The sequence below is a fragment of the Aquarana catesbeiana genome, linkage group LG01 (genome assembly GCF_042186555.1).
Source record: "Aquarana catesbeiana isolate 2022-GZ linkage group LG01, ASM4218655v1, whole genome shotgun sequence".
Taxonomy (NCBI): domain Eukaryota; kingdom Metazoa; phylum Chordata; class Amphibia; order Anura; family Ranidae; genus Aquarana; species Aquarana catesbeiana.
Genome location: NC_133324.1, coordinates 965,918,270 through 965,990,358, shown reverse-complemented (window position 1 = coordinate 965,990,358; position 72,089 = coordinate 965,918,270). Strand labels below are relative to the sequence as shown.

Here is a 72,089-nt window from a genome sequence, read left to right as displayed (position 1 = left end):
TTGGCATGTTCATTTGACATTTTTTCCATACAGGTTTCTGACTATCCATTTTTTCCGTCCTCTAGGGAATTCCAAATTTTTACGCTCCTCTTGAAAAACCTCACCACTGTCATCAATTTTTTTTACTGTTGCAATTTTTTTCCTACATTGTTGTTGTGTTGCAATGCAGCCAATCGAGTTCTAGCCTCCATGGAATCGTATTTATAATGAATCCTTTTAGGTCTATATTTGAGCATCATGCTGTGGTATGTCTCAATACTACCAGTTTGGCAGAAATATGTCAGATGCTTTAGATCTTTATCTATTTGTGGGTCCATTATAATTGCAGATAATGAATCAAATGCAGGTGTGTTTTTTTTTTTTTAGCCATGGAATCTTTGGAAAATGAATACTGAGATCATCATGTAGGCAATGATGTTGCATTTCTCCAACTGTCCACGTATGTTCATTTACTATATGATGTAGCAGAGATTCCCATTGATTTTTGAAAACATCCTCTTTTCCATCACAATTTCTGCTACACCAATAGAAATGAGTCAATATGGCTCCAATCCACGGTTTAATTGGACGAAAATTTTTTTTTTTTTTTTTTTGAGATTTGCATTAATTTCCTTTTTAAATTTTTAACGTAATGCTAAATATCAAATTGATGATTAATTTTTTCATATTTTTCTGTAGTCAATAGTTTCCGAATTCCCGTGTGCCTATCAGTGCCTACAAATTGAACATCAAATCCATTTTCCAGTATTCTGTCTAGAGTTTTGGTAAAGGCCAATTTTTCCATGGCAACCGAGGATGTTGTTTGGGACACCTGCACCAATTCAAAATCCACTATTTTTTTTAGAATAGATATCCATAAACGTATATTTGGTATATTTAGCACAAAACCCGGGGCTGTCACATTGTCCATCCCCGATGAGGAATAACGAGGTTCCTGTCAATTCCTTTTGACAATTTTCATTCCAGCTGTAATCAATGGAAGGATAAATATACTCTTTTTTAGCTGTTATAGGACGATTTTCCAAACATCACAATTCCATTTGGATTAATTTCTTTTACCTTTTGAAAGCTTCCACCTGACAAACAAATTGAGCCCGCAAGTAACATATTGCCTGCAGCGTAATCTTTTATCTTTGGCTGGCTTTCCCAAAGTTTCAAGCGATGCGATTCGATGCATTACAGGTAGAAAACACTGACAGCATTGTACCTACTATTTTCTTTTCAAGTGTTTTAATTTTTGAAAAGCATGTCTGGTCGGGACATCGCATTTGAAAAGGCAATGTATCTAGACTACTTTCCAATACGATAAAATTTTTGTTTGTTAACCATGGTAAGAGGATCATTAATTGTTTCTACAGTTTGTGTATCAATTACACTCTCATTTAACGTGTAGTCACTTTTTTGAGGGGTGTCAAAATATGATAAGTGAAAACTTATGTCTTCTTCATATGCTAGTTTTCTTTTTTTTTTACATTGATTGGACTCTCGATATCTATAGCAACAATTGCCTTTTCTTTATTTCCGGGTTGTGATGGAAAATCAAATACTGTAGGTGATAGTAGGAGCAATGGATCCAAATCTTCTGTATCATTAGTTTCAATAATTTCTGAAGATCTGAGACTTTTATATTTGGAATGAAAGTCAGGTGTTGAGGCATCAACTCTTGATCAAAATATGAATCATCTAAATGAACTAATCTTTTGTCCGCTATTTTACTGTATGTTTCATCAGACTCAAAAGACGGAAAATCAAACATAACTGTTTGCGTACCCACATCATTTTTTGTCACTGTTTTTGATTCTTTTTTTTATGACAGTCACAGTTGCATGTTTTTTGGGAAAATAAAGCGGATGTTGAACTGGCCGACATCAATAACTCTTTACGAGCTATTTTTAAAAGTCTATTTTCCCATTTTTCTTCATAACTTTTGGATGTTGTTGGTATGGCTGTAAAAATTGTCGGTATTGATCCTGTTTTTAATTTTCTTCTTGTTCCCTCGATATTAAAACAATCGGATGAGAAATGTTGGGAACATATACGAAAAGAATCTCCTCTCTTGTCTGCCAATATCAGTGCAGAAAATTTCTCAATCAAAGAATGTTCCACGCCTGTGTGCTCCAACCAAATTTTGATTTCATCGCAATCCTTTGGAAAATGATACAATGTAATATTTGCCGGATTAGATATTTCACCACTGACATGGCTGCAATTCGGTACAAAGCAGCTCCGCATTTCTAGGAATAAAAAAGTAGAAAAATATTATTTTTATTAAGAATATATAAAAACCGTTTTCAAATTTATATCCAAAAATAATTAAAAAAAAAATAGATAAAAACCTAAAAAGTGCATAGTGATCTAGAGAAGACAGAGAAAGAGAGAAGACAGAGAATGAAAGCTAAAAAGAGCAAGCTAGAGAAATAAAGAGAGAAGAGCGAGCAAGAGAAAGAATTACAAGTAAAAATGAGCAAGGCAGACATAAATTAATTAAATTTTAGAAAAAATAAAAAGTTTAAAAAACAAGTAATCCCTCTTTCACACGAACGATCCGTAAAGGTCCGCCTTTCACTTTTTTTGGCGTACCTGAATGGACCCTCCATAGACCTCTATGGAGCATCGGATGTCAGCGGTGATATGTCCGCTAACATCGGAGCCGCTCCCATCAGAAAAAGTGTAAGGGCTCTTTCACATGGGGCGGATCAGTGATGATCCGCCCCGTGAACATCCACTTGCTCAGTGGGGATTGGTCCGCCGATCCACGCAGAGCAGGAAGATGACCTGTCAGAGCGCCGCTCTCCCCTATGGGGGATGGGGTGATGACGGACCGTACAGTCTGTCGTCATCCGATCAGAAAACGGACGGAAAAGTAGGTTTTTCCTCCGTTACACTTATTTGGATCGGAGCAGGTAGGATGTCAGCGCTGACATCTGACGCTCCGTAGACCTCCATGGAGTGTTCCTTCAGGTCCGCCTAAAAAAAAACTGACAGGCAGACCTGAACGGACAGTCCGTGTGAAAGAGGCCTAAGACCTCTTTCACATGGGACGGATCCATGACGATCCACCCCGTGAACATCCGCTTGCTCAACGGGGACCTCTCCGGCGATCCACACCGAGCATAAAGGAGACAGTTCCGTGGGTGCACACAGTGCAGCAACGGACCTTTCAGAGCCCCGCTCTCCCCTATGGGGGATCAGATGATGACGGACCATAGAGTCCGAAGTCACCCAATCCGGAAAAGGATGGAAAAGTAGGTTTTTGCTCCATTATACTTATTCGGATCGTAGCGGGTAGGAATGTCAGCGGACATGTCACCGCTGACTTCCGGCGCTCCATAGAGGTCTATGGAGGGTCTGTTCAGGTCTGCCTAAAAAACTGACAGGTGGACCATAACGGATCGTTTGTGTGAAATGGGCCTAACGGAGGAAAAACCTACATTTTCATCGGTTTGTGGATTGGATCGGGTGACGGACTCTATGGTCCATCATCATCCAGTCCCCCATAGAGGAGAGCGGCACTCAGACAGGTCCGTCGCTGCACAGTGTGCAGAGACAGATCTGTCATCTGCCTGCTCAGCGGGGATCGACGGAGCAATCCCCCACAGAGCAGAGGGGGCTCTACACACGTCCACGTCCGTGTGAAAGAGTCCTAAGAGAAAACAAAAGATAGATTTGAGCGACCAAAAGAAAATTCGAGAGAAAAGCGAGTAAAAATAAAAGGGGGGAGAAGAGCAAGCTAAAGAAAGTGAAAGAGAAAAGAGCAAGTAATATAAGGAAAGAAAAGTAGAGAAGAGCAAGCGATAGAACGAAAAAAGCGAGAACTATTTATCAAAATAAAAACTTTAGATAATCAAACAGGCTAGAGACTAATAATGTGAGAGTAGAGCAATCAAGAGAAACTGAAAAGAACAACATAGAAAATAATAAAGATCACGTGAGAAAAAGTCAGAGAAAGACATATAAATATAGAAGATCAAAAGAGAGAATGAGAAATGAGTGAGCCAAAAAATTTTGTCAAGTTAGAAGATCAAGTGCACTAAGGAAAGAGAGAATAGTGAGTCAGATAAATAATAACGAGCAATTTAAAATAATAAAAAATATAGAGATAAAAGTGAGTGAGCCAAAAAAAAAAAGCCACTAGAGCAAACAATAAATAACAATTTATAAAGATAATAAGGAGCTCTATAACCAAAAATGTAAAGTATATAGGAGGGAGTGGTCTAAAAATAGAATTATTTCAAACAAGAGAAAGATAGCCAGATGAACAAATAAACCTGAAAAAAAAGAGTATTAAATATAAAAAATAAAGGGAAATAATCGAATACCCACCAATAGAAAAAAAAAGAGAGAAGCGCTATGTAGAGAGGATCTAGAATAAAAAATATAAATATAACATAAAAAATATCATTACATATTGCAGGTATAAGTATATTCAACATTATAATATAATAAACAATTCCCTTTAGCTTGGTTTTGATAAAAATCAAATCCAATTATCTTTTCAATCTGGAGAATAAGAAATAAAAAATAATTTTATCGTAAAAAATTATTAATAATAAAACAATCTTAAAAATATGCTAATAGGGGGGGCGTGGCCTGCAACGGAGCTGAATGGACGTCTGACTCCAGAGCTCCGGTACTCCGGCGGACAATAGCGGCTGAAAACGGCTAAACTCAACCGGATTTCACCCCCACCGGCTGGCGAAACAATCCGGGCACACCCTGAGGCTATGATGGGCAAAAGAAAAGGCACATCCAAACCCCAAAGGCTGACGGACTACTTCTCACAGGAGCCGCATGCAGGTAGGCAAGATGGCGCTGCCCATCTACATGCATCAGCACACAATAATAAGCCTGCACCGCCCACGGCCACATCATCCCCTAACCAAAACGATACCTATGGCAGCCAAAGGTCTCTCCCTTCGTTCTCCCCATCGGGGAGCCCAGCTAAGGCCAAGCAAAAGATGGATGGAGCTGGATGCAGTCCCGCAATGAGCCCGGGAACGGACTCAGGAGATGACACAAGGGAGCTCCCTGACTCCATCACTACCTTCCCCACCATGAATCAACCGATTCTGGACACTGTCCTTAAAGATATGTTAGTGTCTCTGAGGAGCACTTTGCAGGCTGATATGATGCAGTGTGTGCACAGATTCAGTGGGGAATTGAACGCAGTAGCGGCCCGGGTGGAGCATGTTGAAAACAAAATGGGGGATTATGCCTCCACCATTAATGCATTGGTGGACGCAAATGAGGAAAGAGAAGAAGAATCTGTATGGATTAAAAATAAAATCGCAGATATTGAGGATAGATCCAGACGGAACAACCTCAAGATCAGGGGGATCCCTGAATCAGTACAATCCTCTGAATTGAGACCATATGTTATAGATCTTTTCACTGCCCTCTTGCCAGACCTCTCTGAAATAGACATTACCATTGATAGAATACATCGCCTACCAAAGCCATCCTACCTCCCGGACACTGTCCCCAGAGATGTGATCTTACGCCTACATTTTTTCCATATCAAAGAACAACTAATGCAAACAATGCGGAGACAGGAGAATATCCCACCCCGCTTCCAACAAATACAGTTCTACGCTGACCTCTCTCAGCACACACTGCAAAAGAGAAGAAACTTAAACACTATCACAAAGGTGCTTAGGAATCACAACATACCCTACAAATGGGGGTACCCTACTAAAATAACAATTACTAATCAAGATAAAACGTTCATTGTAGACTCAATGGAAAAAGGCATCGCCTTACTGAAATCGTGGAACATCCTTCCTGATTCCGAGAGCGAGGGAGGCCCCAAAAACAACCGACAATCAGTGATACCTGACTGGAAGAAAGTAACAACAAAGAATGCCAAGACGCATAAGTAACACTCTTTGGAAATCCGAAAAAAAAAAAAAAAAAAAAAAAAACTTCTTATCCGCTTACAATGCCGGAGTAGCCGATAGGCTAGAACTTAACCCCTCAAGTTTTCTTGAGCAGCAATTTGCTGCACACGGGTGATTCCCACTAAACCCCATGAGAAGGAAATTTCCTTTAAATGGGTCACCCAGAAGTTTCTGGAAAGTTGCACTGTTGCTTTACCTACTATGTTAACTTTGATTTGTTATATTCCTTTCTTTTCTTTTTTTTTCTTTTCTTCTCCCGCAAATGGAGCACTACAACAACCCATCCAGCTCTTCGCGACACAGTATCATCATCCATCTGAAAATACCCAGCAAAAAGTTACAAGGACACAGGCCTTACCAAGATCGCAGTGAGTACTTACACCTTAAGAAAGTATATGCATGTACTACACACTTCACCAGAGGAGACATTCAGATACCTCGGATCGGAACGCAAACCACAACCAACATACATAACAAACCAACCTAATGGCCATCCAATTTTTATCTATTAATACCAAAGGGCTTAACCACCCAGCAAAGAGAAGCTCCCTATGGAAAGAAGCATTACTGAATAAATCCGATATATTATGTGCACAAGAAACACATTTTAGTAGCACAGCTGCCCCACTATGTCAACATAAGAATTTTCCACACATCTTTTTTGCAAATGCGGACTCGAAATCCAAGGGTGTAATGACTGCTATAAGAGATACCGTTGCATTTACTCTTCATACGAAGTATATAGACCCGCAGGGGCGCTACTTGGCGTTAGTGTGCGATATCAATCAAGTAACCTACACCATTGTAAACGTCTACGCCCCAAACAAACATCAGATTCGTTTTTTTCATAAACTTATCCACAAGATTAACTCCCTAAGAAAAGGTTCTTTAATACTATGTGGGGACTTCAACATAATACCTGACCCATCTATAGATACAACAAGGACAGCGAAGCGAGCAATGGCATCTCTGCAAGAGTTTATACATAAGGAGGGCCTATATGATGTATGGAGGTGTCTTCATGCGGGAGAAAGGGACTTCACTTTTTTCTCCGCCCCACACCATACATACACCAGGATTGATCTCTTTTTAGTAGACCAGCATACCCTGATCAAGACAGCTTCTTCAACCATCAACAACATCACGTGGTCGGATCACGCTTCAATTACCCTATCCATCAAAGATGTCTCAGTAGTCAATACCACTCCAATATGGAGAGCCAACTCTTTCCTTATGCAACAAACAGAAGCAAAAAAAATCATTGAAGAACACCTGTTGGAATTTTTTCATATTAATGAGTCTTCTGTTCAGAGTCCCTTTACTCTTTAGAATGCCCATAAGGCGTTCATCAGAGGAATATTTATTAAATTGGGGGCCAGGGCGAGGAGGCAGCGGCAAAAGAAACTACAGGATATCACAGATGAAATATTTAGTATAGAATCTAAAAATAAACAACAATTCTCCCCTACACTATATAAAAGATTAAACCAACTCAGATATGACCTCAGACTCCTCTTACTAGATGAATTTGAAAAAAACACGAAACGACTTAAAATGAACTACTACGCACATGGCAATAGGGCAGGAAAACTTTTAGCACAACAAATTAAAGGTCATAGAAGTAAAACTAAAATTCCATATATATTACACCACACGAATAAAACTAAACTACAACATCCACAGGATATAGCAAACGCCTTTAGTACTTACTATGGCGCACTGTATAACCTGAAAGATGATACAGCTACACCTCAACCAACAACAACAATGATCACTGACTTCTTAGAACACATCAAATTACCAACACTTTCTCCACAAGAAACGGAGTATCTAAACACACCATTCACTATTGACGAAATTCATAAAACTATAGAATCACTCCCAACTAATAAATCCCCAGGTCCAGACGGCTTTATAGGGGAATATTATCAAACATTTACTATCCCCACATTTGAACAAAGTTTTCAATGCAGTGGCTGCCTCCTCCTCCTTCCCATCTGAAATGCTAACCGCACTTATAGTGACATTGCCCAAGCCAGGGAAAGACCCGGACACCCCAGCAAACTTCCGGCCCATATCATTATTAAACACTGATTTAAAAATTTACGCCAAGATTATAGCTAACCGACTCATAGACATCCTTCCTCACTTAATACACTCGGACCAGACCGGGTTCACTAGGGGACGTCAGACTTCTGACGCTACCAGGAGACTAACAAATATTATTCATATCGCTACGTCCCAACAAAGGCCTTCTCTGCTCCTAGCATTGGACGCAGAGAAGGCCTTTGACAGAGTACATTGGGGTTACTTGGAGTTGGCTCTGGGGAGATTTGGGTTTTCTGGACCTATCTTAAAGGCAATCATGGCATTGTATTCAAAACCCTCAGCCCGCGTGTATACATCGGGAGTACTCTCTAAACAGTTCAATATAACTAACGGTACCCGCCAAGGATGTCCCCTCTCTCCACTAATATTCAATTTAATTTTAGAACCCTTAGCAACGTACATCAGGCAACACCAGTCCATAACAGGCTTCCTGACCCATAAATCGGAACATGTCATTAGCTTATTTGCTGATGACATTATTTTAATGCTCACAAACCCAACAATCTCCCTGGCTTCGGTACATGACACATTACAATTATTCTCTAAGATTTCATACTATAAGGTTAATGAGAATAAATCTTATATATTAGGTATGGGTATAGAACCACAAGTGGAAAAGGTTCTCGGTTCACGGTTTCCATATTCATGGTGTAAAGAAGGGGTGAAATATTTAGGAATCACCCTAACAGCATCGCCGGACCATCTCTTTAGAGCTAATTATATCCCCTTTCTTGAATCCTTACCGGCAAAACTACAAAAATTAGCCAAAACAGAACTCCTATGGTCAGGACGCCTGGCCGCTTTTACAATGGTAATTTTACCCCAAATAATATATCTATTTAGATCACTCCCTATCCCTGTCCCTAACTCCTACTTTAATAAAATCCAATCTATGCTTAATAAGTTTCTATGGAAAGGGAAAAAAGCAAGATGGGCATTTAAAAATTCAACAGCCAGAAAAGTTGGGGGTGTGGGGAACATAGTAATCAAGGACTATTACATTGCGTCCATACTAGCCCAATTAAGAACATGGTTCCCAGAATCACCCAACACTAGATGGCAGGAGTTGGAAGAGGATCAAATTCCCAACAAAAACCTATACGATTTCCTAATGATCCACTCCTTTAATTCATCTCAAGCTCAGAATTTAGCCCCATCAATGATAGCATCACTCAGAGCATGGAACATACTGGTAAAAAAACAATCATATACCCCCCCTGTATCCTTAATAAAGATACCTGTCACCAGTCTATCAGAACTCATCCCAGACCTTAGCATAAAACATTGGGCAAAACTAGGTATTGTAAACCTAGAGGACCTTAGAATAGGGCCCACGATGAAAACTTTTAGAGCTTTACAAATAGAATATAAATTAGAGAATTCTGAATATTACAGATATATACAGATTTACCATTTTATGAGAACCAACCCTCCTCTCTCAGTACAACTCCCCTGGAGAATAATGTTATATCTCACAAAACAAAACACCAACATCAAAGGAATATCATTATTTTACAATACTCTAAACAACAAGCTAACATTCGTTAAACACTCCTATATTGATGCTTGGGAACGAGAACTAACACAATGTTTCACACCAGAACAATGGCAAAAGGCACTCCAAGCCACATATAACACTTCTAGGTGTGTTAATTTATGGGAATTAACACAAAAGATAACCATGCGTTGGTATTTAACACCGTACAGGATTTCCAAGTTTGACCACAATACTTCCCCATTGTGTTGGAGAAACTGCAATCGTATAGGTACCCAATACCATATACTTTGGGAATGTCCAAAAATCCGTACACTATGGGGAAAGGTATTTGACATGCTCACAAAAATAACGAATCAGAGAATCCACGCTACACCAGAGCTAGCTATTTTATCTATAGATATTGATCTATTCCCTAAAGCATATAGGAAAATTATCTCTCATGTCTTACTAAGTACTAGATTAACGATAACTAGACATTGGAAGTCACAAGAAACCCCCAAGCTAACAGAAATAATTCTAACCACTAACACGCACATCACATATGAAAAAATGTACGCATCATCCCAAGGTAAATTCCTGATATCAGACAAACAATGGAAACCGTGGACCGAGTGGTACAAACCTAAACTGGTATAGAAGCTACAAATAAAACTGATATATATACACTCACTGGATGAGCTTAAGTACAAACCTTACAAATCAGAATGCTCCAATCCTTATTATTTGGTACAATATGTTTTTGTTTTTATTTAATTAATTTTCTTTATCCTTAATCTGCTGCTTCTGTTCAGATCCACTTAACAACTGTTACAACTGGTTCCAAACTGTTACAGAACATGTGAAATTTGTACTGATTATAGACCCTTTTATTTGGTTGATATAGATTGGTGGGTGCTTCTCCTCTCAGGACACAGCAGGTACCCAACAGGGGTGTCGGGAGGAGGGGTATTCCCTAAAATATATGCGCTTCTTTTTGCCAACAATAATTTAAGGATCTGGAAAAACCAGGAGTTCTTTATTTACTTCTAATTACTCACAGTTCATTTTAGAGTACAATGACACGTGAAAACTTGTAATGCCTAGTAACATAATTATCTAGTGAATACTTTGGAAATATCAAAAGTGTGGAACACTGTCTTTTATTGTAAACACTATTATTTGTATTTTCCCTTTTTCCTTTCTGTTTATGATTAAAATCAATAAAAACTATTGAAATTAAAAATATGCTAATAGGGATATAAATATGAATAAAATTCCTACCTGGAATGTAAAGTGGAGAAATGTGATCAAAGTTGTAAAATAAAAGTGGCTTAGGATCTGTATTACCTTTAGGAAGATCCCATTGGGGAAGGTTGTGCGGGGCTCCTCGACCGGTCCATGTTATATAATACAGAGGTGGCTATGGGCACCCTGGCAGTCTGGGCAATTATATAGGCCCACTCAGATAAAAAAAAGCTCATTTTTACGAAGTTCTAGTTTTATGCCTTTACTTATCGTTTTATCTTATCATTCATTTTCAGGTATACATTTGATATTGTTGCTGTTCCTGACATCTGTAAGCTCCCTGTGAATGTATCTGTGCTTATACATTGTAAATCGTATAAAAAACAATAAAAATATTTGAAATAAAAAAAAAAAAAAAAAATTGCCTCCCTTGGGTGACTGGTCCTGATAAAGTCTCACAGTTGTCTTGATATTACATTATGGTGAAATGCGGTATTAAACAGCGAGTAGAAATCTTGAGTGAACTTGTCCAATAATGACTTGGAGATGGGTCGGTACCACTCAGAGTTGTGCAGTATGGCCATACACATCTCGGTGTATTGAGCACTGTCCATAACCACGACATTGCCACCCTTGTCAGAGGGTTTGATGACAATGTCGGGGATATGAGACAGTGCCTCCAATGCAGTTCACTCATCTCGACTGAGATTTGCATGAAAGTTGGAGAAGTTTTTCATCTTACTGATGTCGGCTGATGCATTGTGATTTGAACTGGGCGAAGGGTAAGTGGTGGACTTTTTTAAGTGAGGCATCAGGAAAGTGTACATGTGTTTTGAAAGGTGGATGTATCATTCATGACTGAAACGGGACCCCCAACATCAGTTAAAGCCGAGGGGCTCTCAGGCTCGTTCTCTTCTAGTAGGGCAATAAGGTTATTCAAAGCTTGAATTTCTTGACTTGTTGACACAGGTTCTAGATTGGGTTTTTTGGCATAAAGACTCTTAAGTAGAATCTTGCGGATAAACAAATGTATGTCCTTAATGGCTCCAAATCTGTCCAGACGAATGTCTGAGCAGAAAGTGAAGCCACGTCCCAGGACAGCCATCTCATGTTGGTTAAGTGAGTATGAGGACAAGTTAACCACGTTTAACGTGGTTGGTGTTTGTTGGTTTTGTGAATTTTGGAAGGATGTGTTTTTGCTTTCTTTTGATGGATCTGTATACGACCCCTCATTTGGTCAAAAAAAGTTCCGAGAGGTGGAGACTGTGATTGTGGAGTGGTAGGTATATTAGATGATGTGTTTAAAGATGATCCGGAACTACTGACCGGAGTCTGTATATCTGATATATCACTATTGGTATGGTAACGTGGGTGGGTGTCATTACCTGCCTGTGGAGGGGAACTCTCTGTATATGAAGATTCGTCATGTGACTCATTGTCCTGACGACGACGTTTTGGTCGTCTCCGACCTTTGGTTTGAGCGGAGGGCTGTAAAGAAGAAAAGATTGATGAACGTACAAGGGTTTCATATACATTAATATGTTTGTTTTTTTGCAATTTTTTGGAAACATTATTACTTGCATTAGGTTGCCATTTATATTCCCTACCCTCCTCGAAAGCTTTCCTATCCCTTTGTAGTTTTTTATCCTTCTTAATTAGGATGTTTTTAACTTGTCTTCTGACTCAGCAAAAGACACGAGTTCTTAAAGGTGACATTTGGTTTTGTAGTTTTTCATCTATATTAGTCATGCATTTACATTACTCATTAATTAGTAGCAACATCGTCTTTTTTGAGCATTCTTTTAAATTTTCCTCCCATGCAATTTTGAAGCCGGGATCTATGTTGTCAAATGTGGGAAAGATTTGTACCTGAAGTCCAAAAGGATTTAGGTTTTCCGCGATATAGTCTTCAAAAGACTTAAATATGCCAATACAAAAGGGATTTTTTCTCTAACATTTGACTTAAATTGGAAAAAAATGATGATAATTCAGAGTCAAGGGATTCTTTCTTTTCAAAATCATCATGTAGTTTGGACATAAAGTCCGTCCAGTGGTTTCCCTAATAGGATGCCATGGGAGAGAAGAAGAAAAAAAAAAAAAGGGGAGGAGGTGAGAGAGGGAATGAATCCAAGCAACTAAGTATAGACTAGAATACATATATATATACATCAAAACTCTAGGGTAGGGGACTTACACCGGTATTTACTACCTAGTCATAGAAAATGAAGAGTGGGATGAGAGATGAATATGTTTAGAATACTGCCAACATCCTTAATCAAATAGAACAGAAAGATATGTGCACTGAATTACTCAGTTTAGGCCGATATGTATTCTTCTACATATATTTTTTGGTAAAAAAAATCGCAATAAGCGTTTGATTGGCTTGCGCAAAAGTTATAGCGTCTACAAAATAGGGCATAGTTTTATGGCATTTTTATTATTTTTTTTTTACTAGTTAATGGCGGTGATCAGCATTTTTTTTTTTTTTTTCTATCGTGACTGCGACATTATGGCGGACACATCGGAAACTTGTGACAAAAAAAATGCTAAAAAAATTGCATTGATTCTGTAAAAATGTCACTGGCAGTGAAGGGGTTAACCACTAGGTGGCGCTGTAGGGGTTAAGTGTGTCCTAGGGAGTGTTTCTAACTGTGGGGGGCCACTCCCGATTACAGGGAGCAGAGGTCAGTGACTGTGTCTCTAGGCAGAACAGGGAAATGTTTGTTTACATTAGCATCACTCCGTTCTTTCTCACCGTGAGACGATCGCGGGTATCCCCACGGTCACGGAGCTCCCGGCGGGCGCGCGTGTGCCTGAAAGCCACCTCTTAAAGGGGCAACGTACAGGTACATTAATCTGCCTGTATGTGCCCTTCTGCCGCAGTATATCTGCGTGAGGCGGTCGGGAAGCGGTTAAGGTTGTCTTATTTTTTTAATTCAAATTTTTTTTCCCAAAAAAAGTGCGCTTGTAAGACCACTGCGCAAATATGGTGTGACAGAAAGTATTGCAACGGCCACCATTTTATTCTCTAGGGTGTTAGAACCCCCAAACATTATATATATATATATATATATTATATATTATTTTTTTTTTTTTTTTTTTTTTTTTTTTTAAGTAATTTTCAAGCAAAAAAACTTGTAAGCAACAAATCTCAGAAAGAGGCTCGGTCCTTAAGTGGTTAATAAATGGCACGTCTTCTGAATATTTTCGATATAATTGGGAGCTCTGTAGGTTCAGCAGTATGTACCTAGAAAATACAAACATTTATAATGAAAACCTTTACTCTCTAAGGCTCCATTCACACTAGCGCGTTTTTTGATGCATTTTGCATTAATGCACGGGAATTTTTTAACATGGGTTCCTATGGAACATGTTCACATCAATGCCTTTTTGTTTCTCTGCATTTTTGGAAAGGGTCGGGGACTTTTTTTCATGCAAAAAGCAGCGTTTTGCATGTAATGGATTTCAATGGACAAGCATCAAAAACGCAAGTGCACCGTTTTTGCACCGTTTTTGCACCGTTTTTGCCGTTTCTTTTTTTTTTTTTTTTTTTTTTTTTTTAGACTGTAAAAAAAAACTAAAAAAAAAAAAAAAAAAAACGCAAATCGCGGCAAAAACGCCGCAAAAACGCTGCTCAAAAACGTGGCAAGCATGAAAAAAAAACCTCCAAAAACGCCCAAAAGCAACATGCATAGGTGTGAATCCAGCATCAAGGAGAAATGGTTTTGAGCTTACTTTTAACTTACAGAAAGTTTCAGTGTGTCTGAAAGCATGAGCGAAAGAGAGAGAAAAAGTGTGAAAAGACAATTTTTTTTATTTACATTTTGTGTGGACTAGTACAGGTACATTTACTTCACTGATTAATGGACTAAATGTTAGTTTTAGTTACTGACACTCTTACTATTAGCCACAACAGTCTCAATAAAACTATTACTTTTACTAGAATCCTGGCCAAAATTAACATAAACCACGTAATTGCTCAAATTACAAACATTTGCATTGTGTAATGCTAGGTCAATGTGTTAACATATTTTCCAAATATAGTACATCCAACACATCTGTCTTCTACTCAATAGGTGACCAAAAGGGTGTTAAATGATTTCCACCTCCTCCAGTATTGAGGGAAATTATCTTTTGATCTAGGAGCCATAAGGCAGCACTTGATGAGGCTCCATAATGGGCCCCATGCACTCAGTTATGTCACATGTACTACCGTATTCCTGGAAAGATTCTCTGGAGACATTTCTTCTCTCCATGGTAGGTGGACATTTTAAAATGTCCAAAGCAGAACACCTCTGCGGCATTGAGGGGCCAACATGCCACAGAACATTTGCCTGGCTTCAAAGTTGAATTGTCTCCACTTTTCCAGGTGCCGAGGTCAGACCCTTCTTCATTTGCCACCAAGCAAATTCCCAATAGATGTGGTCGTAAACCAGTCCTAGCTGTGAGTACCTTGACATCAAAGGCCCAGACGTCAATGCTCGGGTGCAGCAGCAACTTTCCCCCTTTTGTTGTAGGCTGCACAGTTCCAGAGCTGTGTACGGTATAAACCAGGACATAAAGGGTGCTTGTATTCCCTGGGGGCATTTTCAGTCCAAAATCTGTCACTATCACCTTATTGCATTCAATGACCATCAAAAGAATATTGTCTAACTTATCTTCCTTTTGTCCCGATGGACCATTCCTCAGCTGTGCATGAAGTCCAAAGCAAACAAGGGAAGAGGTGCCTCTAAGTGTAGGAGTAAAAACTATTTATTTTAAAACATCCAAATGGCAACTCACATGTAAATGGAGTAGAACAGGCACATCTGTGTATAGAGATATCCCGAGGGGTGAGGGCAGTGACCCTTCAGATTCCTCCGCTCATAGCACTGCAAAGCATAGGATTCTCACTGGTTACCACTGATAGAAACAGCCATGCGGTGGATGGTCTCAAAACAAGGCTTAGTGTGCAGAAGGCAGAGCGGCATGGGACAATGACGTCACCGGAGTGCAACGCATTACCGAGCATGCGTGCTGCCTGTGTTGTGGGAGCTGTGCTCCTTTTTTCAAGCAGTCCAGAGCATTAACTATCTGTGGAACACAACGCTTCACTATATCTTCGTGTAAACCAACCTGTAGGGAAAAGAAACACAAAATTAGTCACTAGACACAAATATGGCAAAATATTACCCAACATATATGAATTTCATCTCATCTCTTGCACAGGGAAACAGAACATACATTAGCTGAATACTCAAGGAGTAAGAAACCTGCATGCAAAATGGGAGTTTCTATTAAAGGTCCAACATCCAACGTAACCCTTCTTACTCCATCTTAACTGTACTTCACAACTGAGCGAGTCACATACCTAAAATAACAAGCTCATTATACGTCCCACCAACTCTCTACACGGGGAGAGGATTCCTTAAACCTCAGAAATGCTTTAACCACTTCAGCCCCGTTAGATTTTACCCCCTTCCTGACCACTTTTTATACAATTTGGCACTGCATCGTTTTAACTGACAATTGCGCGGTCATGCAATGCTGTACCCAAACAAAATGTGTGTCTTTTTTTTCCCCCACAAATAGAGCTTTCTTTTGGTGCTATTTGATCACCTCCTGCAGTTTTTTTTTTGCACTATAAACAAAAAAAAAAAAAAGCAGCAATTTTGAAAAAAAAAAAAAAATTGCTATAATATCTCCAGATTTAAAAAAAAAAAAAAAAAATTCTTCATCAGTTTAGGCCAACATATATTCTTCTACATATTTTTGGTAAAAAAAAAATTGCAATAAGCCTATATTGGTTTGTGCAAAAGTTATAGCATCTGCAAACTATGGGAAAGATTTATGGCTTTTTTTTTTAAATTTATTTATTTCTTTACTAGTAATGGCGGTGATCTGCATCTCGGCCTTTTGGCTAAGATCAAGTGTAGTATCTGTTCTTATCAGTTGCCAGAGGAGGCGATGTTGTACCGACCATAGAGGGAAGGGCACATGCAAATCCGCTGGTGTAATTGGACCTGGACAGACGGTTGAGGGACAGTCATCACCTGTTGCCCATGGGGGCTTCAGTGGGCCTACCCAACCAGTCTAGAAAGGACCTCCTGGTGAGGATGGGTGCTGCACATGGGTCTGGCCGGAGGGTTGGGTCCCTGGCCTTCTGGCCTAGATTGTGGTAGCTCTAGCTACGGACAGTTATTCGGGAGAGAACGCTTACTTCTCCTTATGCAGGGGGGGGAGTGGTTAGTACTTCCCGAATGTAATTAGGAAGGAGTGATGGGAGCGACGGTGGAGCCTGATGGTAAAGGGCTGTCAGATGTCAGAGAGATTACCTGGTTGGGCGCCAGGGCGCATTAGTGCTCGTGTTCATGTGCGTGCTGGGGCGCGTGTTCCTGGGGGCACTGGCGTGTCTGGTCTGGCCGGCCGTGGCGTGCAGGGTGGCGTCCGGGCGTACGCGCGTTCGCCTATGGGCATTACTGCAGGCGTGCCCGGTAGTGTTGGCGTGCACGCCGGTGTCGGGTGCGCGCTCGGGCGCGTGCGGGGGCACGGGGCGCTTTGACGAATTGGTGCGTGCACGGGCGCGGCGTTTTGGCGCCAATCAGCCTATTTGAGTCTGCCTCTACCCCTGTTCGGTGCTGCCTGACCAACAGCTCTGTGTCTTGTTCCGTGATCCTCTCTGTGTTCCTGTATCTCTGAAGTTTGACCCGTTGTGACCCGGCTTGCCTTTTGGACCTCCCTGATTGCTGCCTGAACCCGACCCCGGCTTGTTTGACCTTGTTTCTGCCTGCTCCCTTTGTACCGTTGCTGCCAGCCCGTTGCCAACCTCTGCCTGTGTATGACCAGCCTGATAAACTCCTGCTCAGCATCAGTTCCAGTATTCCTGAAGTTCTACCTGTTTCTTGAAAAGACCACCTTTCTCCAGGATCCAAACATCAGGCCCTCATACCACTCCGCATTCGCGGGCTTCCTGTCTACTCTATCAGGGGCCCCGAATCGAATACGTAAGGGAGCCTACCCTCTGCCCAAGCGGACTCACCTGTCTGGTAAGTGTGGGACCTGACAAGGGCTCTCACCAAGCTGCCGGATCTTCATGCCTTTCTGCCTGTGGTGGGGGCTGCTGTGGGCCAGGGTTGGTTTGAAAACCTATGGAGTAGTGCCCCTGGAGTGGCAGTCCAGGGGTGCCATAAGATCACTGTGAGTGGCAGTCATTTTGATTTTGGGCACCACGGTCACTGCACCATAACACAGCTTTTTTTGCACCTGCCTCTTGGGCCTTTTGGCTAGGACCAGAGGAATTTTTTATTCATGGCCGGAGGGCCTGGTCATTGTTTTACACAATGACCACTTCTTCACTCTCCTCTCCACTATCCCTTCCCCCACTTTTTTATTTATTTGAAACCCTATGTTTGTTTGTCACGTCTTGTTTTTTCACGTTTTGCACACAATTAGTAAGGATGCTGGTCCTCGGGCCAGCCCTGAACGTCTTGGGAAGGGGTGGACATGGCCTTTTGGCTTAGTTCGCCCTCTCTCATGGGGTCTGTAAATGGCTTTCCCTTCCTTGTACAACATTGCACTATTTGGAAACTGCAGTAGACTCCATTTCTTTATTTGTATTTATTCCCATTATCTGATGGAATATATTTGCTTCTTGTGTGTAGAGACAGCTCCTCTAAAGCCTCGTACACACAATCGGATTCTTGGCAGACAAAGCTCCAGACTTTTGCCTGAAGGGCGTGTAGCTGGATTTTATCTTGCATACTAACGGCGCACAATTTTTGGCTAACAAACACAAACGTAGTGACGTACTACGTGCAATTTCAGCTCTTGAGCGCCACCCTTTGGGCACCTTCTGCTAATGTCGTGTTATGTGAGCATTGATTCTGAGCATGCGTGTTTGGACTTTTGTGTGACGGACTTGTGTACACATGATATGAAAATCTGACAACAGACCGCTGTCCGCCGAAAATTTATAAGCCTGCCACCCAACATTTGTTGGCCGAAAGTTGGACAACAATTGTCTGATGGAGCGTACGAACGGTCGGATTTAAGGCAAACGGTCTGTCATCACACAATTCCTTGGCAAAAATCCGATCGTGTGTATGAGGCTTTAGGGTGTGTTTACTGTTAGCCGGGTCTTGTAATGTGGCCTCGTGTTTGATTTGAAAGTCTCACCACACTAGATGTCCGACAGGCGACACTTTCACAGCATAATGTACACACAGTCCTATCTTTTTGCTGGATAAATCCACACTTCTCAGTCCAATAAAATTTGGTATTAGTAAACTTTGTGATGTTGTCAGTAATAGGGCTTTGCTGCAGTTTGATGGGTTGAAGTCCTTGTGTCCGTCTGCCCAACTCTCACCGGTTCTAATTATTGCAGTTTAGGCCTATCCAGCTGAGTTTGGTTGTGACCGGCTTCTTCTTCAATCTACTGACATTGATGCATTATTGTGAGATGACACTCTCTCTCTCTCCAAGGCACTATCTACTATTTATAAGCAACTAACAAACTTCTTACACCTTGTAGAAATGTTTGGGTTGCAGATGTTCCTAGACTGGGATGATATGTTGGAGGCTCCCTTTACCAGATTTAGTGTTAGCTAGGGACCATTTGATCCATTATAAGTATTTATCTGACCCTGGCTAGGCTGCCCACAGGTTAGGGTTGCCACCTCATCCCTTTAAAAGCAAACACACATGAATTACAAAGGTTCTGAGGCTAATTTAATGCAGATAAGGCTCCTAGTGATTTTAATTACCACCTTAATCAGCCAAAGAACTGGTGTAATTAATATGGGTTTAGGTTTACAGTCATGAGGTGGCAACCCTACCCACAGTATATAGTGGTCAATGCTTCAACGTGCTGCCATTGCTACTTTCCCAATGCTAATTTCATTAATATCTTCTGGGAGTGTGGAGCCATTGAACAGTACGTAATTGTCCATTCCCTGGGTACCGAGAGTCCATAAATAATAACATTTTGTCATGGGGCATTTTTTTGGAGTAGCTCCTGACATCCCCCACACCTTCAGTACTTGCTGGAAATTACAAAGTGTATCCAGTTGGTTACTACTTTAGTTATAACCTGTACTATAGAGGTGTGTTTAGTTGATTTCATTGGCCCCCACAAAATCTATCCATACTTTACTTATATTATTCTTCTTCTATGCTAGGAAACTTTTTTTTTTTTCACAGAAACAAGCTGCTGCTTCGGCCCTACCGGCTTGGAAAGCCTTGATACATAAGGCTTTACCATTTTATAAAGCCACATACACTAATAGGGGGGTACCCACTAAAGTCTGGGGGGGTGGGGGTTGGGTTAACACCACATCTACAGTGTCTGATTAACTATATTTGACTAAACATACCGCATGGACCACCCTTTTCAAGTTTGCTGATCGCATGTGTGATGCTTTGCAGGTTCCTAATTAAAAAAAATGATAAATGCACATTATTTTCTCTGCAAATAGATGTGCATGTATCTTATTTTTTTTTTGTTTTTTTTGTTTTACAAAGATGAACATTAAGGCTCCATGCACACTGAAGCTCATAAACGTCCGTTTTTGGGAGTTTATGGGCTGTTAGAGGGGAGTTTGGGCATTTTTTTTTTTTTTTTAACAGCCCATAAACTCCCCTCTATGTTATCCTATGGGTCCATAGCACACATGGATGTTTTTGGATGTTTATCAACAGTAGAGTGTTTGGGCTGTTTTCTGAACGCCATAAAATCGCGTTCAGGAGTCGTTTTTATGACCACAAAAAAAATGCCAAATGCTCATAAACGCTGATAAACGTTGATAAACGTTAAAAAACGTGGCTCACCAGTATTTTTTAATGGTTTTTAAGTGAAAAAAAATAAATATATTTAAAAATGGCATATGTAATCCAAGGCTGCCATATTACCTCAAATCGGAGGATCGTGTCCAATTCTATAGCTATCATCTTGGCATGAGTCATATAGTAATTCATTTTAGCTTTTGCTTCATTTATATCTAATGTTGGAGATCTCCAAAGTCTGTTTAGCTGCTGTGAAGAGATATACCAACAATTTGAATTGGGTATGCGTTATGAATTCAGGTTTTAAGTTGAGAAGGGCCATTGCTGGATCGAAAGGGATTGTTTTCCCAATAAGGTTAGTTGCAATGTTAAAAATTCCCTTCCAGAATATTTGACCTAATGGACACGACCACCAGATATGAAGGTATGTGCCAGGGTCCAAACAACCCCAAAAACATTGCGCCGAATAATTTTGCACATACTTTGCTACTCTAGTAGGTACTAGATACCATCGTGTTAAAACTTTATAATTAGCCTCAACCGCCAATATATTAGGGGAAGCTGTTTTTGTTGTTGACCATATTTTTTTCCAATCTGAATTATCAAAAGTACGCTCAAGGTCCTCCTCCCATTTCTGGACATAGGATAATTTGTCTTTACTGGAATGAACCAGCAGGTGAGAATATATAGTAGAAATAGTGCCTCTAGCGTGCGGATCTTTTTTACAAACTTCTTCGAAACTAGTCATATGTGTTAATGGGGATGTGGTAGACACTAAGGGTGCGAAAGAATTTTTAATTTGGAAGTATCTAAATAATTCAGACTGCAGTAGACCATATCTCTCTCAAAGGGTTGAAAAAGTGATGAATGATGAGGAATGTACAAATTTATACATACACAGTACGTCTCTAGATACCCATTCTTTAAAGGAATTAGGGAATATCCATGCTGAATAGAAAGCAGGATTTTTATAGAAATGACAACATCGGGTTATGAGATGATTGTAAATGGTTATTCTTTTTTAATCTATCCCAAAGGGAAATGTCGTGTTAGTAATTGGATTCTTTAGGTCTATGCGATCTTTTGGAGTGATCCATAGTAAGTTTGATATTGGAATAGGATCGCATTCTGTGGCTTCAATATGTACCCATAACGGGGTCTCCTGATAAGCATGATATTTAGCCAGGCTTGCTATGTGTGCAGCCCTATAGTAATAAGCAAAATTAGGGCAACCTAGGCCTCCGTTTAATTTTGGGAGATATAGTGTATGTAGCTGTATGCGTGGTTTGGAGGAACCCCATATGTATGACAATGTTTTCCTTTGTAATGATGTGATTCGAAGAATACCCGAGTTGGGGTCAAGGACTTCCCAACAGGGGAAAGGAGGCCTTCGTCTGATCCCCATATATTACTATGGGAATCCGAGGAAGGCATGGTGAGGCACATGTGATTTCCATGCATGGGGGAATCCGCCTTAAAAAGAAAGAAAATTTATCACAAAGATATGAAGATTGTAAAGTATAAAATTGTAAATTTAAGAGCCCGAGTTTCGTATAATTGGTCTAGTCTGGTATTTTGAAGGGTACATATTTATATTAAGAATAAAGTGAATGGAAAAAAAAATTGAATGGGAATAAAGGAGTGCAGTAATATCGGAAACATATTTGGATGTCCAACCAATAGAAAAGGATAAGAAACCTTTTCTTTCCTATTGGGGTGACCAAACAAATGTAAATTAAACTGTGAAATTAAGACTATCCAAAAACTATATATATCAAATTAATGAAGAATTTTAAATAAACTTCAGTTGAAGGAAGATCTTTCATCCTTGGTGGTTGTTTCACAGTTTTACACTGAGAAACAAAAAAAGGAGGAGGAAATATAATAATATACACATTTTTTATTTATTTTTATGTGTGTGTGTGTATGTATGTGTGTATATGTGTATATATATATATATATATATATATATATATATATATATATATATATATATATATATATATATATATATAATATACATTTATATCTATACATACTAACTTAATCAGTCCACCATACATTAGGGACTATTTAGGTGTTCAGAAAGTAAAAATATTATCTGAACGCTTACCAGACCATGTTTCTAAAATAAAAAATTCTAAAAAAAAAAGGGGACTTAAATTCAAAATAAAAATTGTTATAAAAAATGTGTGTGTGTGTTATATATATATATATATATATATATATATATATATATATATATATATATATATATACACACATACAAAATAAAAAAAAAAAAAATATATATATATAGATATATAGATATATAGTATATTTTCAGTCCGCCATATAATAGAGACTTTTTAGGTGTTCAGGAAGCAATAATATTGTCTGAACACTTACCATACCATGTTTCTAAAATAAAAAAAATACCAAAAAAGCAAACCTAAATTCAAATTTAAAAATTTTGTTATTTCACAATTTTTCCATTGAGAAACAAAAAAATATTCTAATAATATAAAAATAAATCATAATAAAAAAAAACTCAACTATATATATATATATATATATATATATATATATATATATATATATATATATATATATATATATATATAATGAGGAACCTCACCCCCCAACAAAGAATCTTCAATTGTCGCCTCTCCCGTGCCCCAAGGGTCGTGGAGAATGCATTTGGCATTCTTTCAAGTAGGTTTAGGCTCTTTTTAACTGCCATTAACTTGGCAGAATATAAAATGAATCATGTCGTTTTGTGCTGCTGCATCCTCCACAATTTTTTAAGGAGGAATGCTTCCAGCTACATTGCCTCAGGGCAAAGTGATGAGCCTTTTTCCCGACCAGCTGAAGAGGCTGTGATGCCAGCTCTGGAAAGTGCACGTGCTGGTTTGGGCTCCCAGAATGCCCCTCTTGTCCGTGAACAATATATGGACTACTTTGTCGGTAGAGGGAGCAGTGCCTTGGCAGCAAAATTAACTTGCTGATTAATTATTTGACTTAGTAATAAAATAATATTTCCTTTGAACTACTGTTGTGTGTGTTTACTCGCTTTGCAAATAGCCTTGATCTTTATAATTTTTGCCACTAGTGCAAACCAACCTGATGTGCAACATGAGGTGACAATCTCGCTTTGAGCTAACTATTATATTGTGCTGTGTCTCGGCTACACACATTTTAGAGTACACTGTCAATGTAACTACACCAACTAAACAAATATACTGGTATAGAGCATTGAAATAACAAACCACACATTGTTAAAAAAAAATTTTTTATCTGTTTTATATGTGCATTTTTTTTTTTTTTTTTTTTTATTTTTTAACAAAACAAACAGCCATGTTCTAAAACAGGACTTGCATTACTGGAACGTACAAAGTTCAACTTTGACAAAATTCCGCAAATATCACACGTTTTCTTTTTTTTAGCAAATATATCTAATTTTTTTTTTTTTTAATCATAATATATATATATATATATATATATATATATATATATATATATATATATATATATATATATATAAAACATTTTTTTTTGTTTTTTTTGTTATTTTTTTTCATAAAATATATAGATGATTTTTTTTTTTTAATAAATTATATATATTTTTTTAAATATTTTAAAAATAACTATATTTACAAAAATAACACACAACTAGGGTACTTTACAAAGTTCAACTTCGAAAATTTTGCATGTGGACATCATCATTCAGCAGCAAATGAAGAACATGATAAATGTTTGGTGACGTAAAAAGGGTTTATATTCTACCCAAAACATCTATCATGTTCTTCATTTGCTGCTGCATTCTGTCCAGCCGATTCTTCATGGCATCGATTTCAGCGTTCCAGCCCATGATCTCCCCAATTAGCCTTTGAGCGCTGTCCGACGTGAATCGGTCTGATTCTTCTTCCACAACCAGAACATCACCTAAAAATGTGTTAAACATGTATTTAGAAATATGCAGGCATACATAGAATACCTGAAGCTCAGACACTCACCTGGTGAGGTACACTCTCCCACTTCCTCCACCTCTTTCTTCCACATCCTCTGTGACGCTTGGGCTTGTTTCACATAGAGGTAGCGGATCATGGCAGGGTTGGGTGTCCCGGCGAGGTTGGGTGTCCCGGCGACCCTGTTGTATGCGTCTTTTATCCCCTATGAGTAAGAAACAAAAGGTATACTTAGCACACACATTTGTGGCCACAAATAGGAATATGAAACATTGCTTTCAAGTGGTGTACAATTGTCTGTTTAGGAAGAGAACGAAGTTGAAGACATGATTAAAATTCCCTTTTACCCAAAATGCAATATTACCTTATTTGGCCAAGTTTCTCTGGTGTCCCACACTAGTGCTCCTGAGTCCAGATGTGTAAACAGCTGCTGAGTGTCCTCTCCTTACATTCCACTGAATCTATTTAGCAATTCAAATTTCAAAGACATCTACACAACAATGTCTTAAACTTCGTTCAATCAGACAAATTATCATGTCCAAATCAGTAATAAGTCTATATCTGCTAAAATCATCGTATTTATTTGCAAACGACCCTTTTTGTCCCTGCGAACATTATTTTATAGCTACGAACATTATTTCCCACCTACGAATATTAGGTACAACAGTAAAAGAAAAACACATGGAGCAGCATGCAAGTGAATGATCATAAATAGGACACACGACAAGTACTTACTTTTTCGAAGTACCTTCTTAATTTTTAGATACTGATCCGGCTCCCTGTTTTTGAGGTCGGACCAGCGCTTCCTCAGTTGGTCCTTCTTTCGCCTTACATCAAACTTGCGCTCTAGAGTCCTCACGACATGAGACAGGATTCTGTTTTTCACTAAATTGGGATGGGCGTATGGACCATGTTTCCCATCATAATCCTCCCTACTTAAAATGTCCACCATCTCCACTATTTCAGCAAAGGCCATGTTCCTCCCTCCCTCCCTCCTCCCTCCTCCCTCCTCCCTCCTCCCTCCTCCCTCCTCCCTCCTCCCTCCTCCCTCCTCCCTCCTCCCTCCTCCCTCCTCCTCCCTCCTCCCTCCCTCCCTCCCTTCCTCCCCCTCCTCACAGCCCCTATACCCACCAACCCAGGTTAAGTCATACCTTTCAATAGATTTTAGTAATCTTAAGATTTTGCCGTTTTCAGTCAATGGATGGCGCTCTTAGGCAAAATCTCAAGATACTTGGTCAGCTGGAGGTCACCAATTGCCATAAAAGACAGTCGCAGCTGCTTTCCTCCCCCCTCACCTCAATTGAGCCCTTTTGAAGTGACATTCCACTTAGTCCCTAACTTATACTACCAAATGGCTAGAGAAGAGACTTTTGTCAGAGAGCTTCTCTAGATAAAATTCCAGAGGTGGTTTATGGTGTCCTTTTTCTCAATGTCCAGGCAGTGTTCTGAAACTTTTTAAGCCAAACTGTATGTCAAAAGTTCACTGCCACATTATTAATAATGAAAATGTATTCTGAAGGTAAAAATCATTTTAGGCATAAAATATCTATTGCAGAGGCAGGTAGTATTGTGGTTGGGGTTTGAACCAACTTAGATGGACTTGGCTGTGTAAGTGAAGGCTGGGGTTTGTACTGAAGATTTGTGATGTTGAATAATCATCTTAGAGTAGAGATTAGGTTTGAGGCAGCAGCTTTAGAGGGGGCAAATATCAGAGAGGGTTATTCACAACACAAAACAGAAGGTGCAGCGCTAATAAATAAATGATAAGAAAGGACTAATAAGCACAATACAATCCACCACAGTGTGTGAAATAATCAGTCCATATAATCGGTCCACATGGATCTTCAAAAAGTGGAAAAATGCATGCTTGCGAAAATGGTGATTCCAGGAGCCCACCACCACGGTAACAAATGGCCTCTCACCTGATGTAATGGACCCTTAGGTTATAGAGGGTCAAAAACACCTTATTCATAAACCAATGGATATGCAGCATATCAGTCAAGGGCCAGGTACAGGACACTCCGATTCGACCATATAAAATAAAAATGGCAAGAGGATAGTGCTCTCCGTATAGTAAACTCTTTATTCGATATATAAAATAGAAACACTCACATATGTAGTACTTGGTACAGGCAGACAAGTGTAAAAAGATCCTCCGATCTTCCGGACAGCTTAGCAGATGCGCAGTGGCCGCGGGTGACATCACGACGTTCCTCGTTCTGGGCGCGTTGCGTCCCAGTGGGCGGGGACTTCATCAGCAGATGAGGAACGTCGTGGGCACCCGCGCTTTATGTTAGGTACGTAGCCATGGCAACGGTACACTGAACGTGATAATCTTCAAACTCACCCGGAAGTCGATCCGGATGTGACCCCTTACAGAGAAATGATCAATGAACGGAAGTCTAGCTGTCAAGCATCAATAAAAAGAAGAAAGCGCATCAATCCTAAAGGGGGCATGTGCACTAATCCCAAACAGGGTGATAAGCAAACCTTGGGACAAGTTATATAAAAGATATTGTCAACAAAATGATACTAAAATATCTATAAAATTTATAAAAAATATTAAAAATTGTGAGTCATCCGCGGCCACTTTCATCCAATAACATAGCATACAAAATCAAATGGAGAACGATTAACGATCTGATGTAAAACAATTTATGTCAAAATCCACGTTTAACCCTTCAGGGCATAAAACCCTGGTTTCGAAGATCCAATATGATTCTCTTTTGCTCAGTTGCCTTATGAAATTCCCCCCCCTCCAGTGTCTCGTAACCCTCTCTATACCCCAAAATCTTAGACTGATCCGGGTGAGTTTGAAGATTATCACGTTCAGTGTACCGTTGCCATGGCTACGTACCTAACATAAAGCGCGGGTGCCCACGATGTTCCTCATCTGCTGATGAAGTCCCCGCCCACTGGGATGCAACGCGTCCAGAACGAGGAACGTCATGACGTCACCCGCGGCCACTGCGCATCTGCTAAGCTGTCCGGAAGATCGGAGGATCTTTTTACACTTGTCTGCCTGTACCAAGTACTACATATGTGAGTGTTTCTATTTTATATATCGAATAAAGAGTTTACTATACGGAGAGCACTATCCTCTTGCCACTTTTATTTTATATGGTTGAATCGGAGTGTCCTGTACCTGGCCCTTGACTGATATGCTGCATATCAATTGGTTTATGAATAAGGCGTTTTTGACCCTCTATAACCTAAGGGTCCATTACATCAGGTGAGAGGCCATTTGTTACCGTGGTGGTGGGCTCCTGGAATCACCATTTTCGCAAGCATGCATTTTTCCACTTTTTGAAGATCCATGTGGACCGATTTATATGGACTGATTATTTCACACACTGTGGTGGAATGTATTGTGCTTATTAGTCCTTTCTTATCATTTATTTATTAGCGCTGCACCTTCTGTTTTGTTATTTATGCTGAGGGATTTGATATTTGACCCTGCTGCCTTTTTGTTATATACCATTTCGCGCTGATTCATTTTTTATTTCTATTACCTTATTCACAACACCCATGCGCCCTCTACTGGAAGACTGTGTCGCCAGCTGTGTCAGTGCAGATTTTGGCAGACAATAGCATAGCATGTGTTGCTCTCTAGTGAGTATCCAAATTCAGAGTGTACAACTGTCTCATGAAGTATGCATACAGGGAGTTGTCAGTTAAAGCACTGGTTCTTGAAGTGCTCAGCTGCTGCGGGGTAACGCGATCAATCATCATTTTAAGTCTGATCGGTGAGAATCTCTTCTGTTAACTCATCAGATTCTGTCATTAAGGTGAAAAAACACGGACCTTTACAACCCTTTTTAAAGGTCTCTTATTTTAGCAACTACAAAAACGTATAAGATAAGATTGAAAAACGCACCTGAGACGCCAGACAGTCCATCAAACCAGGCTTCCTAGGGTACATACCATGATGTTAATTGGCTGAAAAAACATAAAACACATTTAGATACCTAGCTGAGGTTATTGTTCCTCCTAAATATTAGACATGTGCACTGACAAAAAATGTGTTTTTATCGTTTTTGTTACATTCTTTTTTTGCTTTTTTTGGAAATTCTGAATTTGGAAATTTCAAATTTCCGAATTTCAACTTTTCGGATATCCGAATTTTCAGATTTCAAATTTTCGGAAACTTAAAAACTCGAAAATCTGAAAAAGAAAAAATCAGTAAAATTTGAAATAATAACTAACTATTAAATTATAGGTATTGTAATTTCCTTACAAATTTGGCTGTTCAGCATTCGTTATTTCATAACTTCGGATAAATTCGTACTTGTTACGTTCACAGCCAAATTTGAAAGGAAATTCCAATACCTATAATTTAATAGTTATTATTTCAGATTTTCAGGTTTTCGAATTCTCAGATTTCCATTCTTTTGAATTTTCAGATTTCATTCTTATTCTTGGATTTTCAAAATTCCAAATTTTTAAATTTATGATATTTAGAATATTTGAATTTCCAAAATTATGAAATTTTGAATTTCAGAATTTCAGTAAATTCAGAAATTTCGGAATTAACAAATTTGTTAAAAGAATTTGGAACTAAACGAATTGCACTGGTCTATATACATGTGGCACAGACACAAGCAAACACCTGCCAGGTGTTCTACTCCCTCTTCACTCTCTTTGAAATTGCCACACAGTTCATAATCGAGTTTAGTGTTAGTGGTAAAGTAAATCGTTTGTCATGTTGACTACACACTGGATAGAGGGTCAACCACAACTGTCAGATGTTTCTTTGCATGGTATCCCTCACAGGGACACAGATGCTAAGTAGGATTTTTTTTACACATTCTCTATCTCTAGCTATGTTGTAATACATACATGTAAAGTAACCAGAAATCAGCTGATTCTGGGTGGCAGGCCCAGCATTAGTGTTGTTGTGTCTGTGGACCGACATCTGGTGGACCTCTGGCTCCCTCTCCTCATTCAACTCCCAGAAATCATCCCTCGCAACACACAAGTTGTGCAAGACACAACAGGCAAGGATGATCCTGGAACAGTTTGGAGGAGAGTACAGTAGCTCCCCCCCGGGCCTGGCCAAACAAAAACTGGGACTTCAGCAGGCCAATAGTGAGCTTGACAATGCCCCGGCTTTTACTTAACGCACTGTTATAGCGCTGTTGTGGCTGCCCGGAGGGGTGCCTGATTAGAGCCATCAGCCACCTCAGCTGCGGATAACTGGCATCACCTAGAAACAAAAAAAAGAAAAAAAAAAAAGGAACAACAAAAAACATAAATTAGTCCTTCCCACCACTTCATGTGAATGTTCACCACTCCAGAATTATTACCTCTCCTGAGGTCAGCTGTCTCCACAGTTAAACAGGGTGCTGACTCTGTTTGCAACAGCGATAATGGAAAAAAAAATATAAGGCTGGATAGCCGCACTCCAAATATTCACCTTTTATTGAAAAGTAAAATCAAGGCATCAAAGGTGGGTACAAACTAACTGCACTGCTGCTGACATGTTTCACACCAGGCACGGTGCTTAGTCATAGCTAGAGTGCTGAATTTACATACAGACATTATATACACCTGAGTAATTAAACAAATAGACAAGACATATATGCCATGAGTAATATAATGGGAAGCACCTGTGAACATCTAAAATCCAAGGTTTAACCATTAAACAGATGGAAAAATTCTCCATCCTGGAGATTCCACATATCAAAGACATATATAATAATAAAGGACATAAACAATCCCACACTTAGAGAAAAGAGACACCGGTGCAACCTAAAAAAAAAAGAAAAAGATAACATATAAAATAATACTGTATGTAATAAAAAAATATATCATGCACCAACAAATAAACAACGAGGGAAGAGACCAAGACGCCCATCCCCCGTGTATAAATACTGGTGCATGTAGCTCAAAGATATCTAATCCGCTAAAAGATGGTAAATCCCTCCTCAATATTAGTTCATATCCATATAATCGTGCAGTGACAAAGTTTAGATTACTAAAATTCCTCTATTTTTCTATTCACCACTAAAAAAAGTAAGAAAGAGAAATAGAAGAAAGAAAAGAGGGAACATAGCAGGAAAAGAAAAAAAAAGGTGAGCCAAGCAGAACTAAGATGGAATATGCTGGCACACAACGGACAACCATGACTCCCTATCAAGAAGCATCATAAAAATCACAATCAAAATACATGAACATACCAAGATAAGGAAATCTCAAACAAGAAAAAAAAAAAATTATATATATATATATATATATATATATATATATATATATATATATATATACCAACAACACTGACATGTCAAAGCAGGTATAAAACAACCAGTGTACGAGGGTATGAAAGTCACTCATAGAAGTGTGAGACATCCCACTCAAAGTTGAGGCCGGTGGGCTGCCTCGTATGGAGATGGAATATCCAGTAAACCTCCCTCTTACAGAATAACCTAAACTTATCACCTCCCCTTTATTGATGACATGACTTTTGCAACCCCCTGGATGCGTAGGCTGCTGACATCTTTATCGTGGCATAAATTCCAATGCCTCGCCATGTTGGTGGAATGGTTTCTAGATAGATCATAAAGATGATCATATAGCCTGTCTCTTAGCCTATGAGTCGTGCGTCCCACGTATTGAATGGAACATTGTTCACAAGTGACAACATAAACTACATATTTAGTGTTACAATTGATGAATGAAGTTGCCTTAAAATCTCTATTTAAGGATCTAGAGTGAATCATTTCGCCTCGTAAAATGTGGGGGCAGCACGGGCAAGAACTGCCCCCATATTTGGAGTGCGGCTATCCAGCCTTATATTTTTTTTCCATCCCTTCATGTGACCTTAGATGCCTGTAAAAAAAAATGCATAAAAAACAATACTGTACCAGTAAGCCACCCGGACGGTATTTGTCCACCCTCAAATTTCCGGAAAAGGCCTGTCTGCTTCAAGATGTAGGCATCATGGCATGACTCTGGGATAGCTGCCTGAACACTCATGCGCTGTCTGTCCTCGCACACAACTTGGACGTTGATGGAGTCCCCAGGATTTGTGGCATTTGTGCATGGTGGTAGAAAACCACCTTCACATCATTCCACTCATCTTCATTCTGTGGCCAGTGAATAAATTGTGGTACAAGGTCAAGAATGGCATCTATGACCTGCATAAACACCCTGGACACCGTGGGTTGGCTTAGACCCATAATACTTCCAGAAGTGGCTTGGAAGCTGCCCCGACCCAAGATGTACAAAGTCGCAGGCAACCTGACCATGCCTGGCACAGCATGACTGCGGTCTGTAGATGGTGAAATTTTATGCTGTATGAGCTGATAGAGGTGCATAATTGCTTCTCGTCCTAACCGAAACTTGCTACGGATATCCGAGTCCCGCATGCTTTCAAAATATGTCCGTGGGGCAAAAAGCCGTGGCTGGCAAAGGTGAGCCACAGGTGCATCAACTTCCTGCTCGGCTGCCTCGCAAAAAGCATCAACCAGTACCGCCACTGCCAACATAACTTGATCCTCCACCTCTGTCATTTTGTGATCAGAGGGTCTCACTGTAGGGTTACCACCTCATCCCTTTAAACCCGAAAACATCTTAATTACACAGGTTCTGAGGCTGATTAAGGTGATAATGAAACTCAGTTGTTGCCTTATCTGCATTAAATTAGCCTTCAGAACCTGTGTAATTCATATGTGTTCAGGTTTAAAGGGATGAGGTGGTTACTCTATCTCACTGGCGAACATGCGCACATAAACACGCAATTGTGAATTAGCATACGCACGATGATATGCTATATATAGACCACATTGCACTGTGGGTGTGTGGAGCCATTTCTACAAGATTGTAATAACATATTTTGCTAATAATGCACTGCTACTGGTTGATGGTACCAGTAACCAACTTTGGCTCTTGCATATTTCAAAAAGCTTTTTAGTACTTTAGGTTAGTATGAAGTTCTAGTTATCTATGCTCATTATTTGATCATTTATCAGTGGTATATTTCTGCTCTAATTGTACTGATCAAGGTAGCTTAGTGGTTTGAGCTCCTGTTTAGTAACACTCAGCAATCACTCATTTGATGGGTTCAAATCCCAAATAGGTCAACACCTGGCTGAAGTAACAATGGCAAATGCATAAGTGCCATTATGTGTTTGTAAATGTGCCTTTGAAATGTTAGGTGGTGGCATGTTTTGGATTGGAACTAATTTCCTTGTGTTTTTGGAGATAGGAGTTCTGATTACCAAGCAACTAGTGTAGTGTTTCTCAACTCCGCACCATAACAGGTCATGTTTTCAGGCTTGCCATTATTTTGCACAAGTCGTGTGATCACCTTTGTAATTAACACAGCTGTTTCATCTGAGGGAAATCGTGAAGACCTGATGTGACCTTGAGGACTGGAGTTAATAAACACTGAACTGGTGTATACACCTCTACCTTCAATATATATCATTACCATAATTAAACTATAAACAGATCTACATACAACTCAATATTAGAAGATACCAGTTGAACGTAAAATTATATTTGATATGTAATTGAGCTCTAAATGTAAATACTTAATGTTTAACACTGCAGAATAGCAGACATTACTGTGTAATACTCCAGATGAAATGTCTTTGTTGGTTGAACATGATAACAAAACAATAGAATGACATTATAAATAACCACTACAGCATAGTTCTAGTGCTTCTACTATTCGTCTGTCGCACATAAATGTACAACCACGCTAAATCACAATCATGCATTGCTTCCCTAATTGGGATATAGGCCATTTTTTTATTTTTTTTTATAAATCTCTTTATTAATTTTTCAATTACAAAACATTCTACAACTTAAATTTCTTACATTTCTCTTCTTTATTTTTCCCCCTTCCTTTCCCAATCTTCAGTTTATCCGCTCTCACAGGAGCTACCATATACTTTTCATTAATAATCATTACATTGAGGAAAAAACAATTAAACATAAAAACATTCATTCTTCCCCTTAAACCCTTAGGCTCCGTTTCCACTATTGCGACCCCAAAGTCATGCGATTTACAGTGTGACTTTGCAATGCAATTTTTGATGCGATGTTGTTTGAATTTTATAGTGGGAGCCAGGATATCGGAGCACTCTTTCAGGAGTTTCGTGGGAATGATGAAGTTTTGCTGGACATTCGTTCGTCTGTATTATATGGCATTTGTTTTCAGAGGTTTCTCTTGGAAAATGTACCACATGAGCAAATCTTGTTTTCAACAAAGGTAAAAATGAATCTTCAACATACCATATACAGTATAAGGATTTCAGTAACAAACAAATGTGCCCTTCAAATTGAAATTTAAGGAGGATTCACCTTAGTCATCCAACAAAAAGGAATCGCCCATCATTTTTAATCAAAAGTCACTTTTCAGAAGTGGCATAGAATATAATAGAAAGATTCCTGGAACATACAAGATTCACCTATCAAATTTAATTAAATTTAATTAAATTGAATTTTATAGTGGGAGCCAGGATATCGGAGCACTCTTTCAGGAGTTTCATGGGAATGATGTCATTTGGTGATGTGCTGTCTCGAAGGCTTCTCATAATGGTTTTAGTCGTGTCAGTGGTGATCGGGGTCAAGAAGAAGTCCGGCGGTTGTGTGATGTTCCTGTTGATTGTGTAGGTATACAGGGTCAATGTCAGTCTGTAGCAGAATTCTGAGAAAAATAAATCTACACTGCTAAGACAGATCAGCACAGAGGGGGATCGATGACCAGTGATGATCCTGAGGTCTGACTTCAGACCTTCTATACTGGAAAATTCACAGTTTAGTTTCCTTCAGAACCTCCCTATAGGGCCTCCTCCTATTCCAGAGCCCCATAGCAGGCACATAGGGGGTTTATTTAATAAAGGTAAAACCACTTTGCACTGCAAGTACAATTGGAAGTGCAGTTGTTGTAGATCTGAGGGGGACATGCATGGAAAATAAAAAAACTTTTTTGCTTGCACGTGATTGGATGATAAAACCAGCAGAGCTTCCCCTCATTTCAGAGCTTCCCCTCAGATCTACAGTAACTGCACTTACAAGTGCACTTGTAGTGCAAATTGGATTTGCTTTTAGTAAATGAACCCCACAGACTGCTTTTGACTATGATTACACCACTGGCCTCCTTATTACCATATGAATGTACAGGTCAGTCCCTGGGGGGGTGGTCAGTTTCACCCTGTAAAAAGTTTTTTTCTCTTCTGTAAATAAATGAAAAGTGTCCAAGTTTTAAATTTATAATTGGATTCTTCATCATCTTTGCTACAAATGTGTAAAAACAAAAAACTTTTTAACCACTTGCCGACCGCCTCACGCATATATACGTGAGCAGAGCGGCACGGGCAGGCAAAATCACGTACCTGGTACGTGATTGCCTTCCCGCGGGCGGGGGGTCCGATTGGACCCCCCCCCGGTGCCAGCTGCGGTCGGCATTTGGCTGGGAGAGTTGAGAGACGAGGGGGAGGCCATCCGATCGTGGCCCCCCCCTCGCGATCGCTCCCAGCCAATGAGAAACATCCCCTGCCTCTGTATAGTACACAGAGGCAGAGGATGTGATGTCATCTCTCCTCGGCTCGGGAGTTTCCGTTCCAGCGCCGAGGGGAGATGACATGTAAGTAAGTGCACAACACTACACAACACAGTAGAACATGCCAGGCACACTAAACACCCCCAATCACCCCCCCGATCGCCCCCCGATCCCCCCCCAATCACCCCCCCCCTGTCACAAACTGACACCAAGCAGGTTTTTTTGTTTTGTTTTGTTTTTTTCCTGATTACTGCATAGTGTCAGTTTGTGACAGTTAGCAGTGGTAGGACAGTGAGTGTTAGCCCCCTTTAGGTCTAGGGTACCCCCCTAATAAAGTTTTAACCCCTTGATCACCCCCTGTCGCCAGTGTCACTAAGCGATCATTTTTCTGATCGCTGTATTAGTGTCGCTGGTGACGCTAGTTAGGAATGTAAATATTTAGGTTCGCTGTCAGCGTTTTATAGCGACAGGGACCCCCATATACTACCTAATAAATGTTTTAACCCCTTGATTGCCCCCTAGTTAACCCTTTCACCACTGATCACTGTATAACCGTTACGGGTGACGCTGGTTAGTTCGTTTATTTTTTATAGTGTCAGGGTACCCGCCGTTTATTACCGAATAAAGGTTTAGGCCCCTGATCGCCCGGCGGTGATATGCGTCGCCCCAGGCAGCGTCAGATTAGTGCCAGTACCGCAAACACCCACGCACGCACCGTACACGCACCGTACACCTCCCTTAGTGGTATAGTATCTGAACGCATCAATATCTGATCCGATCAGATCTATACTAGCGTCCCCAGCAGTTTAGGGTTCCCAAAAACGCAGTGTTAGCGGGATCAGCCCAGATACCTGCTAGCACCTGCGTTTTGTCTCTCCGCCCGGCCCACCCAAGTGCAGTATCGATCGATCACTGTCACTTACAAAACACTAAACGCATAACTGCAGCGTTCGCAGAGTCAGGCCTGATCCCTGCGATCGCTAACAGTTTTTTTGGTAGCATTTTGGTGAACTGGCAAGCACCAGCCCCAGGCAGCGTCAGATTAGCGCCAGTACCGCTAACACCCACGCACGCACCGTACACCTCCCTTAGTGGTATAGTATCTGATCGGATCAATATCTGATCCGATCAGATCTATACTAGCGTCCCCAGCAGTTTAGGGTTCCCAAAAACGCAGTGTTAGTGGGATCAGCCCAGATACCTGCTAGCACCTGCGTTTTGCCCCTCCGCCCGGCCCAGCCCAGCCCACCCAAGTGCAGTATCGATCGATCACTGTCACTTTTTTTTGTAGCGTTTTGGTGAACTGGCAAGCGCCAGTGGCCTAGTACACCCCGGTCGTAGTCAAACCCGCACTGCAGTAACACTTGGTGACGTGGCGAGTCCCATAAGTGCAGTTCAAGCTGGTGAGGTGGCAAGCACAAGTAGTGTCCCGCTGCCACCAAAAAGACAAACACAGGCCCGTCGTGCCCATAATGCCCTTCCTGCTGCATTCGCCAATCCTAATTGGGAACCCACCACTTCTGCAGCGCCCGTACTTCCCCCATTCACATCCCCAACCAAATGCAGTCGGCTGCATGAGAGGCATTTATATGTCCTCCCGAGTACCCCTACCCAACGAACCCCCCCAAAAAAGATGTTGTGTCTGCAGGAAGTGCGGATATAGGCGTGACACCCGCTATTATTGTTCCTCCTGTCCTGACAATCCTGGTCTTTGCATTGGTGAATGTTTTGAACGCTACCATTCACTAGTTGAGTATTAGCGTAGGGTACAGCATTGCACAGACTAGGCACACTTTCACAGGGTCTCCCAAGATGCCATCGCAATTTGAGAGACCCGAACCTGGAACCGGTTACAGTTATAAAAGTTACAGTTACAAAAAAAAAGTGTAAAAAAAAAAAAAAAAAAAAACACAAACAAAAATAAAAAAAAATAGTTGTCGTTTTATTGTTCTCTCTCTCTCTATTCTCTCTCTATTGTTCTGCTCTTTTTTACTGTATTCTATTCTGCAATGTTTTATTGTTATTATGTTTTATCATGTTTGCTTTTCAGGTATGCAATTTTTTATACTTTACCGTTTACTGTGCTTTATTGTTAACCATTTTTTTGTCTTCAGGTACGCCATTCACGACTTTGAGTGGTTATACCAGAAAGATGCCTGCAGGTTTAGGTATCATCTTGGTATCATTCTTTTCAGCCAGCTTTCATGTAAAAGCAATTCTAATTAGCCTCTAGACTGCTTTTACAAGCAGTGGGAGGGAATGCCCCCCTCCCCACCGTCTTCCGTGTTTTTCTCTGGCTCTCCTGTCTCAACAGGGAACCTGAAAATGCAGCCGGTGATTCAGCCAGCTGACCATAGAGCTGATCAGAGACCAGAGTGGCTCCAAACATCTCTATGGCCTAAAAAACCGGAAGCTACGAGCATTTTATGACTTAGATTTCACCGGATGTAAACAGCGCCATTGGGAAATTGGGAAAGCATTTTATCACACCGATCTTGGTGTGGTCAGATGCTTTGAGGGCAGAGGAGAAATCTAGGGTCTAATAGACCCCAATTTTTTCAAAAAAGAGTACCTGTCACTACCTATTGCTATCATAGGGGATATTTACATTCCCTGAGATAACAATAAAAATGATTTAAAAAAAAATATGAAAGGAACAGTTTAAAAATAAGCTAAAAAAGCAAAAAAATAATAAAGAAAAAGCACCCCTGTCCCCCCTGCTCTCGCGCTAAGGCGAACGCAAGCGTCGGTCTGGCGTCAAATGTAAACAGCAATTGCACCATGCATGTGAGGTATCACCGCGAAGGTCAGATCGAGGGCAGTAATTTTAGCAGTAGACCTCCTCTGTAAATCTAAAGTGGTAACCTGTAAAGGCTTTTAAAGGCTTTTAAAAATGTATTAATTTTGTTGCCACTGCACGTTTGTGCGCAATTTTAAAGCATGTCATGTTTGGTATCCATGTACTCGGCCTAAGATCATCTTTTTTATTTCATCAAACATTTGGGCAATATAGTGTGTTTTAGTGCATTAAAATTTTAAAAAGTGTGTTTTTTCCACAAAAAATGCGTTTGAAAAATCGCTGCCCAATTACTGTGTGAAAAAAAAAATGAAACACCCACCATTTTAATCTGTAGGGCATTTGCTTTAAAATAATATATAATGTTTGGGGGTTCAAAGTAATTTTCTTGCAAAAAAAAATAATTTTTTCATGTAATCAAAAAGTGTCAGAAAGGGCTTTGTCTTCAAGTGGTTAGAAGAGTGGGTGATGTGTGACGTAAGCTTCTAAATGTTGTGCATAAAATGCCAGGACAGTTCAAACCCCCCCAAATGACCCCATTTTGGAAAGTAGACACCCCAAGCTATTTGCTGAGAGGCATGTCGAGTCCATGGAATATTTTATATTGTGACACAAGTTGCGGGAAAGAGACAAATTTTTTTTTTTTTTTTTGCACAAAGTTGTCACTAAATGTTATATTGCTCAAACATGCCATGGGGATTTGTGAAATTACACCCCAAAATAAATTCTGTTGCTTCTCCTGAGTACGGGGATACCACATGTGTGGGACTTTTTGGGAGCCTAGCCGCGTACGGGACCCCGAAAACCAAGAACCGCCTTCAGGCTTTCTAAGGCCGTAAATTTTTGATTTCACTCTTCACTGCCTATCACAGTTTCGGAGGCCATGGAATGCCCAGGTGGCACAAAACCCCCCCAAATGACCCAATTTTGGAAAGTAGACACCCCAAGCTATTTGCTGAGAGGTATAGTGAGTATTTTGCAGACCTCATTTTTTGTCACAAGGTTTTGAAAATTGAAAAAAGAAAAAAAAAACAATTTTTTTCTGGTCTTTCTTCATTTTCAAAAACAAATGAGAGCTGCAAAATACTCACCATGCCTCTCAGCAAATAGCTTGGGGTGTCTACTTTCCAAAATGGGGTCATTTGGGGGGGGTTTGTGCCATCTTGGCATTTTATGGCCTTCAAAACAGTGATAGGTAGTGAGGAGTGAAATCAAAAATGTATGCCCTTAGAAATCCTGAAGGTGGTGCTGGGTTTTCGGGGCCCCGTATGCGGCTAGGCTCCCAAAAAGTGCCACACATGTGGTATCCCCGTACTCAGGAGAAGCAGCTGAATGTATTTTGGGGTGCAATTCCACATATGCCCATGGCCTATGTGAGCAATATATCATTTAGTGACAACTTTTTGTAAATTTTTTTTTTTTTTTTTTTTTTTGTCATTATTCAATCACTTGGGACAAAAAAATAAATATTCAATGGGCTCAACATGCCTCTCAGCAATTTCCTTGGGGTGTCTACTTTCCAAAATGGGGTCATTTGGGGGGGTTTTGTACTGCCCTGCCATTTTAGCACCTCAAGAAATGACATAGGCAGTCATAAACTAAAAGCTGTGTAAATTCCAGAAAATGTACCCTAGTTTGTAGACGCTATAACTTTTGCGCAAACCAATAAATATACGCTTATTGACATTTTTTTTACCAAATACATGTGGCCGAATACATTTTGGCCTAAATGTATGACTAAAATTTAGTTTATTGGATTTTTTTTATAACAAAAAGTAGAAAATATCATTTTTTTTCAAAATTTTCAGTCTTTTTCCGTTTATAGCGCAAAAAATAAAAATGGCAGAGGTGATCAAATACCATCAAAAGAAAGCTCTATTTGTGGGAAGAAAAGGACGCAAATTTCGTTTGGGTAGAGCATTGCATGACCGCGCAATTAGCAGTTAAAGCGACGCAGTGCCGAATTGTAAAAAGTGCTCTGGTCAGGAAGGGGGTAAATCCTTCCGGGGCTGAAGTGGTTAAGCAAACTGTGCATGCCTACAAAGCAATGCTACAATGTAGACCTCTATTTCAATATTATTAAAATAGATCAAATTACATTTCAGATATTGTTTCTTCACTTGAACTTCTTAGTAAAACTGTAATTAAGTTAACAACAAAAATAAATTTGATAAAATATGAACTTTTCCCTTTAGGAGTCTATTTGTTGGCAAGTTTTGCTGGACATTCGTTCGTCTGTATTATATGGTATTTGTTTTCAGAGGATTCTCTTGGAAAATGTACCACATGAGCAAATCCTTTTTTCAAAAAAGGTAAAAATGAATCTTCAACATACAATATACAGTATAAAGATTTCAGTAACAAACAAATGTGACCTTCACATTGAAATTTAAGGAGGATTCACCTTAGTCATCCAACAAAAAGGAATCGCCCATCATTTTCATTTAAGAGTCACTTTTCAGAAGTGGCATAGAATATAATAGAGAGATTCCTGGAACATACAAGATTCACCTATCAAATTAAATTTCCAAGATTTGTCCACTTGCCGCTTTACACATAGAATGAATTCTCTTTGAAAATAAATGCAGTAAAATACAGATACAGATCCTTTATAAATAGAACACTTTGTGATTAAAGTTGGGGAAAATATAAAGCAGACCCCCCCAATACACCACCAACACTAATGAAATGTATTTAGTATAATCAGTTTACTTTCTTGTAGTAACAAGCTTCTTCTTTAATGGTCTTACACTCAGCCACTGGTCCGTCCTGCCCATGGGTCTTCTCCCACACCGCCATTCTATAAAGGATATCATTGGTGGCCAACATCCTCTTCCCAATTCCCTGTGTCGGTACATCGATGACGTGTTTTATAAAACATTCATGAGTTGAATCAAATTGTGTTATTAGATAGAAATAATAAAATGAATTACTATTTCTAATAATATAGATGGACACATTTTGATTTCATACAACTAGTGCACCATTTTCTGCTGATTTTGATTTTATTTTAATATTTTAATTTTTGGGTTTAACACCATTTTAAATATAATAATCCTTACAGACTTTGTAATGTGGGGGCTGCATTAGTAGTGTTTTTAATAAAAGCTGAATTTAATTGGGCATTGAGAGACCCTACAGCCCAAAGTGAATATTTTTACAATTAACTAAATCCCCCCCCCCCGCACAAGACTATTATTATGTGATGCAGTATAGAAACTGATATACTTACTCACCTTAAAGAGTATTTTTTTGTAACAGGACACCAGTGGATCCTTGGCTTAGAGAAGAACTCTAAGCAGCAACAGGAGAATGTATCTCTATAAATTAAATAGACAGACGGGAAAGAATTTATGTGCCATTTATAGGATTATCTGGGGGGAGGTGTAATTATAAGATGCACTTTAGTTAATCCGTGAGTAGATTGCATCAACAAAAAACGGGCTAAGTTAACACTTACCGTTAAGTGGATGTTACAGTGAGATGCTGGGCTAGACAGAGCCTACAGCCAGCGATAGCACTAAATGAGATAAGCCAGAGAGCAAAAGATAGTGTCAGCAAGAGGTAAATCTATTTATGCCCCAAACATTGAAGGTCCATAATGGTGCCTACCGGGTCAGATAACAATCAGTACGTCGGTGTCCTGTAGCATCCCTGGCGTGTGTACTGGCCTGGGATGCCGGCGTTCTTATGCCCCCCACACACGTGCGGCTTCTGACGTCACCGCACGTGTGAGCGGACGAAAAAGGCCACAGCGCATGCGCCAACCGCAAATCCATCCAGGCCTACAAGGTCTAGAGGACATTGCGGTGGTGTTCATAGTGATGTACACAACATCACAGACAAGACGCGGTACCAGACGCCGCATAAGGCAGAATGATACCTGGAAGGAGGCATTGATTTCCAGTGCGCCGTGGCTGGAGCGGGCAGAGGAAGATCCAAAGCCCTTGGGTGTCCATACAGCTAAATGTGTCCTTGACAGGGGGCTAGAAGCACCGGATCGGGTGCACATCCCCCACAGCGGAGTGCAGGGGCTCAAAGACAATAGAGAAACCAGAAGGGGAGCTGGAGGGGGGGAGAGAGGGGGAAAGAGGGGAAAAAGAAGAACAAGAGGGGGGAAAAGCAGAGGGGGAAGAAAGGGAGGGTTGGGAAGGGAAGGAAGGGAATAGGGAGGAAAAAGGGAAAAAGAGGAGGGGAAATTTGAAGGGAAAAGAAGAGAAAAATTTAAGCATCCGAAGGTACGGGGATGCCAACCGAGGCACACAAAGGGATGAGGTGAGGGTGGGTGAGAACAATCCAGGGATATATGTAAAACCCAAAAGAAACGCCTGCACACATGACATGAAAATTGGGACAGAATACAGGAAGAAAGAGTAGAGAGGGGTTAAATCCCTGGGGTGTGCCCACACAAGTCACCCTGACAGCTCGCAAAAACAATACTTAGGTAGTATTGCGAAAAGTTCATGGATTACAGATCAAACAATTAGGTCAAAGTATATTTTTACAGTAATGTAAATGATAATAAAAGATATGTCTTAACTATACATATGCCGTATACAGTCATATATCCATGGTGAAAAATATTTTTTCAAAAAAAGAAAGGGAAGGGGAAACTGTATCCTAGTCCAGCATGACTATCTCATGCGTAGGAGGGGCCAAAGGGAGGAGAGTGAAGAAACATAAACAAGATAATAAGAAATATGTATTAAAGTACAGTAGGACTTAAAAAAGGACTTTAATTGAAAAATCATGGTCCACTTCGAAGGGGGTTTTTTTATAAAAAGGGTTTAAAACTAATATTTTCATTGAGCCCAGGATATGTGGTAGCATCCAAAATGTGTATCCACTTAGTTTCCAATTGTAAAAGTTTCTGATCAATATCTCCACCCCTCACATGTGCAGGGATATGTTCCAATGCTGTAAATCCTACAACATGGGGATTAGAATCATGGTATTGTGCTATATGTCGATTGATAGAAGTAGAAGTCTTACCCTTCAGTAAGGGTTTGATATGGTCTCGAATCCTTACACAAAATTGGCGTTTAGTTTTGCCTACATAGTAGCTGCCGCAAAGGCATGTAGCAAGATATACTACACCGATAGTTTGGCACGTGATCTTGTGTTTAATTTTGTATATTTGCCCATTGGGAAGCGGTTTCTCGCATGTATCATAAATGAACTCACATGTGTCACAATGGCCACAAGGGAATGTGCCATACACAGTTGAAAGGCACTCTAGTTTAGGTGCATGATGACTCGCCGTGACTTTATCCCGTAGGGATGGGGAACGACGATAAGTAATTTGAGGCTGAGACTGAATATATTTTTTGATGGTGTTGTCTGCTGTTAAGAGGGGCCAGAATTTACATAAAATGTCCCTTATTTTCTTATGATGTTGGGAATATTGGGTTATAACCCGGACCGGCTGAACGTTATCCCTATTTTTGGTGGAGAATATCAATTTTTTGCGGTCCAATTTTTTAACTTTGTTGAAGGCCTGCTTCAACAAGTTATGGCTGTACCCTCTTCTTTTTAATCTTTCATAAAGTTCATGTGAGGCCCTAAAAAAGTCTCCCTCATCAGTGCAGTTTCTTTTAATACGCAAATATTGGCTGTAAGGAATGCTATTAAGCAATGGTTTGGGGTGAGCGCTGTTAGCGTGTAAAATAGTGTTTCCTGACGTTTCTTTACGATACAGAGATGAAGAAAGGTTTCCTTCAGAATCCAATCGTATTTCCAGGTCAAGGAAGGTGATCCTTGTCTGGCTGCACTCCATTGTGAACTTGAGATTATACGGATTAACCGCCAGAGTGTCTACAAATCTAGAGAGATGTTCTCGAGTACCTGTCCAAAAGAAAATGATATCATCTATATACCTGTGCCACGAGATCACGTGGCACAGGGAATCGACTTAATCGTAATTGGAAAATAGGTCCTTTTCCCACCCCCCCCAGGTACAAATTGGCGTAGGATGGCGCACATTTAGTGCCCATGGCTACGCCTTGCACCTGGAGGAAGTGGGAAGTACCAAATACAAAGTGGTTACGTGTTAAGATGAAGTTCAAGAGATCAACAACAAATTGGTTGTATGCCTCAGAGCTGGGGCCTCTGTCCTGTAGCAGTTTAGAGATGACTTGAATACCAGTACCATGAGGTATAGTATTGTACAGACTTTTTACATCTAAAGCCACCATCCAGGTGTTTCTTGGAAGCTTTAGGTTCTCAAAAATACGGAGAAGGTGTACTGTGTCCTGTACATAGGAGGGAAGGGCCTGAACATGTGGATTCAGGTACTTGTCCACTAAAGCACTCGCATTTTCTGTCAAACTTGAACATCCTGATATAATCGGACGCCCAGGGGGATTTTTTAAGGACTTGTGAAGTTTGGGCAAATCATAGAACGTGGGTATTCTTCCATCTTTAACATTTAAGAATTTCCAGGTGTTAATATCTATGATTCCCTTCTGGTAGGCAGAGAAAATGAGTTCGTAGTATTCGCGAGCGTAATTTTCAATAAGTGTGCGTGAAATAGGTCTATACCAGTCAGGGTTGTCAAGGATGTTGCGGCACATGCTTTCATATGCCGCAACATCCATGACAACCACATTGCCACCCTTATCGGCAGGTTTTATGACCAGACCAGGGTGGTTTTGAAGAGATTTCAAGGCCTGCCTCTGGGCACCAGACAAATTGGAGGGGCATGGAGTGGAGAAATCAGTATCTTTGATAGTCTTACTTATTTGTTCAACGAATGCCCAAATATTGGGATTCGTGGAAAGATTAGGAAAGTTAGTAGATTTTGGTTTGAAGGATAAAGGAGGAGGAAAGGATACTCCAGAGGCAACGATGCCGTGGTCATCAAGTTGCCACTCGCATTCGTCCTCTGTGCCACCTTCTTCAAGAAGCGTTAACAGGTCTTCGATGGCCTGAATTTCGGCCACCGTGGGGACGGTATTATCTGAAACTGAGGCTACCGTTGACGTAACCGTGGTTTTATCAAAAATGACCTTGTACATCAATTTTCTTGCAAACAATTGTATATCTTTGACAAATCGGAATTTGTCAAATTCTGCTGAAGGACAGAAGGTAAGGCCTAATTGCAAAACTTTTATTTGGTGTTTAGTTAAAGAAAAAGACGAGAGATTGACCACATCTAGATCCAAAGTGTTAGACACAGGGGTAGTAGATGCTATAGTATTGGACTCTGGGTTGAGTCCAAGGCTTGGGATAAAAAAATAGGGGCTAATTTGGGATCAATCGACTGAGATGCTGTGGGGAACATGGTAGTTAGAGTAGGTTCACTTACCTGTCTTGCCATAGGAGCAGGGAGTGCAGGTAGTGCCGGAGTGGTGGTAGGGAGTGCTGAGTGCGTGGTACGAGTAGAAGTGAGTGGTGGTCGTGGTAGTGCTCGTGTGAGTGGAGTGGAGGTGCTCGTGGTTTTAGGTCGGGCCCCTAAGGGCTTAGCGGAGTGCGTAGTTCCAAAAGTGCGTCGAATGGAGTCTGTGGAAGAGGTAGGTAAATTGCTCTTTCTTTTTTTAGGAATTCCATCTTGTGAAAGCTCACGATAGGTGGTAGATGAGCTGGAAGAAAAGGAAGTAGAAAAAACATTAGGTGCTTCAGTGTTGTTTTTAGGTACATTATCCGAGTTGGATTTAGTGAAGGGTTTTTTGGGGGTATTTCCGTCCCATCTATAGGCATAACCATTAGTATGGGCGAGTTTGTCCCGCAGAAACTTGTTTTCTTTGGCATTAATTATGTCTATTGTGTACTCCTCGAGGTGAGCGCGGAGGTCCTTCTCCCTCTGGGCAAATCTCGAGGAGGCTACATCTGCGGCCCGATCCGCAAGCCATTCGTTAATAGAGACATCCAGAACTACCAGTTCCTTGTCGTATTCCTCACAAAGCGTACGGATCATATTAAAGGAGCACATTTGTAAATTATCTTCCCAAGCCTTTTTAAGGGGGTCAGTGATTTTTTTGATATTGGGGAATATTTGGATTCTAAGTCCCCAAGGGACAATCTGGTTCTCAACGTATTTTTCAAAGTAAGTTTTGTGCCAATATACACGAACCTTCTTTTCCAATAGACGTTGCAATCTGATAAAGTATTTGTCTAACTCAGTGTCCGAGACATTTGAACTTGTATGTGACGTTTGAATTTTCGTCATAAGGTCCTCCCAACCTTCCCCACAGAAATCAGCCATGACTTCAGAGGAAACAGCGAAAAATGTTTACAGAAAATTACACCATTTACAATATATCAGCTTCTAAGGGCTTAATTTGAAAAATTTAGAGCAAAAAATAAAGCAAAAAATGGAAAATAATTAGTAAACAATGACATAAAAGTGCATGTCCTGGCACAGACATAAATATAAGTATAAGAGGATGACCCAGCCTGAAAAACGTGTATTGAAACACTGAAATTTCAGGATAAGAGTCCAGAAAAACCACAAAAATTACTATGTAGCTGGACGGTCCTCAATATGATACAGCACCTCATCCCAAAATTTAATGATTAAATCAGAGAAAAGGGAATATAGGGATTATGGCGGTGCCAGGAAGAACACAATATGTTCCAATAGTAAAATAAACAATTTTTATTAATACATAACAATTAATAGAATTACAAAAGCATGGTGTGCAAAAATGCTAAAAACATATCTGTAGCGAGCTTCACGTCACTTGGCCTCATAGATGTAACGGCCAATGCAGTAGGTAGGTATTTTAGGTATCCGACATGTTTCGCCAGTATTGGCTTCTTCAGGGATAAGTTATTAATACCTAGAGTGCTACAGTAATTCTATGAAAGAAATATAACAATCAGTAAATATAGTCGGGCAAGTAATACAATGAATATAAGAAAAATATCAAAAATTCAAATATATATATATATATATATGTTTGCGAGCTGTCAGTGTAGATTGACCTCCACCACCAATCAGAGAGCACCAAGGGGACATCCTCACATATGCACCATCGGGTTGCAGGTACCTCATTCCCATCTGTAGAATGTCTGGCTGGGTGGTTGTTCTGGGGTGGAGGCTTCTAGGCCACCCGATGGTGCATATGTGAGGATGTCCCCTTGGTGCTCTCTGATTGGTGGTGGAGGTCAATCTACACTGACAGCTCGCAAACATATATATATATATATATATATATATATATATATATATATATATATATATATATATATTTGAATATTTGAATTTTTGATATTTTTCTTATATTCATTGTATTACTTGCCCGACTATATTTACTGATTGTTATATTTCTTTCATAGAATTACTGTAGCACTCTAGGTATTAATAACTTATCCCTGAAGAAGCCAATACTGGCGAAACATGTTGGATACCTAAAATACCTACCTACTGCATTGGCCGTTACATCTATGAGGCCAAGTGACGTGAAGCTCGCTACAGATATGTTTTTAGCATTTTTGCACACCATGCTTTTGTAATTCTATTAATTGTTATGTATTAATAAAAATTGTTTATTTTACTATTGGAACATATTGTGTTCTTCCTGGCACCGCCATAATCCCTATATTCCCTTTTCTCTGATTTAATCATTAAATTTTGGGATGAGGTGCTGTATCATATTGAGGACCGCCCAGCTACATAGTAATATTCTGAAAGAGTGTTGAAAAATTGTTTCCATTTCCCAAGTAGAATTAGAGCAAACTTGGATTATCAAACATAGGAATGCATGGAGTAGAGCAGGCAGTTAATTGAGGCACAACTATTTGTATCATGGGTTGTAGCAGTTAGACCTGTGAACACTAGCTATATTCTAACTACAAGCTTACAATCACCAGTTAGCTGATTTACAAAGAAGACAGATTCATACACAACTAGATCATGCAGTGTTGTAAGGCTCCAGGCCCATTTCAATTACAAAGGAAGAATCAACCTCAACCTAATCCTCATTCAAGGGCCAAGTGAAACTTTTTATATATTTTTTTTGGTAGACTTGTGTTGCCTAGTTCTGTATTTTGTGCATACACCTCAGTCATTGCAGTAGTATGGACATATACATATCTAGATCTGAGAGATCTTACAACAAAGAGGTAGTTCCATCTGCAATATACATTTATTAATAGGGTTACATAATATATACAAATTACACACCAGACAGTATTTACGACACAATGTACCGTGTAGGTCCCCTGGCCTACATGATATTTACAAATTACTCACAGAACCATATATATATATATATATTACAATATAAGATGCAAGTATAGAGTTAGATTACCTGTTAACTTCAGGTCAGCCCATGGTGACTGCTGTCTGTTCCCACACCAGAGTGAGTTAGCTTGGTCACAAAGCATTATATCCCCCCCCTCCTTTCTGTAGTGTGGCTAATATAATTCTCCCTAATTGGTAACTGTACCTAGTAAATGTATATTGTCCACAGCCTGATTGGATGAGTCAAAGAAGGCTGTTGTTTACTACCCAGATGAGATGTTATCAGGGAAAACAAAAGGCCAACCTTTGAAGTTGAACTAATTACAGTAACAGCAACACTCAGAGGGAAATATATTTAAAATACTAACTTAAATGTATTTCTAATTGCAATATTTTACAGCGAATAATGGAGATTTCACATAAACCCATAAGGCAACAACCTGCACATGTTTTTTTTCACGCTGCCTTCCAAGAGTCATCACTTTCACATTCTGCTGTAATAGCCACAGACAAACATTGTTTTCTCATATTCTCTCAGTACAATTTTATTGTCTCCTAAAAATATTAGTACAGACACACGGTGAAACAGAAAGTTTGAAAAAGCTTTCAAACTCCTCACATAGGACACCATTCGTTTAGGTGATTTTGCCACCTCACTTATTTACTTGATCTTATCTGAGATTCTAAATATAAGTGATTACAACCTTTTGTATAAATCAGAACTTAGGCAATCTTGATAATTCTAAAAATTTTTTATTAACTTTATGGTAATGTCTGTGCTAAAAAAATAAAAAGCAAATTTATTTACATAGAAAATGTTTGTTATTAATCATATGTAACAAAATATGAATTGGCTGGTAAAACTTGTAAAAGCAGTGATGTTATAATGAGAATACAAAGTGTTGCCAGTGGATAGATAATTACAGAAAAAGGAAGCTACAGATAAAATAAAATAATGAGATACGTAACACAGACAACCTTATGTTCTTGCTTTTTTTTTTTTTTTTGTTTTTTTGGTTATATACTTTTATATACTGAGTAATGAAGTGTAAGTCATTCTTATTGACATCACCATGAGAGGAGGGGCCCAATGAAGAATTTGAACTCTTATATTGGAGATAAGCCGTTTCCATAGGATCAACTGGGAAGCCTTTATCAAGAAATTTTTCTTTTAAAGCAATATGCAACAAAATGTGAGACTATGGATGCGTTGCCATCCCAAATGATGATCACATCGTCTATGTATTGTCCATAGAAGACGATGTGGGCTGAGAAAGGATTATTGCGCCATATATAAGGATTCCCAGTGCCCCATAGTAAGGTTGGCATATGAGGGTGCAAAATGCGCCCCCATAGCTGTCCCATTTACTTGTAGAAAAAAGTCATTATCTAACTTGAAGTAATTGTGGGTCAGACAAAAAGAGGTAGCCTCAACAATGAAGGAGGCTTGTCTGGGGTTCAACATGGGGTCTTGGCATAAGAAGAATTGTAAGGCAGTAAGACCCACATCATGTGGTATACAATGATTGTACATCTAAGGAGACCCAACAATAACTGGGCTCCCAAGTGTAAGAGGACAAAAGTTCCAACAAGTGAGTGCCATCTCTAATGTAAGATTGAAGGGATTGGGCGAGTGGTTGGAGGAACTGATCTACGTATTGTGAAAAATGGCTGCTAATGCTCCCCATGGCTGAGACAATCGGTCGTCCAGGGGGATTTTCTAAATCTTTATGCACCTTGGGCAGGTGATAAAAATATGGGGTGAAATGGACATCCTTAACCAGAAATGACGCTTATTGTTGTGTAATAATATGGTCACTAAGTGCGTCCTTAACAAGAGAGGTGGCTTCAAGGATAAACCAGGGCAACGGGTCATTTTTTAATCTAATATATGTACTGGCATCGGATAAGTCTAGTGGCTTTGGTGACAGTCAGCTCTGTTTTGTATAACTATGCCTCCTCTTTTGCCTGCACTTTTAATGACCAAATCGGAGTTGTTAAAGCATCAAGATATATATATATATATATATATATATATAATATATATATATATATATATATATATATATATATATATATATATATATATATATATATATATGTGTGTGTGTTTTGTTTGTTTACTTTTTAATATATATTTCTAGTTTTTTAATTTAATTATTTTCATTGATTTATCTCGTTAAGAACCCTGTATTTAATTGCCTATTCCTCCTTCTTTGTTCCTGTCCCAGCCCATGGCCAGCCCAGAGAGCATAAATTGTGTATAATTATTGCGGTAGTCATAGGTTGATAAAGGAACCAGATAGAGTTCCGAAACGCGTCCCTTTCTTATGACCACATCCGGTTTGCGGTCCAGGCTGGTTGCTGTCCCTCAGTGCTGACTTAATTTCCGGGTCCTCTCTTCCTGGTCTCGGACTACATCACTTCCGCCGGCGGCCCCAGCGTCCTAGATACTCTGCTGCTGACTCTGACTAGATTCAGTGTGACAACACACAAACAGCCTTGGGATTTCCTTCCGTTGTGAACCCTTCCGATGCTGAATAACCCACCATCCAACCATCTTCCATGATGTGCTTTCTTTACCTTTTGTAAGTGTTTTTAATCCCGCTGGGGATATTAAACTGTTTTAACTTCTACACTTCGAGGCGCCTTTTTTCTGCTTGTATTTTATTCAACCTCCCTATGAAAGCACCACCCAGTGCACAGGAGGGGTAACTTATCATATATGTACAAGTTATATGCCCCATGTACCAGGCAGGGGTCTTGTTCAACCCCTGGGGATAGTCCAGACTTGTCATCTAAAAAATATATAAAGCAATATTGTTGGAGCAAGATGAAGAAAATTATTTGAACAGCAAACATGAATATGGAATTTAATAATAAAAAACCGCACATGGTCAGTTCTGAAAGATTTCTTCCTTTTATAGAATGACTGAATATCCTGCAGTAAATAATGATATATGAAATGATAAACATTTATAAGGTTACAGACACTGACTACATAGGTGTTTTTGTGTAAATTAGAAAATAGCCATAGAATAGCTAATCTGAGTTAATAGGACAATAAACAAGAATAGAGACCTAAATCATCCAAAAAGAAACCATCCTTTACTGGTTTTGCTCTTCTAGATTGATAAAAAACCAAACTCAAGTTCCTATGAATTACTGCACTAAATATGTAACAATTGTTCTTGGCAATATCATATGGAAATCATTTAAAATAATCACAAAATGATAGGAACATATCCAACAAGAGTCCTTCTATTACCATTGTAAGCTAGAAGACCTTTCATATCAACCTGTTTGTTTCTAGTTTTGCTTTAATAATCTTAACTGCAAGGCTTAGCCCCACCATTAGGATGATGGCTTACAAAAGATATATATATGTGTCATTGGCATATCTCCCAACTTTCTGAGATGAAAGGGAAGGATGCATAACAAAGTATGTACACATAAAATGTGTCGGTGCCATGTTCGCAATAGTTTAATGGCTGGATGAAAGATGTGCTATTTCACTATCAATAATGTTGTGGTGGAGTAAATTTCTTTAGAGATTCCCCAAGAAAGTCACATACCTGAGAAAAGTTGATCCTATGTGATGTTGTTTCAGACGCTCCATCACTCACCAATTCTTGGTTACCCAATGTCTACCTCGGCACTAATATGTAAAGAAAATTCATCATGAAACATAATCGGTGCCTCTGACATGTTGTCCTTCTGTGGCTCTGGAATGATCTCAGACTGACATCCAGAAGTGTTTGTGGTCAGAAGGTAAGACAAGGAGCTGATTTGATGATGAGATGGATACACTGCTCTGTGACGTGTTCAGGTGGGAAGCCGATGTTGCCTCAGACTGGACTGAAGAAATCCTTTCAATGGAATCACCCTCCTCTTGTATTAAAGTCAACTCTGGAGTTTCTTCTTTCCAGCTTTCACTCAGGTATTTCAAGACTAACAAAGTTTTACTTCCTTGGTGCGATCAATTGCCAAAAGATCAGTAAACATTCTTTGTATCCCAGCGGGAACCTTTTTCCATGTTTCTGGAGGATTAACCTCCTGGAAATCATTTTGCCAGGTAACATACTGTTTATATGTTTCATCATCAAGCATGGCCACCTGCCATGGAAACTCTTCTGTGAGTAGGCAGTAGATGATGACACCAAACACCCACACGTCAAGGCTGCCATCTACAACCAGTCCATCTGAAATGGTCAGGTTAAACTCTGGGGCCATGTAGGATTTGCTTCCACACCTTGCTCTAATCACTGCGACCTTAGTGAGGCCAAAGTCCGTGATCTTAACACAATAGCATTCCTGGTCAAACACCAGAACATTTTCTGGCTTGAGGTCCATGTGTACAAGTCCTTTCTCCGATATGAATTCCAGAGCACTGGAGATCTGCACAGCACATCTCTTTACTGTGTCTTCTGGAATTCCCATGTAGAAAAAGTTCAAAAACATAATAGCTGCTAAAAACAATAGGGGAGAATATAAGGATGAATAAAGATTCAGTTAAAGCATATATGTATGGCCATAAAGTATTGTATTTATTTATTTTAGGCTAGGGATAGATTTTATTGTTGAAGGTGTCACCCCCTGGATAATTTGCTTTGTCTTAATGACAGTGGGCACCAAGACATTTAAATAAAGTGATGGAAAATTCAAAATATTCGTTTAACTTTTTAAAATCTTTAAAAAAAAAAAAGAAATGGCCATACCTAAAACTTAATGTACTTACATTTGTAAAAATCATGGAGAACAGATCTCCAACAGGTGCCAGTTCCTGGGGAAAGACAAAGTAGTCAATGGTGGAAAAGAAGCCAAAACATCCGATGGTATTTTGGTGAGGGGACAGTAAGTATGAAATACTGAATTCATAGAGAAAAGACCACTGACTGGTTCTGTCCTTATCCATAACTTTCATTGCCATTCTTTGACCTGTGAAAAAATGAAATAACTTTGATCAAGAACTAGAAATGTTCAATTGGTAATTTCTGTATGTTTTTAACGTGACAATATCCAACATTGTTATAAGATATGCTCCTCCCAGATTGAAAATGTATCATGCACAGTTAAAGCTAAACTTCAGCCTTACCAGCACTCATCTGTACAGGAACTTCTCCAGATAGAGCCCATGTCATTTCCTGACTAGAGAACATCCAACATCATTAGCATGGTATCATCCCCAGGCTGACTGTTCCTACTATCTGCCTTTTATTCATTGGACTCAACATTACATGTGATCAATATTTCATTTTGATTTTTGCATAACTCCTAAGAAACAGTACAATGCATAGGTCTCTAAATCATTTTTCCAACATGAATATTTAAAAAAACCTTTTTCTATTTATAGAGATGTTGTAAATGTATGTATTGGGCCATATTTGCTCAATGCATTTACCTGCTATTCTTTATTACGAGTGTTGCACAGTGATTCTACTATAATGTTCCTTTTATTTTAGAGTAAGTCTACAATTGGTGACCTCTTGGAAAAAGCCTTCATCTTGCCGATGGAAGTTACATCCATATACATATTCATAGAGGATACCGAAATGGCGGCTAGATTAATTCACTCACCTGTTTCCTTGTCCTTCACCAAGAATACATTTCCATATCCACCTTTTCCAAGCTTCTCCTTAATGAGGAAGTACTCTTCAAAGTCTATCTGCTGTAGTCCTTGTGCATAGGAGACCATTTTATTCAAAAGAACTTCCACATTATGGTCAACAGAGGCCATAGTGTCCTGGAGAGATAAACATTAAAACGTGAAACTTTAAAAATGTATCAAATATGAATACTGTTACCTGCAGTTAAACTATAAAAACAAAATGCCTAATATACCTCCATATCTACATGTATAAGATTTGAGAATACATGTTGGACACTAAATAGCGATTGAACACAACAGAAATATATTTAGTACAGCTAAAGGACCTTAAGCAAGTACCCAAAACAAAAAGGAAGAACCAAGACATGTATTACATAAATAGCAGGATATATCCAATAGCTTCCAGTTCAATTGTGTGTGTGTGTGTGTGTGTGTGTGTGTGTGTGGGGGGGGGGGGGGGGGCTCTCAAGAACTGGGTCAAAAGACTCATTTTATCTTTGTTACGTTCCTTTCCTGAAGGACACTTCAACATGTGGTGTATCTGCTGCCTGAAGCAGCTTGGTGACCTTTATATTTCTGGCAGACACTACGGACACTTCTAGCTACCTAGAATTAAATTTGGGATCCTTGTTAGATAAACAGAGGGAAAAATCCCTTAGCTGGTGCAAGCTCCCCCTGTCTGTGGTAGGGAGAGTGAACTTAATAAAAATGATCTGGGCCCCACAATTGCTGTATATCTCTCAGAACTCTCCTATGTGGATCTCTAACAAATGGTTAAAAAGTGTGGATACCCAGATGCGGGATCTCATCTGGAAGCGGAAAGGAGCTAGAATCAATTTAAATACCCTACAATATAGTAAGGATAGATGGGGGCCTGGCGATACCACATGCCAAACTATATTTTCTGGCCTCCCAAATGCAGCAGATCACGGGGTGGGGAAGAGATGATGGCTTAGATGATCCTATTGTATGATTAGTAACCCGGGCCAACCCAGATTTGAAAGCCGGCTCTCATTTGGAAATGGATCTTCCCAGCCTGCCCCTGACCGCCCCAATGGCGGGTCTCCTTATAAAAGTGTGAGAGGCACTGAGAATTCACCCATTAGTATTCACACATTAGTATTTTTTAGTATGTGTGTGTTTGCATTGCTTAATATAATCGTTAAAAGTATAGTCATCTTAATTTTTTTTAAATTATTTAATCTTGTGCTAAAATTAGAAAATAATTTTTGGTATAAATATTTTTTTTTTTTAACATAGAAATAAAAAAATGTAAAATAATAATGTATATATTTTTAAATTTTTTGGCATACCAAATTATTATTTTTTTAAATTTTTTTTAAGAGAAATATGTTAATTGCACAACTTTTGGCCAGGTATCCGGCCCCTGAACATGACAGAGCTTTTCCAAGAAATCCTAATATGCTTATTACAAGTGAAGATTCGATTACATCACAAATGCAAGAGACAGCTGAAGACCGAATTAGCAATACCCACTGGTGTTTGTGTGAGTGTTGCATACCAATGGCAACACAAATAGAATCTGTTTGCTGTAGAGAAATTCCTGAGGTCCAAGGTTGTATCCTCGAGGGCAGTAAATGTATCACAAATGATATGTTCATCTCCCAAAATTGCTACAGAGGAACATGTTCGGCTGATCATGACCATGCATCTGGAGGATCTACCTGTCGTGGATGCCAACAACAATAGGTAAATTGATTAATGATACTCTAATGAATCAAAAAAAATTGTAAATAAAATTACAAATTTCTCAGTGCGCATACCGGGCATTCATAGCGTGGATCTATGGGTTTTTAGGGAAGGGCAACAGAAGAGTCATTCCATCTTGTGCCGTAAAAGTGGTTAGAGAGGTTTTCCAAGATCTAAACAGCTCTTACGTGGGTTTTCTTTATTCAGACGATTACGATGCCTCAGGGATGGCTTTTCATTAAAGTTTGATGAATAGATTTATGTCAATTTTTGGGGTTTTTTTTATTTGTTTTTATGTTGACAAATTTATTTTGTGTTTTAAATAAATATGAGTATTTTCTTCTAAATATTGTTTTATTTTTTTCCACTATATTACATTATAATATTAGCAGTGTCAATAAACATTTTTAAAAATTTCTTTTATTCTAACAAAGGTTCTGAATCAAATTTTTTATACAACAGGTTTATTAATGTAATAAAATATTATCAATATATAAAATATCGTACTCTTTAAAAGAAACTCATATCTAAAACCCAATAAAAATTACATTGCTGTTTTTATGTATATTTTCTATAATCACTTTAAATAAAAATATGTTATATGGACATATGATAATTCACTTTATTTTTTATCCAGTGTTGGAAAACGTGTCATATGTTCCTTGACAGCAATACTGGTTTCTGGCCTTTCTACAGGAGCAATGTTTTTTGGCATTTCGGGATTTTTTGGTTTCCAAGAAGTAATTAGGGTTCCATCATCAATGCTAATCATCTTGGAAAGCATGTGGATGGCATGTTCATTGTCCATTTTTTGGAATACATTACGCACAATTCACTTCTTTCTACCTCTTGGAAACTCCAAATTTTTCCGTTCTACCAACATTTCTTCTCCTCTTTCATCTTTTTTTTTTGTCAGAGCGGGGTTGCGTATCACATTATGATTATGGCATAATGCAGCCAATTTTAGTTCTGGCTTCCATTGAATCAAATCGGTAATGAATTTGTTTCGGACGATATTTTAGAATCATACTGTGATATGTTTCTATAACCCCGGTTTGACAAAAAAAAGTTAGATGTTTCATGTCCTTTTCCAATTGTGGATCGAGTACAATTGTGGACAATGCATGAAATGCAGGTGTCTGTTGGATTAACCAGGGAACAGTGGGAGAATCCTCATTGATGTCATCGTGCAAGCATTTGTGCTCGACATCTCCAATTTTCCATACATGAACATTTACAACATGATGTAGTACAGATTGCCAAAGTTCTTTTAAAACTGCCTCGTTTCCTTGACAAGCTCTTCTACACTAATAAAAATGTGTCATTATGGATGGAACCCACGGCAAAAGTGCACGATTAATTTTTTTTTTGGAAATTTGAATACATTTTCTTTTTAAATTTTTGGCATAATGCCAAATGTCAAATTGATTAATATTTTTATATTTTTCATTTGTTGCTAATAATTTTCGTATGCCAGTGTGTCGATCTGTTCCCACAAATTGAATATCCAAATTTTTGTCAATTAGGCGATCTAAACTTTTGGTGAATCCAAACTTCTCCATAGCAACCGATGAAGTTGTTTGTGACACCTGCACTAATTCAAAGTGCACAATTTTTTTGGAAAAGAGATCCATGAAAGTGTAAGTGGAGTACTTTGCTGATAAACCAGGGCTGTCGCATTGACCATCCCCGACAAGAAAAATAGGTTTTTCAGACAAATCATCAATCACATTTGAAATATTCTCTTGCCAACTGTGATCAATAGCTTTAAAGATGTATACATTTTGAGCTCTGTTGTAGGAAGATTTTCCAAACATCTCTATGCCGCAAAGATCGAACATTTCGCGAACTTTGGCATAGCTGCCTCCACTTACACATAAGGCCCCAGACATCAAAATTGTTACCGGCTGGATAATGCTTTATTTTGGGCTGACTTTCCCACAATTTCAAATGATGTGAACAGGAACAGGTCGAATAGACATAAACCATCGTTACAACAATTTGTTTATCTATTTTTGTAATGGTTGAAAAACAGTCTTGATCAGGACAACGCATTGCATATAGCAGTTTATCAAGGCAGCTTTTAAACACAATACATGTTTTTTCTTTTACCAAATTTAAAGGATGAGGAAGTGTTTGTCTTTCCTCTATACTTTCACAAATACTAACTGAACAAAGATCTTTTTTTTTTTTGTGGTGTTTCACATTCTGACTCATGAAAACTTGAGTCGTCAGGATGGGACAATTGTCTTTTATTAAAAAGCTCTGGACTATCTGAATAGAAACTAAAAATTTCCTTTCTTTTCTTAGGTATTTGTGAAGGTGTAGACAAGACAGATGAGGGTGATAGAGGGGTCAGTGGTTGAACTTCAGATGTTTTTTTATGACTGTCTGGTGTTGACATATATGGTGGTGTCAGTGAACCCAGAGAATACGAATGTTCCAAACTTAGAGATAGTGGACTGGCTTTTTTTGAATAGCTGCCTTCTGATTCCGACACGGGAAAATCAAATGGATCAGTTTGTGTTCCAGCTTCGTTCGTTGTCACCTTTGTTCTAGGAGTAACTAGATGACATTGGCATGTACATGTACTGCTTCCTACCGAAGTCTTTGAAGTTCCCGGCGTCATGAAAGATGCAGTTCGAATTTTTTCCAGTCTGCTGATCCATTTATTTCCTGGGGTTTTTTTGCGTTGGTAATTCATTGAAAATTGTTGGCATAGATAGAGGACTTAGTTTCCTTTGTGTTCCCTGCATTTGGAAGCAATTACTGTCAAAGTGAACAGAACACATTCGATAGTCAGCTCGAATGTCAGCTTTGACAAGCGGAATGTACTCTTCTATCATTCCTGGCTCCATTCCAGCATTTTCGAGCCAAACTTTAATTTGCTGATCATCCCTAGGGAAGGCATGATAACTTACGTTGGCTTGTTTGGTTTTTGAAGCACTGTAGTTGGTGCAAAATTTGGCAAAACAGCCTGGCATTTCTACTGAATATATAAAAAGATTTAGTTAGTGTATACATTATTTGGTTTCCTTGTCATCGCTATCTGAAAAAGTTATGGAAATAAGTTAATTATAAAGAGTATAAAATTGCCACTAATGTATAGATATTAAAACGTTAATTTCATATATAGATTTTACATAGTTACATAGTTACATAGTAGGTGAGGTTGAAAAAAGACACAAGTCCATCAAGTCCAACCTATGTGTGTGATTATGTGTCAGTATTACATTACATATCCCTGTATATTGCGGTCATTCAGGTGATTATCTAATAGTTTCTTGAAGCTATCAATGCTCCCCGCTGAGACCACCGCCTGTGGAAGGGAATTCCACATCCTTGCCGCTCTTACAGTAAAGAACACTCTACGTAGTTTAAGGTTAAACCTCTTTTCTTCTAATTGTAATGAGTGGCCACGAGTCTTATTAAACTCTCTTCTGCGAAAAAGTTTTATCCCTATTGTGGGGTCACCAGTACAGTATTTGTAAATTGAAATCATATCCCCTCTCAAGCGTCTCTTCTCCAGAGAGAATAAGTTCAGTGCTCGCAACCTTTCCTCATAACTAAGATCCTCCAGACCCTTTATTAGCTTTGTTGCCCTTCTTTGTACTCGCTCCATTTCCAGTACGTCCCTCCTGAGGACTGGTGCCCAGAACTGGACAGCATACTCCAGGTGCGGCCGGACCAGAGTCTTGTAGAGCGGGAGAATTATCGTTTTATCTCTGCAGTTGATCCCCCTTTTAATGCATGCCAATATTCTGTTTGCTTTATTAGCAGCAGCTTGGCATTGCATGCCATTGCTGAGCCTATCATCCACTAGGACCCCCAGGTCCTTTTCCATCCTAGATTCCCCCAGAGGTTCTCCCCCCAGTGTATAGATTGCATTCATATTTTTGCCACCCAAATGCATTATTTTACATTTTTCTACATTGATCCTCATTTGCCATGTAGTCGCCCACCCCATTAATTTGTTCAGGTCTTTTTGCAAGATTTCCACATCCTGCGGAGAAGTTATTGCCCTGCTTAGCTTAGTATCGTCTGCAAATACAGAGATTGAACTGTTTATCCCATCCTCCAGATCGTTTATAAACAAATTAAATAGGATTGGTCCCAGCACAGAACCCTGGGGAACCCCACTACCCACCCCTGACCATTCTGAGTACTCCCCATTTATCACCACCCTCTGAACACGCCCTTGTAGCCAGTTTTCAATCCATGTACTCACCCTATGGTCCATGCCAACGGACCTTATTTTGTACAGTAAACGTTTATGGGGAACTGTGTCAAATGCTTTTGCAAAATCCAGATACACCACGTCTACGGGCCTTCCTTTATCTAGAAGGCAACTCACCTCCTCATAGAAGGTTAATAGATTGGTTTGGCAAGAACGATTCTTCATGAATCCATGCTGATTACTGCTAATGATATCATTCTTATTACTAAAATCTTGTATATAGTCCCTTATCATCCCCTCCAAGAGTTTACATACTATTGATGTTAGGCTAACTGGTCTGTAATTCCCAGGGATGTTTTTTGGGCCCTTTTTTAAATATTGGTGCTACATTGGCTTTTCTCCAATCAGCTGGTAACATTCCAGCCAATAGACTGTGTAAAAATTAGGAACAACGGTCTGGCAATCACCTGACTGAGTTCCCTAAGTACCCTCGGATGCAAGCCATCTGGTCCCGGTGATTTATTAATGTTAAGTTTCTCAAGTCTAATTTTAATTCCGTCCTCTGTTAACCATGTAGGTGCTTCCTGTGTTGTGTCATGAGGATAAACACTGCAGTTTTGGTTACTGAAGCCCCCCGATTCACTCGTGAAGACTGAGGAGAAGAATAAATTCAATACCTTTGTCATCTCCCCATCCTTTGTAACCAGATGTCCTTCCTCATTCTTTATGGGGCCAATATGGTCTGTCCTCCCTTTTTTACTGTTTACATACTTAAAGAATTTCTTGGGATTTTTTTTGCTCTCCTCCGCTATGTGTCTTTCATGTTCTATCTTAGCCAACCTAATTGCACCCTTACATTTCTTATTGCATTCTTTATAAATTCTGAATGCTGTGGATGATCCCTCAACCTTGTATTTTTTGAAGGCCTTCTCCTTTGCAATTATATGCATTTTTACATTGGAGTTAAGCCATCCAGGATGTTTGTTCGCTCTTTTAAATTTATTACCCAATGGGATACATTGGCTAATGCCCTTATTTAATATGCTCTTAAAGCAAACCCATCTCTCCTCCGTATTCTTTGTTCCTAATATTTTATCCCAATTTATGCCTTTTAGCAAGGTTTGTAGTTTAGGGAAGTTGGCTCTTTTGAAATTCAGTGTCTTTGTGTTCCCTTCATGTCTCCTATTTGTGTGATTTATACTGAAACTAATTGACCTGTGATCGCTGTTACCTAAATTGCCCCGTATTTCCACATCTGTTATCAGGTCTGTATTGTTGGTAATCAGTAGATCTAGTAATGTTTTATTTCTAGTTGGTGCGTCTACCATCTGACCCATAAAATTGTCCTGCAAGACACTAAGGAACTGGCGAGCCTTAAATGAATGCGCGGTTCCCTCCGCCCAGTCTATGTCTGGATAATTAAAATCCCCCATTATGATAACACTTCCCATCCTTGCTGCTAATCCAATTTGTGATAGGAGATCTGTCTCCACTTCCTCCCTCAGGTTAGGGGGCCTATAGCATACTCCCAGTATTATTTTCCCCTTAGCTTCATCCCTTTGGAGCTCTACCCATAAAGATTCCACCTCCTCCCTAGCCCCCTCAGTGATGTCATCTCTCACATTCACTTGTACATTATTCTTGATATATAGGCATACCCCTCCCCCTTTTTTACCCTCTCTGTCCTTGCGGTATAGGGTATACCCTTGAATGTTTGCCAGCCAATCATGAGAGCTGTTGAACCAGGTCTCTGAAATTCCCACAAAATCCAAATCCTCCTTGTACAACAGTATCTCTAGTTCACCCATCTTGTCCGCCAGGCTCCTGAGATTGGTGAACATGCCACATAGTTTAGACCGGTCGCATATTGTCCTCGTATTGGGTGTTTCAAGATTGCAACTTGGACTTGCTACTATACTCACCTTGTGTTTTTGTGCTTTGGTTAACCTACCACTAATGCCCCCAATACTACCCTCTGGAATATCTTCCGCGCTGGCTATCACTGTCTCTGGACCCTCCCCCCCATTGCCTAGTTTAAAAACCCCTCTAACTTTTTGGCCATCTTCATTCCCAGCAGATCTGCACCCTCCTCATTTAGGTGCAGTCCGTCCCTTCTATAGTACCGGTTACCGACTGAGAAGTCGGCCCAGTCCTCCAGGAACCCAAACCCCTCCTTACTACACCAGCTCTTCAGCCACTTGTTTACTTCCCTAATCTCCCTCTGCCTCTCTGGTGTGGCTCGATGTACCGGTAGTATTCCTGAGAACACTACCTTGGAGGTCCTTTTCCTCTTTAGGACACTCCATCTGCCTCTGACTTTGTCATTGGTGCCAACGTGCACCATGACAGCCGGGTCTTCCCCAGCCCCTCCCAGTAATTATGTGAATGTATGCTATATGCATACTTTTGTAAAAAATAATTTTTTTTTGCTAAAAAGAGCTATAGCCTGACTATTAAAATAATTCAGTAACATAAACATAGGAAAAAAAAAAAAAAGAAAAGAAAAAAAAAAATACCAAACATTAAAAAAAAAAAAAAAATAATGGTTTTGATATAAATCAAATACACTTGTCAGAGAGATAGAGAGAGAGATGGTGAGAGAGAGAAGGGAAAGAGAGAAAAATAAAGGGAGAGAGAGACATAGAGAAAGAGAATAGAGAGAGAGATAGGAAAAAAAAAAAGCGAAGGGAGAGAGAGATAAAAGAGAGAGAGAGAAGGAAGAGAGAGAGAGAAGACAACGATCAACAGTAATTGTACATAACAAATTTAAAATTTTACATAAAAAAAAATGCATGGTTTTGAAATCCATCAAATACCCTTGTCTGAGAGGGAGAGAGAGGAGAGAGAGAGCGAGCGAAGAGAGAGACAGAACACGATCAACAGAAATTGAACATAACAAATTTAACATTATACATAAAATAATAATGCATGGTTTTGAAATCAATCAAATACCCTTGTCTGAGAGAGAGGGAGAGAAAGAGAAGAGGGAGAGAGAAGAGGGAGGGAGAGAGAGAGAGAGAGAAGGAGAGAATGATCAACAGAAAATGAACATAACAAATTTAACATTATGCATAAAATAATAATGCATAGTTTTAAAAATAAATCAAATCCACTTGTCTTGAAGATAGAAAGAAAGCGTGAACGACAGAGGGAGAGAGAGAGAATATAAATAAACGAGAAGAGCTGTATATTCTGGCATGGCTTTGAAAAATTCAAATCCACTTGTGTCTGTGCAATCTATGGAATAAAAATATATAATAAGATGTATAATATAAATAAAAACAAATTAAAATATACATTTATAATTATTCACATAATATTGTTACATAAGTATGTATGTACGTACATATGTAGACACACACACACACTATATATAGTTGTGTGTGTATGTAGATATATATATATATATATATATATATATATATATATATATATATATATATATATATATATATATATATATATATATATATATATATATTAGTTTGTTTTGGTGTGTACATATTTAATTTTTGGTTTATTACACAGATTTTTAATAATGTTTAACGTTTATTTATTTACCAGAATTAAAAGATGTATAAGAAAAAAAATGAAACAGTCCAAGTTAGAGTAATAACAAATCTTCTCTCTAAAGGTAATAAAAATATTTTAAAAACATATTCTACATTATTTAGGCATTAATAAAGTAAAAATGTATAGATAAAAAAATATCAACAACAAGGTTACATAATAATGAAAAAATAAATAAAATAAAACCTAAATTTATTAAAATAATGAAAAATATTAAAAGTAATTTACATACTGGTAAATATATGGAATTTTCGATTACCAAAATAATTGTGTTTGCCGTACTGAATCAAATTACAATATTATCTACAAAAAAAAAATAATTCATTGTTGTAATTCTAATTGATTATTTTTTTTTTTTTTTTTACAATCGACAAGCTGTAAAGGAACAAAACTAGTTATCCAATAAATATATCACATATAAATAGTTAAAATTATTTGCTAAATATATTTAAACATAAATAAATAGAAAAGAAACAAATAATTTATCAAAGACCAAAAATACATAAAAAATAAAAAGAAAGATGTTGGAACTACAAAAAAATTAAAAAAAATAAAATATTGCAGCAGGATGACTAACATTAAAAATACATTACACTTTTTCACAATACTAATAAATGTATAATTATGCACTGAATGAGTCTTATAGTCTAAGTTACATTTTTTGAAGATAAAGAGCTGGTCCAAAGGTGAAGTGTCTTTGTCCTCCTTTTGTCTTCCAGCCTTAGCCTCATGTGCTGATGCCCTGCTGCTATCTACTATCCAAAACGTTGCTTAGGAAGAGCTGCATTACTTATGAAGCTAAAATATTCTCAGATGCTCTGTATAAAATAAAGCAGGTCCAGGCAAACAAAACCTTTCCTCGGAAGCCTCATGTGCTGACAGCATGCCCTCTTTGAAAATGGCGCTTTAGGACACCCCCACATCACGTGACCGGCGTCACTCGTTTCCGAGATCTCTCGAGATGTAGTGATGACGGTGTTGCACACTGCATGCTGAGAAGCCTGAGACTAGCTCCCAGGAGACTGTGCGAAGTCTGGGAGAGGCTAGAAACACGCCTACTCCCACGGGAGGAGAACCAGTTAGTGCAAAGAAGAATAGAAAAAAAAAGGTAATTACGGCGATTTAAATTTTTTTAAACAGCATGTCAGCATCTAGGCAAGGAAGAGAATGCACAGAGATATTCAAAATTTGGGTGGAACCCCGCTTTAATTAGTAGTTATAAGTAATCTTCTGCAGCAACCCAATTCTTCCAGAGAGATGCACTTTATTGACTTCCAACACAGAACAAAGTCTTGCAACAGATGACAAAATCCAACAGAGCAAAAATGACAATGAATACTAGCCTTCAGAGTCCCATGTTTCCTAGACCTGTGCCTAAATAAATCGCACAGAGAGTGAAAAGACTGAACGCCATGTTATATCCCCTATACACTGAATGGCTGAGCAATTTGATTGGCCGTTTCCACTAGGCCTTTGATCTGCTTCTGTCTTTCAGAGTGACAGACAATGACCCCTAGCCGTAAACAGCTGTAGTCATAAGCTGCCCTAATTTGCATTATTGCATATTAAATTTAACATAGCCCAGAGTCACCAGAGAGAGAGAGAGAGAGAGATTGGAGAGAGAGAGAGAGACATAGACAGACATACAAAACACACTACATATATCCCCACTTGGATCGGTTTGAATCAGAATCGATTCACAACCAAACTGCTCAGACATCCCTGGCTCTTAAGATTGAAGCCATCTCTATGCTTTCCTTATTTTTCTGGATTGTTCTTAGTTGTCTTCTAACACAACAATATAAACCAAACAAAAAACATGTTCATATAAATTGAATAAACACAAAAATCATGGACAGAGTTCGCAATAGCGGGTGAATAAGAGTGTTATTGGGTATGCTCCACCAAGGCTCCTGAAATTCTTTAGCAATTTTTTTAGAACTGATGAGGTTTTCCTTCACCAGTTCTTGTAATTCTATAATTTTCCTTCTATCCCTCTTAAATAATATATCCAATTCAACTATAAGTGGTGATATTTTCTTAAAGGAGAAATCATAGATACTTGATTCATCTGGATATTGGCTCGGATGTCTTCCTCTCCAATTGTTAACAGTCCATCTGTGAGGTTCACACACCAGCCTGTGATAGGTGTCCGGCACTGAACTTGTTTCTGCCAAGTGAATGAGGGAACCCCCAATGCACAGACCCTTGAGCCTTCTCCATGAATTATTCTCTTCCAGGCCGGTTCAAATTTTTTCAATCAAACCAGGCTGTTTCCAGAGTGTGTTGCAGCACAGCCCTCTATGTACTCCAGCCACTCAAAAGAACAGGAACAAAGCCAGGCCTGGGCACGTCTGGTACAGCAGTTGGGGTCCATGGTTTTCCACACTTGGTTGTCATTGACGACGAGTCTGCTTTGTGGTAGCAGTCGTTTCAGTATATTAGTGCCATTTCTCACCTCCACCCCACCAAGAACGATCATCTTGTATATGGGTAAGGGTGTTGTTGACCATGTAGGGATGTTGATAGTCAGTCAGTATTTCCTGCTTTCCGATACAATCTTTATTACAAAGAGTATCCAGGCTCCTTACATTAGCAAGGGCAAAGTTCCTACAAGTAACACCACTGTCTTTGATAAGATTGAATAATAAAGTTGAGTTCATTATCCTTGGCCATTCTCCTTGTTTGATTTCTTGAAGCCCTAGGCTCAGGTGTTCACTCAGCACGTTTCCTATAATACCACAGACTATAGACTTGGATACATTATTGGTTTGAATGGTTTTATTCAGTGCACCCACCGACATTTGAATGTTCTGCAAATCTGCAGCAATGGTGTGAATGTTCTGAATATCTATTTTCATTTCAGCTAGAGCGTTTAAATCCACTCTGCCCCCTTTAAGCAGTATCTGCTGTAATCCACCCACAAAATTCTGTTCTCTTATATTTAGGCTCTCTATATCAACCCAATTCCAAATCGAACTACCCAAACTGAGGCATGATAGGATATCAGTACCCAGATCCCTCTTTGAAACTTTTTTTAAAAATGAATCCCTTGTGTAGCATCCCAAAATGTTTATATGTTAATCCCATTGATTTTGGGCAACTCTCTGGACTGTTAAATGATGTAAAATTCAACAAAAATGGTAATGATAAATATGAAACATTGCTATATACTAAAGTTTGAGTCCGCTCAAGAAAAAGTCAATGTTCTGGCCACTGTAAAATTGTAGGACAGTCTCTAGAAATTGTGACCATTTATATTTAGGATTTTTGTATAGACTCCATCCTTCACATCATGAAGGCTACAGGATATAATACCCTCCTTAAATATTGTAAAATTCCTTTCTAAAGTAATTTGCATTTGTAGTCCATTCTTTGCCTCCTCTAATATTATTTCTGTACTCCTGTGACGATTGCGTCTCTTTAACCTCCCTGGCGGTATGATTCTTTCTGATTTTAGGTGCTGAAAGCGGTACAATTATTTTGCATGGAAATTTGGCGTTTTATATTGTAGGTCTGTAATTCTTAACAATAACACACTTAAATCTGTCTAAACAAGAGCCTAGTAGATATCCCGGGTATAATAAAGTTTGAAACACAAAAACAAATTTATAATAAAAATAAATAATTAAAAAAAATTAAAATAAATAAATAATAAAATAAATTTCCCCACGATTTACTATCGCTCAATTCTGCAAGTGTTCTAATTTACTATCGCTGTTTTATAGCTGGTCTAAAGCTACTTTTGACATAAAGGGACACTTTTTGGTTGCTATGGACAATCTCCAGTTTCCAGGCAGAAAGAACAGTATATATAACATAAAACTGCATGCAGTGCATGGGCCAAAGCACTGGGGACAAAAGGGATGTGAAATCATTTCATACAGTACTGTAATCTGTAAGATTACAGTACTGTATGTGTTATGATTTTTACAATTTTTTGAATTTGCCGCCAGGCTCCGCCCCCGTGTGTCGCGGCGCTCGCAGGGAACGGAGCCTGTCAAGGAGAGGCTTCGGGGGAGGACAGAGCCCACGGACACTGCGGGGGACATCGCAGGATCCCGGGGACAAGGTAAGTAAAGCCACACCAGGATCCAGCGATGTAATCCCGAGTGTGGCTCGGGGTTACCGCTAATGGTCCTGAATTTTAACCCCAAGCCACACTCGGGAAAACCGCCAGGGAGGCTACATTTACTCCTGAGGATCAGACTTTTTTCTTCATAGTAATTTTTTAGGGTACAGGTTCGCCTCAGTCTACAGAACTGGCCAAAGGGGACATTCTTAATCCATCTAGGATGATGGTGGCTACGGGCATGAAGATAGGAGTTACCAGCGCTCGGCTTAAAATGAGTTCTTGAATAAATTGCTACAGTATCAACCCGTCACTCTAGATCTAGAAAGACCAAGGACTTTTCATCTACCACATGCGTGAATGAAATTCCGAAGGGGTTCCCTGCACAATGTGCAAGAAATCCTTCTAATTCGTCATCGGTACCATTCCAGATGATAAGGACATCATCAATGTACCGTGAATACAGTACTAGGTTCCTCCCAAATGGGTTGTTAGCCCAAATATAATTGAGCTCCCAATATCCCATGAATAAATTTGCATAACTGGGAGCGAACCCAGCACCCATGGCTGTGCCCTTTTACCTGCCTATAAAAACTGGCCATAAATGTAAAGTAGTTATGGGTCAAGGTAAATTCAGTACACTTGTGTTTGAATTGGGCTTGCACAGGATTAAACAAGTGTGCTTCTGCCAAGTAGTATTCAATGGCTAAGACCAAATTTGTGCTGAATGGATGTGTACAGACGCTACACCCAGCGATCTGTATCCTTTTTTTCCCATGTGTATGCACTAAGAATCTCCAGGGCATGGCCCAAGTCCTTTATGTATGACGGAAGACTTATTACTAGTCCCTGGAGAAAGTAATCAATGTAGCTACCAAGATTGCTGGTAAAACTATCAATTCCCGCAATAATTAGTCTGCCTGGGGGCTTCTCCATATCCTTACGTACTTTTGGGATGTGGTAAAAGTGCGGGATCATTGGGTGCTTTGAATATAGAAATTAATGCTCGCTCTTAGACAGGACCTGATTCGATAGTGCTCTGTCCAGAAGCCCTTTGAGCTCGATGTTATACCTACCAGTGGGGTCCCAGATGAGTCTCTCTCATATGTACTTGTTATATTGGTGCTGCCTCATTAGCTAAAATAATACAGTAGGTGGGTGGGTACCATCGTCCTAATATAGTATGAGAGAAGGGGCATAATAAAAACAGCCATATATGATAAAAAGGTAGTTAATCTCTTATGAGGCCCTGGCCTTAGGTCACATCAAAACATGCGATCTGACACTTTAATTTTGTTAGCTTATCTGAGCCCAGGGCCGGTACGATGAGCTACACATAAAGGGGAGGGTGGGAAAAAGTAAGGGTCCATGGGGAGAGAGCCTAAAAGACGGATTTATCAATAGAGCGGGTATGAAAGTCAATAGTGCCTATAAAAGAAACGGTGACATCAATCTTACACAGTCTCAAAAAATGGGGCAAACAGGGGATGATGGGATTATTGTGGTGCCACCAAAATTCAAAATTACTAGAATGATATTTTATATAAAATCATTTATTTTATTTATCAAAAACATCTAAAATGTTTACATGAAAGAGTACAAAAAATATACAAAACAAAAACAGAAATACAGTGCAAATAAATGACCGTCACCAAAGATGTTGAGGGGTGATCATAGTCTTATGTTCCCAACTAATTTCGCCAAAGCATTGGCTTTATCAGGGGAATGTAGAGATGTACTGCAAAGAGTAAAACCACTATAATAAAGAAAAAATGCATTATTGGATCAACATAATCTTGTAATGCTGGAGGCAAGACAATCGCATTGCATAGTGGTCAAATTACCGCCCCCCATATCCCACGATCTTCCCACCCCCCACACACCTAAAACATACCATGCAGGCTCCAAAACGCAAGGGGGGCACCACCGAGACACTGAGAATGGAAGTTGCACTCAGCCCAGTATTTGGCTACAAGGGAATTAAAGGGCGCCTAAAAAGAGAAGTATAGCATATAAGTATTGAAAATTCTTTTAATTTTATTTAACAAAAGGGACCTAAGCCTCAATTACATACTCTAATTATATGCAAAACCAAGGCACTCAATGTTGCACAAGGGAGATTCACAGCGCAGTCAGTTCATGTAAAAAAATTGCATGAATGCGATCAAAAGGACTGTAAAATAGATTCAAGAGAGGGGGAAAAAAAAAAGGTATGGGAAAAAATGATATTGATACACATAAATATATCAATGAATTTCAGATTTGAAGGACATAGTGAAATATGTTGGATATAGTGAGTAGGGCTTACCGAATACGCATTAAGTTAGAAAAAATGCATCCTATTAATAAGGTTCCGCCAATATCTTGGCTAAACGTTGGAACCTCCACAATGAGTCTTTCTGGTAACACCGGTTATTGTAGATGATCTGAAAGTCAATGCATATAACAAAGGGACTGTTAGCAAGAAAGTTCAGCCAGTATAGCCATATGTGGCAATATAATGACAGATGTTTGTTGGATCTATTACCTTTTACATATGTAGCCAGCTCCCCAGGATGGTCCCACAGCAAGGAGATAAAAAACACACTGAGAGCAAGGCTGCCTTTTAAAACCCCCACCTGATCAGCATGATATAAATCAGCTGATCAGGAGCGGACGACAGGCGGGCGGGGCACATGCGCAGTTGCCAGTGTCATTTGCCTACATATCCCATAAGTCCGAGCGTCGGTCCGGTCACATGGCGGCTACTGCCTGCGACATGATCGACAGATGGAAAAGTGCAACGGAAGGCTCCAGAGGAAGAAGGGGGAGAACCCCACATCATCCAAGGGAGACAGAGGGGAGAGGAGGCATGAACAGGCGTTGGAACACCGCGATGGTCCCGGTCAAAGGGGCGGGCTGACAATAAAGCCAGCCCTTGGGCGTCCATGCAGCCAAAGGCTGTAGTGAAACAAGTTCCCAGATGAATGGGGGGTAAAAACACCCAGTGTATTGGGCCCACCATTCACCCAATACACTGAGTGTTTTTACCCCCCATTCATCTGGGAACTTGTTTCACTACAGCCTTTGGCTGCATGGACGCCCAAGGGCTGGCTTTATTGTCAGCCTGCCCTTTCGGCCGGGACCATCGCGGTGTTCCAACGCCTGTTCATGCATCTCGATCCAGTATTGTGCATGAGTGCCTCAGCTCTCTGGGAATCTCCATCCTGATTGGCTGAGACACAGCAGTGGCACCATTGGCTCCTGCTGCTGTCAGTAAAAGTCAGTTAGCCAATCGAGAGAGAGAGGGGGCTGGGCCAAGTCTCAGGTCCGTGACTGAATGGACACACATTGCTGTGGGGGCACTCAGGAGGAAAGAGGGACCAGGAGAGCCAGCGAGAGACCTAAGAAGAGGATCTGGGTTGCGCTGTGTAAAACCACTGCACAGAGCATATAAGTATGACATGTTTGTTATTTTTAAAGAAAAGCATAATGCCCCGAAGCAAGTGGAGGGGGGAGCACGGCCACGGATGCAGACACTGAGGGAAGGAACCAGCCAAACACTGCATCCAGAGGTATGACCCCCTGGTGACCCCCCGGCAACCCCCTGACAACAGAGCAGACAAAGGGAAGGAGGAACAAGCTTCACATAACAGTGGAACACAGAGTGAAGTAGGAGAGATGGACACCAAAAAGATGGGAAATCCCAAGGGGTGGGAAAATGCACACGGCAATGGCGCAACCTGGGCAACGATTGGGGACGAAGCCCCTCAGTGCCCTGGGCAGCCGTATGACCACAAATAGGCCCAACACCCCCAGAAGAGAGGCCCACAAGGACAGCGGCGGCAAGAACCCAAACCTTAGAAGTGAGCCTGATGACCACTAATCGGTACCCTACTAGTTGAAGAGCGCAAATATGGCAAATGAGTGCAAAATGTTTCTAAGATTACTTTTAATTACATATTTTTTTTAACAATAAGATTTTTCTTAAAGAAAAGACAGCTTACAAAGTTCAAGGTGTACATAAGTACAGCAAATCAGTACAATGAGCATAAACAATCATGAACTTTCAAGACAAGAACGGGAGACAAAATAATAAAAACTTAGCCATATATGATAAAAAGGTAGTTAATCTCTTGTGAGGCCCTGGCCTTAGGTCACATCAAACATGCGATCTGACACTTTAATTTTGTTGGCTTATCTGAGCCCAGGGCCGGTACGATGAGCTACACATAAAGGGGAGGGGGGGGTGGGAAAAAGTAAGGGTCCATGATAAAAAGGTCCATGGGGAGAGAGCCTAAAAGACAGATTTATCAATAGAGCGGGTATGAAAGTCATTAGTGCCTATAAAAGAAACAGTGACATCAATCTTATACAGTGGTGAGCGTTCAATCAGTGTTCCAACCTACTAGAGGTGTTAGTAGTGATCCAAGCTGGAGTGATGTTTTCAACCAGTATCAAGTTGTATATATTGGTCAGAGTAACGGAACACTACCCAGGGAGACCACAGCTTATTGAATTTTTCAAAGGATTCCCTAGCAATCGCTACAGTCTCTTCCATGTGGTATATATCTCCTACGGAGTGGAGCCATTCGGGGATGGAAGGAATATCCTTCGATTTCCAGCGCCTGGGAATCAGGATATTTGCTGCATTTAGCAGGTGTCTCGTCAAAATACTTTTTGTGACGTCTTTGTAACGTCTCATGGAGTACTCCGCAATATGCGATATACACATGGGTGAGAGAGGGATTTTTGTGTCTGTGATGAGTGTAATCGGTTCACATACCTTTATTCCAAAAGGGCCGCAGTAGGGGACAGTCCCACCAGATGTGCAGTAATGTACTCTGTGCTTGCTCACATCTCCAACAGGAGTCCGAGGACAGTGGGTACCATTTTTTAACCTAAACGGTGTGGCATACCAATGTGTTAGTAGCTTGTAAGACATTTCTTGTAGTCCATTGTGTACCAATGGAACATTTTGTGTGCAACAATTGGGGCTTGACGCCATTGTTTATCGGTAAGGTTTGCTTCAAGAGCTTTTTCCTA

General features: G+C 39.5%; 1 pseudogene; it reads left to right on the top strand.

Moving 5' to 3' along the window:
* Positions 1-16,607: 16,607 nt before the first annotated feature.
* LOC141124425 (U2 spliceosomal RNA) lies at positions 16,608-16,765 on the top strand (annotated as a pseudogene).
* Positions 16,766-72,089: the final 55,324 nt, after the last annotated feature.